The 63,651-nt window shown below is 38.6% G+C and overlaps 2 protein-coding genes and 1 long non-coding RNA gene across 3 annotated transcripts; 1 reads left to right on the forward strand and 2 right to left on the reverse strand.

The window, feature by feature from the left end:
• Positions 1-338: 338 nt before the first annotated feature.
• On the reverse strand, positions 339-14,494 carry MMP27 (matrix metallopeptidase 27). The gene is made up of 10 exons (XM_033206512.1): positions 14,320-14,494; positions 13,245-13,483; positions 11,670-11,818; positions 11,453-11,581; positions 5,249-5,410; positions 4,946-5,066; positions 3,555-3,685; positions 2,564-2,723; positions 1,588-1,691; positions 339-661 (listed from the first exon to the last, which is right to left on the reverse strand). Exons 1-10 carry the CDS (start codon positions 14,419-14,421, stop codon positions 420-422), a joined length of 1,539 nt encoding a protein of 512 aa, XP_033062403.1. The 5' UTR covers positions 14,422-14,494; the 3' UTR covers positions 339-419.
• A 6,187-nt stretch (positions 14,495-20,681) lies between these two features.
• Positions 20,682-33,701, reverse strand: MMP8 (matrix metallopeptidase 8). Its single transcript, XM_033205253.1, has 10 exons — positions 33,414-33,701; positions 31,068-31,312; positions 30,258-30,406; positions 30,045-30,170; positions 27,128-27,289; positions 24,998-25,115; positions 23,994-24,127; positions 23,292-23,445; positions 22,497-22,600; positions 20,682-22,201 (listed from the first exon to the last, which is right to left on the reverse strand). The coding sequence occupies exons 1-10, from the start codon at positions 33,513-33,515 to the stop codon at positions 22,092-22,094; spliced, it is 1,404 nt and encodes a 467-aa protein (XP_033061144.1). The 5' UTR covers positions 33,516-33,701; the 3' UTR covers positions 20,682-22,091.
• LOC117080308 lies at positions 27,429-55,172 on the forward strand. The gene is made up of 6 exons (XR_004435779.1): positions 27,429-27,489; positions 40,886-41,078; positions 41,191-41,353; positions 41,458-41,517; positions 54,274-54,335; positions 54,918-55,172. It is a non-coding gene; the product is annotated as an uncharacterized LOC117080308 (long non-coding RNA).
• Positions 55,173-63,651: the final 8,479 nt, after the last annotated feature.

Here is a 63,651-nt window from a genome sequence, read left to right on the forward strand (position 1 = left end):
CGTAACTCACCCTGCATCTATCCAGGCTGTCACCCTTCTCTTTGGGAGGTGGAGTAACTTATTTGATAGATGGATTCAGAACATGCATAGGGATGAGGACTATAGTTTATTTGGGCTCTTAAACTCCAAAGGTCCAGACAAAATAGAATGGTAAAGATTGGTTTAATAAATATTTTAGTATTTAGTTGTAAGACATGTCTTCTCCAAGTCCACAAAGCATGAAATAGGCTTAAGGTACAGTCACAGATTTTTGTTTCTACATAATAACTTCCTATTAAAAGAATCAGGCAGCTCAAAATGGCTATTGAATTTGGATATTTAGAACTAGGACTAGCAACTTGTTAAAGAATGGTTCTATTCTATTTTGAAGCAGAATTTATATTAAAAGACCTGTTGAGGTTGATTTTAGGTCTATGAATTTATTGACAAATAGTGTTTTTCAGCAAATGAACAATACTTAAAATAAACAAGCTTAAACTCTTATGATGCGATATCTTTACACCTCCTGAATGTGCTTTTTCCTTGTTGATATCAAAACCAAATGATGAGTTTAATGGTTCTTTGCATTGAAACCAAGTATTAGTTCTCATGATTCGGGTAATATTCTTTGTCTTAATGTCATATTCAAATTGCTTTGATCCACGGCTGAAATAGAAGAATCCTAGAGACAGAGAATCAGGATTAGTTATCTTTCATCACTATATAATACTTCCATACTTTTACATTTTATAAAAGTGGAAAAAAATAACATTATGGAGAGCAAAGAAATTTGTGGAATCACATACATACATTTTAGTTTTCTACTGTCATGTGGGAAATCCTATTGTTTTTATTTCCCTAAGGAGGAAGTCAATGTTATAAAGTGTGAGTTTCAAGGGACTTTTTACCTTTCTAGCCAGACTGCGATCTATGCCAGAGGTTCTCAAACAAGGCTTCAACAAAGTGTTTCAGCGAAGGGGAGAGGTCCCTGTGGATATGGCCTTGGTCTCTATATCCTCGTTTTCTTAGAGCTGTTCTACTTTGCTCTGTTTTAGGTTACGAGGTTCTGTGTTAGATTTCATTGTAGTAGTAGATCGTGTCACTCAAAAATATTTCTAGACATCTGATTACTCCACGGTCTAGGTCATTGTCTTTGATGATAGAGTTGCTGAATTGTATGCATTACATTGCCTGAGGTTCTTTTAAAACTACAGGTTCCTAGGTATCACTCACAATTCTGCCTCAAATACTTTGTTTCACACACAAACCCCAAGCTATGTACATTAAGCTACATACATTAAAGTTTGAGAATCATTGTTTTGTTCATGTGCTTACTTTGTACACTTTAGGGGATATCTTTACTTATCAATGATGAGTAAAATGGATTTGGTACTTTTTACATAGATTTGAGATAGTATAACAGAGAGTATAATTCAGGATTTATGAATTCAGTTTGTGATAATGCTTGTGGGGTTAATGTTTATTATTGTATATACTCAAGAGTAGTAAAATTGCATTAAAATAGAAGCATTTAAGTTTTTGTGCTGTCATTTTTCACAGTCAACACAGTCTCACAACTATCCCAATCAGTGAGGCATCCATGCTTACCTTTGTACTGGAAAGCAGCATCAACACGGATACTGATTCCAGGGAAGTGTTTTACCACCCTCTGCGGGAACCCTTTGTCCATGGTTTGGGTCATTTCATCAAACCTGCATACAAGGATATGAAAGGATACCAGAGGATCTTTGGTTTGGGGAGCTTAATTTGTCTGCTATGCAACTTAGAGTCAAGCAGGGATGTGGGGAATACATAGGCCTAGTAGAGGAAAACTAATTGGATCTATAGTAAAAATATAGTAAAGATTATGTTTGGTTTAATCACTGATAGAATCTTCCAAACAAGAAATGATCAGGGAAAAAGGCCACAGCATTTGTTAGATTGATGCTATTCAGAGAAATTGTTACATCAGATTGAAGGCTGAGCTTGGAGCGTTCAAAAATTTTCACTAGATATGTTTGTGTCATTGGCAATTTGGTTGGGGTCATCAACTTTTTCTTTTATCTTATCTTTATTTTTGAAGTTGAAGGAAAGTCATTAGACTTATTGAAATCTCTTTCGGCTTGATAAATGTCATTCTCTGCCTTCATTATTCACTTTAAGAAGACTATGGGCTGGGCGTGGCGACCCATGTCTGTAATCCCAGCACTTTGAGAGGCCAAAGCGGGTGGATCACTTGAGCCTAGGAGTTCAAGACCAGACTGAGAATCATGGTGAAACCCCATCTCTACAAAAAGTACAAAAATTAGCCAGGTGTGGTGGCACATGCCTGTAGTCCCAGTTACTTGGGGGTGCTGAGGCAGGAGGATCACTTGAATGCGGGAGGTTGAGGCTGCAGGGAGCAGAGATTGCAGCACTGCACTCTAGCCTGGGAGACAGAGCAAGACTCCATCTCAAAAATAATAATAATAATAATAAATAGAAAGTATTATGGATTCATTTTATTTTTGTCTGTGTCAAAGTGATGCTATTGTGAATATTTTTCTCCATAATAAAACAAAGGGTCAATCGTCTATAAACTTACCTCCAGCACCAAATACCCACAAAGAAGTAGGTTTTTCTTGTGGTCTTATCACAGACGGCTGCATCTACTTTCTTCACACGTCCTGGAAAACCTAATGTATGGATGGATTTGGGATAATCTGGCAAGATAGCATATCCTCTGATCATCCAGAAGTTTTCATCTATTAAGAGAGAGAGTGATTGCTTAGAGATTTAATAATCTTATGCCCACATTCATTCTTACCACTTTCTTTAGCTGCTCATATTATTTATATTACACAAATAATACATACCGGTAAAAGTCAATAGTGTGCAGACCTTTGTCAATTGGTTTCATTGTATTGATTGCTTTTAATTGGCTAACTCTGTCAAAACAACCAAGTAAGCAATGCATATATGTATTAAAACAACACATTGTACCCCATAAATATGTACAATTATTAAGTGTCAATTGAAATTTTTAAAATGAATTATGTTTGAACAAGTTCTGCTAAGTTTCAGCCTCCAAGTGCTCTCAAAGGCTAGTAATCTGATAATATTATATAAAAAGTGGGGTTGCTAGGTTAAACATAAAATGTCAGTTAAATTTGAATTTCAAGTGAACAATGACTAACTTTGGGTATAAATAAATACAAAATATTTTAATACACCAAAAAGTTATTTGTTATTTATCTGAAATGTATAGTATCCTATATTTTTATTTGCCAAATCTGGCAATCTTAGTAGAAAGTGAACATTAAAGAGAGATTAATTACCTTTATTTGGCAGAAAAAGAGACTTTTTTAGTTCTTATCACACAGGTTTATTTTAGTCCCTGTGCAACTAGGATTGTGTTTATCTTCACAGCCACAGAGAATCCTGGTTTGTTATATTCCTTATGACAGGAACCTAAGATGAGGGCAAAAGCCCTGCACATTGGCTCAGGCAGGAAGATTTTATTTCTTGCACCAAAATACCCACTGGTTAGTTCAGGCAGCCAGAGGGAGAAGAGGAATCAGGATGGGCAAGGTTACCTTTGAAAACCAGAATCTTATCTCTGGGGTTCTCATATGCAGCTTGCAGATCAGCTGGCAGAGATGGCCAGAATGAAGCAATTAATTCAAACTCAACATCTGTGATATCATAATAGATCCTCCATAGGTGCCTGTGTTAAACAAAAAACACTTTACACATGCAGCCTATTTCCATGTCAATGAAAACTTCGCAATCTTACGCTTGCCTTTTATCTAATTGGTTGATATCTTCCTTAAAAAACTGAGATAATTAGCATAGTTTTCCTCAGCAAATTTAGGTGGCTGTGAGTTCAGTTCAGTTTGGGACTCCCAAGTTCAGGACATGCCTTTGTGCCCACTCTCTTGGGTCCATAGAGTGGCAAACTCCTCATGGAATTCTTATTCTGAGTTCCGAGTGCTAAATGGTTTTGTTTTTGCCAAAGCAGCAACACCCAACATTTTAAGCCAACACCAAGCATTCCTAAGGAGAACTTTTTGAAGCAGATGCTCGCTGGAATGAAGAAATGTAATCATTGATGAGCCAAAACACTTCCTCAGTATTTCCCTTCTGGCTGCAAAATTCCCAGTCTATGAATGAGACGTTAAAAGTCCTTATATTCCATTTTCCTCCACATACACGCCACTCCTCTCTGACATTCATGATGGGTAGCCTCTCAGCCTCTGCTGATCAGAGAATGGTGGTGATAACATGGATCATAACATGATATATTCATGGGTGAAAGGAGTCCGATTTCAAATACCTATATCTTTGTCAATGGTGTATGTCTTGATATTTTGCTATAAAAATATGGTCATGGTCTACATAACTGACACATCATACTGCAAGTTAAGTTCAATAAATTTTAGTGAGAGAAGGGATTTCCCACTACAGCTAACACTTTATTGATGCAACTTTAAGAAATGTTCAGTAAGGTGCTGACCCGTATTTAACAACTGGCTCTCCAGGTGGGAAGAAGACATGACTTTAATCATTTGCTGATTTTCAGACATAAATACTCCAACCATGGCCAGTTTCAAGCTGCCTATGTGATGTGAACTGGTTTGCAAAATTTCTGAAAATGTAACAGTAGGCTCCTGTAATGGAGTTTAAGTTGGCTTCATTAGGCCACTGGGATTGGTGGACTCTTCTGGCCAAGAAGTCACTGAAAGTAGACTCTATTTCCCCTTCTTATGCAATGGCAATTTTTAAAATTCCTTAAAGACTTTCAAAAATTTATCAAACAACTACAAGACACACGCATATGGTAAACCATTCAAACAGTATGTTCAGTTATAAAATGAAGATAAAAGGCACACATTTTCACTAGCTCCATGACTACCTCTTTATCTTCAAATCCCTTGAAAAGAAAAATCTTCATAGGAAGTTGAGGTGTTTCGGGAAATGAGTTTACCTGCCTTTAAAGAACATTACTTCTCTGCGGAAAGTGGTGATAGCATCAAAAGTCAAGTCAGGGTCACAGGCATGGGGTATAGTGGGTTCCTTTGGCTTAGCAGGTACCTTAGGCAGACCTCCTTTGATGAGAAAAAAAATACCACAATGAATTAAGAGGGCATGAAGAAATATGCCTACACAAGGGTCTTACGTAAGTGGATATTTGCTTCATGATAATATTTCAAGAAGTGATTTTCTTAACTTCCTTTCTGAAAAGCTTCCTATTTAGTTCACATATATTGAGATTTATAATTTTGCTCACCATAGATGGATTGGATTCCATTGATATCATCCTGAGAAAGTGGGTATTTTCTGGGATCCAGGGAGACATAATTTGGGAACATCAAGGCTGTTCGATCACTGGAGTGAGAGAGCCCCAGTGCATGACCAAATTCATGAGCAGCCACAAGAAACAAGTTGAATCCTTGATAACAACAGGGAAAACACGAGCACATGACTTAATAAAAAAGAGAATGGTTGCATCTAAGATTCGAAAGTAACTAAGGGGAATGAAATAAAGGCTTGCTATACAGCAGATAATTCTCATATGTACCACCATTTATCTGGGAAATATTTCAATACTAATAAAGTCATGTGTTGCTTAATGATGGGGATATGTTCTGAGAAATGCATCATTGTGCAAACATTATAGGTGCACTTACACAAACCTGGATGGCACAGCACACTACACACCAAGGTTACATGGTATAGCCTCTTGCTCCCAGGTTACAAACCTATATTGCACATTACTGTACTGAATATTATAGGTAATCATAGCACAATGGTAAGCAATTATTTAGCGCAATGGGAAGTATTTGTCTATCTAAACATATCTGAACATGGAGAAGGTACAGTAAAAATATGGTATAAAAGATAAAAAGTAGTACAGATACGTAGGACACTTACCGTGAATGGAGCTTGCAGGACTGGAAGTTGCTCTAGGTGAGTCAGTCAGTGAGTGAGTGGTGAGTGAATGTGAAAGCCTAGGACATTATGTAGACTGTATAAACACTGGACACTTAAGCTACACCAAATTAAAAATTATCTTTTTCTTCAATAATAACCTTTGCTTACCGTAACTTTTTTATTTTGTAATTTTTTTTTGAGGCAGGGTCTTGCTCTGTTGCCCAGGCTGGAGTGGTGTGATCACAGCTCACTGTAGCCTCAAACTCCTAGGCTCAGGCAATCCTCCTGCCTCAGCCTCCTGAGCAGCTGGGACTACAGGTGCATGCCACCATGTCCAGCTAATTTTCTTATTTGTTTTTGTAGAGATAGGGGTCTCACTGTGTTGCCCAGGCTGATCTTGAACTCCTGGGCTAACGCAATCCTCCAGCTTGGTCTTTCAGAGTGCTGGGATTACAGGTGTGAGCCACCACGCCTGGCCTAAACTTTTAAATTTTTAAAATTTTGGACTTTTTTGCGACTTAGCTTAAAACACAAACTTGTTGTACAGCTGTTCAAAAATATTTCCTTCCTTCAATCAGGATCATCTGTATTACTGTCTTCCACCTCCATATCTTGTCCCACTGGAAAGTCTTCAGGGACAATAACATGCATGGAGCTGTTATCTCCTATGGTAACAATGACTTCTTCTGGAAGCCCTCCTGAAGGGCCTACCTGAGGCTGTTTTACAGTTACCTCTTTCTTTCTTGCTGTCTTTTCTTTTTCTTTCTTTCTTTCTTTCTTTCTTTCTTCCTTCCTTCCTTCCTTCCTTCCTTCCTTCCTTCCTTCCTTCCTTCCTTCCTTCCTTCTTTCTTTCTTTCTTTCTTTCTTTCTCTCTCTCTCTCTCTCTATTTTTTTTTAACAAGTAGGAGTGTATTCTAAAATAACCATAAAAGGTATAGTACATTAAATACATAAACCAGTAACATGGTTGTTTAATATCAAGCATTATGTACTTCACACAATTGTATGTGCTGAACTTTTATATGACTGGCAGTACGGTAGGTTTGTTTATATCAGCATCACCACAAACATGTGAGTAACGTGTTGTGCTATGACATCACTAGGTGATAGGAAATTTTCAGCTCCATCATAATCGAATGGGACTACTGTCATATACATAGTCCATAGTTGACTGAAATATGATTAAATGGCATATGACTTTAATTGGTATTAGTCACATCATGGAAAAATATAGCCTAGGATAAGCAAATGGCTTGAAACTGGTGTCTCAGAAATGGGTAATATTTTTTTAAAAATAGAAGTCACCAGTTTGGGGTTGTTGCTAGACTATACTATGTGATCATGTTGCTCCTACTTTTATTCTTCAGAGGTTCTGTTTTGGCTATAGGATAAAGTCCAAACACCTTCACATGACCCTTCACAGTCTAGTCCCTGCCTTTTTTCAGCCTCATATTTTATTTTCGTATTCCGTGAGCTAACTATATTAAATCACTGGCATTTTTCTTCCGTGCCAGGTTCTTTCTAATCTCTATGTCTTCATACTTTCATCTCTTTGCTAAGAATATATCTCTTCTGCTTTCTCTTGGCTTAACTACCCTATTTATTCCCCAGGACTTCCCTCTAAAGTCATTTCCTTCATGTAACCCTTATCCCTCCAGCTCTTATCCAGGTTGAGTTAAATGCACGGCTCCTGCTTCCGCAGACTCAGCATTTGATTCTGTCATAGCCCGTAAGGACTGCATTGTTTATTTCTGTCACCCTGGGTACAGGAACTATGTCTTAATTATCTTTTATACCTAGAGACTGTGACTGCTTAATAATGATGAGTGGATGTCCAGGTGTTGTCTGAATGAAAAAATGGTTAGATGTGCTTCCTAGACATGACCATAGTGCCCTTTCCAGAAGTCTTACCAGGCATGTTAGAATAGCCTTTGTCTTTGTCCGCCTCTCCCACTAGTCTGTAAGGCTCTAAGTATAGGAGACCGCACCCTTGGGCCTGGCATGGTGGTTCACTCCTCTAATCCCAGAACTTTGGGAGGCCAAGGTGGGTGGATACCTTGAGCTCAGGAGTTCAAGAGCAGCCTGGGCAAAAAGGAGAAACCCTGTCTCTATTAAAGAAAAAAAAAAAAGTAGCTCGGTAAGGGGACCTGTGCCTGTGGTCCCAGCTATTTGGGAGGCTGAGGTAGGAGAATTGCTTGAGTCCGAGAGGCATAGGTTGCAGTGAGCCGAGATTGTGCCACTGCACTCCAGTCTGGGCGACAGAGTGAGACCTGGTCTCAAAAACTAAATAAATGATAAATAAATAAATAAATAAAACAAAAAAATAAAAAAAGTCCATCCCTGGATTTGCAACTAAGTGTATGGAGCCTAAGGGAAGCCTCAGCTTCCCTGATGGAAACTTGCCAAGTGATGTTTGCACTAAGCAAACATAAAAGGGCAAAGAATTATGTCATGGTCTTTGACACTTCTCTCCTCTTGTCTTTGCTCCTGCCCCTTGCCTGGCTGGCTATGTCACTGTGTGTGCTTTTGGACAAGGAACTGGAAAAATGGATATTGGGAAAAATAATTCAAACTCGGGTTTTCTAAATGAAGTCCAGACCTTTATTCTGGCTTTCAAGACCCTCTGCAATCTGAATCCTATTTGCCATTTCAGCCTTGTCTTCTACAATTCTATTCCTTATGTTGGATTGAGCTATTCTGTTCAGAACACTCCTATTCACCCTCTTTACCCTACTTTGTCTTCTTAGTTCCTGCTGAGCCTCCAGTTCTCAGGTTTGACATAGCTTCCTCTGCTGACTTGTGGGTCTGGATTGGAATTTCTTCTGTGTGGACCTATTACATTGCCATAGTTTCCTTTATCTCAGTACTGATACTGCTGATTTTAGTTGCCATTTAATTGTCTGTGTGTCCCTTAGACTGTAAACCCCTGGAGGGCAGCTTCTGTGTCTTATATACTAGGGTATATTTCATTTCTATGAGAGAGCTTGAGTCATAGTGGATGTTCAATAAATGATCGTTGAGTGACTTTATTTACCAATGATTTGTAGAGTATTTCTCATGTGCCAACACTGTTATCGGCCATATGACACTGTAGTAAAAGATGACAAAAGTCTCTGTCTCATGGAGACGTGACTAAATAGATAAATTTGTGCCTTATACATTCATAGCTTTGTAAATATTTTTTCTTATGTCTAGAATGTAATTCCACTCTAGTTATCATTATCATCGTCAATACTAATAATTGTCAACAGATTCTTTAATGTCAAGCATTTCTGAGTGTTCACTATGGACAACTGCTCTGAAAGGTGTTTTCACCTTTATTAACCTAGTTAGGGTAAGGGTAATTTATTTCACCCTCCTAAAAGAAGAGGATTATTATTATTTTACAGGCAACGAAATAGAGAGTAAGAAAATTACTTGACTTGACCCGGGTCCCTCAGCTGGTAAATGGGAAGCCCTTAAAGGAACCAGTGTCTGCCAAGCTACAAACCATTGCTTTTTCTCTTTCCCAACACTGCATCTGTAGCAGTCTCTAAGGCCTGTTCAGTTGTCTGGTACACACGTGTCTGCCACACACACACTCACAATAGGCTTGGCACTGGCTTTGCCTTGAGAGACTCTCAGGAAAATCTCTGTATGTGCTTAAAGTCCTCTAACATCCCCATGCGATGACTCCGAGGAAGCAGCCTAATGGCATCATTGGCAGATGCTGTGTCTGTTGCACTTAAGCAAGTTACACCAAGACTTTTGCCACCCTTTCATAGAACAGAGCCTCCAAATTGCAATGAAAGAGGTGATCATATAGGCTATTGCTGAATTTCCTATTTTTAAAAATTACAATTTTATTGGAGATTATGTTTGCTTGATGTTTTTTGTTTCCATTGGAGAACAAGAAGATATTTTCCCCTTTAGTGTCAGTGAACTAAGAGTTATACAATTGGATCACAGAGGGCCCACAATTTCTACTCTGGGTGAATGTAGTAGTAAAGTAGTCAGAAGACAATCCTTTTTGGAACTGCTGCCTGGTTGCCCACCCAGAACTTGGTTGAGGACTGTATTTATCTCCTGCCTTGCTCAAGCAAGCATTACCAATGTGGAACCCAGATACACTGGACTTAAAAAAAAAAAAAACTTACCCCACACATCCCCCTTGGCAGAGGGCTTAAAGCAGTATGGGTAAGAGTAACTGCTACTTAGTATTGGATTTAAGAGACAAAAAGATAGTGAAATCTTTGATCTCTGCCTCTAGATATGAAAGTAAAGCCTGGCTGAGCAAGGGGAATCATTCTGATTTTGGCAAGTGCTAGGATATTTCCTGTAACTGTTTGATGAAACATATCCTCAGTGTCTTCAGACTAGTACCAAACAAATATTGAAACATGTCTCAGGAGAAGATACACAACAAGCTTGGTTCATTCCTCTCCTCTCTTGCTTGGGTGACAATGTTATCTTACCTCCTTCAATTTCTTGTCTGCTTGTGATGGTAAGTCATGTGCCAATGGCAGCAGCCAATCCCGGATTTTGCATGCTGCTGCCTGAACCTCAGCCAGTACTGACTTTCGCCCTTTTTCACTGGCACTTGGAAGAACAGTTGCATCACCTGTTCTGACTGAGCAGTGAGTGGCCATGGACTATTTTGTGTCACAGGCTTTCAGTTTCACAGACAGTGCAAAGCTGACCTATACCGATTATCTGGAGATACATGGTCAGGAATGACCTGTATCCTTGTATACTATCCATCAGGACCACTACAACCTGTGCTTTCCTGTGACTCTGGAAGCTAGACACCAGACCCAAGGTGACTATTGCCAATGACAGAAAAAAAGAATGGGGGGCTCAAAAATCTGCTGAGCTTACTCTTTTATTTGAGGCATACACTGCTACCTGTTAATATAGTATAGTTTGATATTTTTGTCAGAACAGTAGTAAAACACCTCGAATGCCAGGCAGACCCATTGAGAAAAATAAACTTAACTTGGTTTGAAGAAATAAGTCACATATAAGCATTAAGGTCTGATTCCTTTGTAGCTGGGCAAGAGTTAGAAGAGGAAGTTCATGCTTTGAAATATAGCCTCTATGGGCTATGAATCCATACACTGTCCTTTAATTGCTAACTCAAAATTACCACCTCCCTAGAGTCTTCTTTCAATCCTCAAGCGACAGATAACTTCTACCACTGGTACAACACAAAATATCTTCTGCCTTATATGGCAGGTATGTGGGCTGGCCTTGTGTACCACACAGGATCATGAACCTCTGAAGGCTTACACTTTTCCAGTACAACTTTGGGGTCCATAGGACACCTTGTATAGTTCTAGGCACACAGTGGCCCCTCGGACATTATGGGTGTATGGATGAATGTATGAATAATGAAGAATGCTCTGATCATAATAGAATTAGCAAATTTATGAGGGTGTATTGAACACTTCCATCAATGTCATCTTGGAATATGGAAAATTGTGGGGACATTGGGAACTTTAGAGTTAAAAAGCGACTAGTAATTCTTTTCAGGGATTCTTTAGAGTAATAAAATTTTGTTCATAAAGAAAATTAGACTCACCTGCTCCATCCTTGGTCCAGTTTTCATCCTCATCAAAATGAGTGTCACCACCCAGACCCGGACCAGGAGGAAAGGCATGGCCAAGCACTCCCAGGGGACCATCAAAATAGCGAGGACACCAACCATGGACTGAGACACAATTTGTGGGAGGAAAAAAGATCAGTTTCCTCAAATCTCCTGAGATGAAAATAGCTTTGCTCTCTGTTGAAAACCTTACCTCGAGTCCTGAAGGCAATCATGATGTCTGCAATCCCCTTTGAAATCTTGGTGAATTGTAGTGGAGTAACTTTGCTCCACACTTCTAAACCTTCTTGGATAGCCTCATCCACAGCAGTTCGTGCCATATCTGGAGTATAGTTTATTATTCTTAAAAATTAACAAAAATATGTTGATTTCTGGTTTATTCATGCATGAATATACACATATAACTACAAAAAACATTTCTAGCTTATCAATAATGTGCTGCAGTAACTTTGGTGTGGTGCAATTATCTTATAGTTGCATAGCACTTTATTTAAATGAAATACTGTTACATATACTGTACAATTAAATTCCTTTATCTTCTCTATGAATCAGTAGGATTGTAACACTTCAACAAAGGAGGCTCAAAGAGGTTAAATGACTTCCCTAAGATCACATCCCTAGACAGCATTAATCTCATGTATGTGTTGGCTTGTATATGAAAGTATTATAACGACATTCTTAAAAAGAATTGAGAATCTTTTTTTTGAATGGCTTTTGGAAATTAGTCTTGTGCATGTATCATATATTAAGAATCTTTTTTTTTTTTTTTTTTTTTGAGACAGAGTCTCACTCTATCCCCCAGGCTGGAGTGCAGTGGCGTGACCTCGGCTCACTGCAACCTCTGCCTCCCAGGTTCAAGTGATTCTCTTACCTCAGCCTCCTGAGTAGCTGGGACTACAGGTGAATGCCACCATGCCCGGCTAATTTTTGTATTTTTTAGTAGAGATGGGGTTTTGCCATGTTGGCCAGGCTGGTCTCAAACTCCTGACCTCAGGTGTTCGCCTCAGCCTCCCAAAGTGCTGGGATTACAGGCATGAGCCACTGCACCCAGTCCGTATATGAAGAATCTTACATGAGAACCACAAGAATTGCTCAGGAAAAGATCTTTCTCTTGTTTATGTTCCCTATCTTGCTAAACTCATTTTTATCTCAAGTCCTAGCACTCAGTAAGATGAAAGAAGAACTATCAGAAAGGCTCTAGAGTGGTGGTCAAGGTGACTGCCTCTGTCTCAGATCAAGGGCATACCTCCTCCTCTTCCTGCCAATGAGCCAGCCAGCCCCCTTTTCCTTGAGATGTCTGAGGGAAACACCTTACTTTGCTCTGGGGGGCTCATCTGAGATTTGGCAACTATCTCTCTCACACACACATGTCTCTGACATAAACTGGTTGTGTTCCAGGATCTCCCCATTTTCTCTTCAGCACCCTTCATCCATGCTGTCAAGTATCTGCAGTCAGATGATAGTATTTGTTCAGAGCTTATATGATGGTGGCAGAGGCTAGAGATGAGAGCATGTCTGCTAGAGCCAGTAAGAGCTGGGTAACCTCAGCCATGGTAAATAAACTTTTGTTTCAGTTTCTCTGTATTTAATGTGGTGGTAGCAGCAGAGCCTATAGCACAGGTTTGTTGGGAAGATACCATAAATGGAGCCTATGATGTGCTCTGCACACAGGAAGTGCTCAGTCAAATGAATGAATGTTATTCTGTTCCTCGGAAATTATCTTTATGTTCCTTTGGATTAGGTGGAAATGAGCTGACAGAAGCATTACCTGTAGGTGAGGTTGTATTTTCTCCACCCAGGAAGGGTGTAGCCATACTGGCCCACATCGGGCACCCCACACCTCGGTGTCTTCATGATCTCAAGGGTGTTTGAGTCCAGTTTTCCAGTCACTGTCAATCCAAAAAATGCTTGCATTTCCCGAATTTTGTCATCTATGAGACTCCTGTTCTTGCTTTGGACAAGATGATTCCCTTCTATTTCAAGAGAGTAGAACTGGTTGAGATATGCCTGACCAAAAAGATAAGAAAAAAAAAAAGAGGCACAGACTACAGGAGAGCAAATCTCCATCTCAGGATAAAGCAAAATTGCCTAAAATTTCTTTTGGCAATAGGAAGAGGGGGGAAAAAAAAGAAGTAGTGAGAGAAAGAGAGGAGTGAAGGAGGAAAGAAGGACACAAAGAGGAAAATAACAAGTCACTCTGCTCTTTCAATTTCCAAGACTTGGTTGACTTACGAGTGCCCAGAATTAGCCAAAGCACACAGCTCATAAACCTTCGTAGAAGAGAATGAAGCTTTGTCTATCTGTTAAATGATGACATATCTTACATATTTTTGCTGTTACTTTCATTTTAGTGTTTCTTTGAAACAAATTCTAGAAGAAATAAGTGGTTATCCACTTTGCACGTGTATTTGATTTAACCAAATATAAAAAGTTAACTGAACTGATTTTTACAGGGAATCTGTAAAGCAATGTATTATTTTCATACAAATAGGGATTAGGGCTCCAAATTGTCTGGGTCCACCTGGGTCCACCTGGTAGTCTTGGAATGCTTCTATAGCGATCTCCACGCCTTGCAGGGCTCTCTCCTTCCTCCTCTCACTGAACATCCCTTCATTTGCGACCATTGCTAAAAGTTATAGCAGATCCTTTCCCCCTCCCTGGCCCAGCCCCCACCCCAACACAATTTCTTGATATCCTTAGAGCTAGACAAATTAAAAGCAGCTCCTTCTCACAAAAAAGTTCAGGACTCTTTTGCAGGAATGTGTTTTCTTTTTAAGTCCCAAGAGAATCAATAAAATAAGCTTTATATCAATAGTCATCGATATCATTTATTAAGACAGTACCTGAGCCAGTTGCGTGTTTTCTTCATTTTCCATCATTCGGACTGTGGGAAATGCAGAAGAAAATGTTATAAAGAACAAAAATAGAAGCAGAAGGCGCTTCATTCCTCTTTTTCTTCAGCTGAAGCCGGTTCTGTTAGCAGAGAATTTAGAAAGTAATAGTAAGACGTGGCATGAATTGGCTTGTATCATCATTTAATTAATAACAGAAAAGGACACTTGCCATCAAGTGTGTCATGATTTGCTTTTTTTTTTTTGACTGAGCTGATTTTGTAATCTTGGTCTGCAGTTATTTAGTAAACACAGTTAGCACTTATTACTGAATTGAATAGACTGGGAAGTGAGCCTCCACATTATTTTTTTTCTTGCAAAGTTTTCTTTTGAAGGCAACCTCAAAATATCTTGGTAGGATGTTATCATAAAAAGACAAATGAATCAGGAATCAGATTACTCTTATTAATTAAGGTAATCTTCAAATGTTTATTGAATTCCTACTGTTTCCTTGCCCCTGTGAATGCAATCTTGTTGGAGAATTCAGACACATGCAGAAATTAATGTAGTGGAAGCAAGTAGGCAAACACACAGTACAGATTATAAAGACTAAGAAGGGCCAAAGGCAGATCACTGCTTATGAGTGTGGCCTTGAGGTTTTACACAAGTTAAATACAGCCTGCACTGGGGCTTGCACTAGTGCTTGCTCTGGGTTTTGGAGAATGGGTAGAATTTGGTTTTACAGAGGAAGAGAGAAGGAGTGTGAGTGCAAAGAGGCCATGGGAAGGAGGTAACACAGGAGAAATGAGCCGTAGGAAATCTGGCCTGACTGGAACAAAATCTATATGTAGACAGCTATGGAAGATGGGATGGAGGGTCTCATGGACAAGACAGCTGACTGGGAAGATGAAGAATCATAGAGGTCATGGATGATGAAAGCCAAAATTAACATCAGAAGTGAGAGTATAGTCAGTGAGAACCTTTTGGATTAATTTCGATATATTCTTCTTTACTTGGGCTACTTTTAGATGAAGGAACACTATTAGTTACAGCAATGTCCTCCCTCACTTATCCTCCTCTTTTCTTCTACCAGTTATTAAATTTTTCTTCCCTTTCTTCCCAAATGTTAACTCCTCAATTGATAGACCTTTCCAAATCTTCCTTGTCCGTATCCTAAACAAAATGTCCATGACATAGCTGAAGAACTTATAGGCTGTACGTAGATACATACTTCCTTTGCATTTAAGCTCATCCAAATTATAAATCCTGTTTCAGAAATATTATTATTCACTGTTTTAATATATGTGTATAGTTTAAATAGTTTAATTGGTCGCTGGAGAGATGGGATGAAGGGGAGTAGGCAGGCATGATCAAGATTTGTGGTATAATGGTATTAAGTACAAGTATGCTAAGTACAAGTATGCTCACTGTATTGTTCTTTTTTGTTTTTTAAACTCTAAAATATTTCAGAACAAAATTTTAAAAAATAATAGTCAACAAAAAATGGGAAGTCAAATGGTGCTATCTTGTTATAATGAAAAAGCATCTCTCTGCCCCAATCTTTCACTCCTTTAAGTCCAGCTCCCCAAAGGTAACTTCTTTAAATTATTTTTATAACTTTTTATCTTTATGTTTAGCTCCACATTTGTAAATAACATGCTTATGCTACTATTTTTCGAGTTTTCAAAGTTAAATGTTATTATTAACATCTTCCTATGGAAGAGAAGGACTCAACACTCCTTCCGCTTTCCTAATTTGGTTATAGGAATGTTTAAGCCACTAATCAGCGTTCATACAATTATGACCATGAAAATATTATTCACAAGAGAATCATGTAGTATACTATGATTATATCTCCTTTTTTTTTGAGACAGAGTCTTACTTTGTCACCCAGGCTGGAGTGCAATGGCACAATCTCGGCTCTCTGAGACCTCTGCCTCCCCGGTTCAAGCAATTCTGCCTCAGCCTCCCATGTAGCTGGGACTACAGGCATGTGCCACCATGCCTGGCTAATTGTTGTATTTTTAGTAGAGACGGGGTTTCACCATGTTAACCAGGCTGGTCTCGAACTCCTGACCTCAGGTAATCCACCCCCCCCAGCCTCCCAAAGTGCTGGGATTACAGGCATGAGCCACCATGTCCAGCCTTACATCTCCTTTCTTATATAGCCTTTTTCCTCTGTAGTTGATAGTTGAATTGATTTTTACATGCTAATTCTTTACCAAATTCTTCCATAGAACTCTTAAACTCTTCTCAGAATAACCAAACATGACAGGAAATCTAGCAGCAGTTTTTTTTTCCCTTGAACTCATCCGTCTGAGACGCCTTGCTTGCCTTCTCCAGTCTGGGTCTGTTGTAGAACTGTCATCCTCTCATCAACCAGAAAATTTGTATTGTGTCTCTGTGTTAGATCTCTGGCTACTGGGTTTCATTTCTACCTATGTCTTGATTTACTCCCTTGTTTTGATGCAACATATCTCTCAGTAGTTTTCTAAGAAAGAATATAAGGAAAATAAATATTCTGATTTTTTCATGCCTAAGAATGCCCTTTATTTCATCCTCACACTTGATTGAGTGTATGACTGGGTACAGAATTTCAGCCTAAAATAAATTTCCCTGAGAAGTTTGAACAATAATGAAGATTCCATTATTTTCCAGACTCTAGTGCTGCTGTTGAAAAGCTTTATACTCTGATTCTTGATGTTTTTCTTTTGAAAGGTTTTGGAAATCTTCTGTTTACCTAGATATTTATAAATTGTATAATTATGTCTCTTGATGTAAGTCTTTGGTATTAACAGTTTTGGGCAGTAAGTGGGCCTTTTTGTCATGGAAACTTCAATTTAACGTAACTTTCTAATATAGTTTTGTTTATAATTTCTTCTCATTCATTTTATCTTTTTCTTTCCAAAATGTATATCCATTGGACCTCCTAGATTGAGTCTTTATGCTTCTGATATATCCTATTTTCTACCAACTTAACTTTCCAGCCCACCTATTGAGTGTTTAATTTCAGCTATGATATTTAATTTCCAAGAACTCTTTCCAGTTCTGAGTATTCTTTTACATTTTTAACCTTTTTTTTGCATTTCATTAGTGTTTTGGATGTAAAATATGTCTTATTTATTTATTTAAATAAATTACTAACTAATTAATAGTACATAATTCATAACTAACTAAATAAGAAATTATTAAATAAATAAGACATATTTTCCATCCAAAATTATATTCTTATATTTAATTCTTATATTTTTTTATTTAAATAAATAAAAGAAGGCATACTCTGTCAACCAAGCTTGAGCGTGGTGGCACAATCATGACTCAGTGCAGCCTCAAACTCCCGGGTTTGAGTAATCCTCCTGCCGCAGACTCCCGAGTAGCTGGGACTATAGGTGCATGCCTATAGTAGCTGGACTATATTACCCCAGCTAATATTTTTACTTTTATTTTTTGTTGGGACAGGGTCTCACTATGTTGCCCAGGCTGGTCTTGAATGCCTAACCTCAAGCAGTCCTTCTGCCTCAGCCTCCAAAAGTGTTGGGATTATAGGCACAAACCAACGTACCCAGTCTCTTCTTATTTTTAAATAATGTTAATGTTTATTATGCTTAATAAACTTAATGTTAAGTATGCTTTAGTTTATTTTGACATTTTCTGCTCCTACAAGTGTCTCTAGTTCCTCAAAGTCTCTCTTTTGGTCTCTGTTTTCCACACTGCAATCTTTTCAAAAATATTTGGTGACTTTGTGTTGTGCAATCTGCTTAAGAATGAGAAGCAAGAAAGCAGACTGACTAGAAGCTCTCATGTGTATAGGCGTGGCTGGTGAATTGATGACCTTCACTGCAGGGAGGTGGGACACTTCCCACATCCTTCATGTGATGTATTAATCAGGATGAAATTTGGTTGAATGTAATACAAAAACCCAAAATAACAGATGCTTAGTTAAATACAAATTTATTTTTGCCTCACATGAAAAAAAAGTACCCAGATTTGTAAGCCTAGGTTTTGTATGACAGCTCCATATCATCAGGGGTAGGCAGCATCTACCTTGCTATACCACTCTCACTGTCCAATGCCTCATGGGTCAGGTGCTTTCTCAACCTCTAGCCATTATATCTGCATTACAGGCAGAAAGAAGGAGGATGGAAGAGAAAAAGTAATTTTCCAATCTCTTTCCAGAAGCCCCACACAACATTCTGCTCAGACATTTTGGCTATAAATAAACACATGGCCATATCTAGCTGTAAGCGTAGCTGTAAGCAAGGCTACAAAATAGGATGCATTGCTACCTCAAATGAAATTGGAGTCTCGTTGCAGAAGAATTGCAGAGTGGAGGTCAAGATAGGTCATTAGCAGCCCTGCCACAATGAGATTTCTCCAGTGTTGGTATCTGTACATTTTTTTTTTCTGGGGTTGGTAAGTTACTCCAGAGAAAGCTCATCCAATTTGCCATCATTTAAATCTCCAAGGAACAAAGCTGTAGGAGATTCTTCTGATGTCCTCTGTCACATACCCTCAGCATTAATTTAGTTGCAGAAGGCGTGGACTGGTTTGTGTAACTCACTTTGCTCTGACAAAGTGCAAAAGTAATTGTGGTTAATTTTGCACCACCCTAATACACACAGGCTGTGTGTGTTTTTGCTTTCCGCCCAGAGCATTGAGATGCCATCAAGCCTGCCAGGTCAGCATGAGAGTACAGCCTGGAAGTGTAAAGAAGTTAACACTCTCAGGGACCATCTTCAACCAATGGGGAATGGAAACTGAAGGATGAATGTTCCAGCCTCCTGTGTGAACAACTGGAAGTTGGTCTGTGGGCTTCTCAGAGGCCGCTGATGGAATTGAGCTTCAATTGCCCATAGCAGAAACCTTGGTAACACAGAATTGTATTGGCTTTTCCTCCTTCCCTGCCTCACTCTGCTTGCTACCTCACTCTTGCTTCCTGGGACTGTGTCCTGAAAAAAATAATTGCACCAATGTCTTCACTTAGGCTTTGCTTTTGAAGAAACTCAGCCTAAGATAAATAGGGACCTCATTGTTTAAATTCTAGCTTAGGCAGGGTGGCATGGTGGCTCAAGCCTGTAATCCCAGTACTTTGGGAGGCTGAGGGAGGTGGATCACCTGAGGTCAGGAGTTCGAGATCAGCCTGGTCAACATGGTGAAACCCCCTCTCTACTAAGGCAGGAGGATCACTTGAGCCCAGGTGTTTGAGACAAGCCTGGGAAAGCAGTGGGACCCCACCTTTACAAAAGAAAATAACTGAGTGTGGTGGTGTGTGCCTGTAGTCCCAGCTACTTGAAAGGCTAAGGTGGGAGCATTGCTTGAGGCCAGGGGTTTGAGGCTGCAGTGAGCTGTGATTTCACCACTGTACACCAGACTGGGTGACAGAGCAAGACCCTGCCTCAAAAATAAATAAATAAACAAAAAATAAATGAATACATTCTAAGCTTAGGTCTTTATATCTCTTGTGCTCATTCAAAATATCAGTGTGTAACAGCTGGAAAATACTACATGTTGTCAACAAGGTAATTTTTTTAAAAGGAATAACTCTTTGAATTCTTTATTACACTTCATATTATAGTTCACTGTCTGTGACTCTGTCAAATGTGGTTAAAAAATAGTATGAGATCAGTTCTCATCTCAAAGATGTATAGATGAGGTTTGAGCCAAGAATCTATCACACCTAGCACAACTAGCAGGTGTTCTGAGAAGATAAGACTCTCATTTTCATGCCTGCATTTTCCTAAAACTTTCATAACTGATATTATAGAAAGTTTTGGGAAACATCATAGTCTGAAATTGATTCTACTGTTAAAAATGGAATATTCAATTCTTATAGGTCCTTTTGCACTTGTTACATTGATATGATGAATTGCTTATACATCTCTCTCATTTTTCTTAGCACAGTCCCTGAAACATAATTCATAGTAGGTAGTTAATTCTTGCTGAATAAATCAAGGAATGGAATGAGAGTATATACTTGTTTCAGTTTTCTTATTTTGTAAAATAAGTTGAGAATAATGTGTTAACACACTTGAGGAAATTTTTGAGGACCTCAAATATTTATAAAATATTTCACACACTCTGAAGCAATATCTAAAGTTTATTATCAATATTATAATAATTCTGACACAGGAATTATATATCTGCAAATATATCTAAAATTTGCTATTCCTTTTTATACTTTAGATGAATTATGTGGTAATATTTTAAGAAATTAAAAGCAAATCACAAATCAGTCATTTAAAATAAGAATCTTTAATATGAACTTATGTAATAGATTATTTTAATTTTTGAACAAGAATAAAGTTGCCAAATTAGTTATCTGTGGGATTTAAAAACTTCAACAGAGAAAGAAAATAGGAGGTACTAGTGAGAAATACATTTTATGGTCCACATATTTATTGTATAATAAGCTATATTATATTCTAATAACAGCAAATATAACATTATAATGATTTTGACATCTGGACTAGCTAGACATGGTCCCATAAATCCTATAGTTCTTAACAAAAAAACTCATCAGTTAGCAAGCTTATGCATCTAAGCTCAGTTTAATGCAACTTAATGAGACATTGAATTTTATGCAGCAAACCCCAGTTATCTATAGTGTGTGCCCTCCTGAGTACCCCAGGAAATAGAAGCAAAGACCTGAGGAACATCAGATCCAACCGGCCCATTTGGGTTTGAACTCTAGGAGAGAGCAAGGAGGAGGCAGGAGAGGAAGTGGTGGTTCTCTTTTGTCTGCTATTCTGGGAAGATGCCTAGTAGTTCTTAGCAAGGGTTCCACTTCCACATTCTGTGTTGATTCATTTTTGTAAGGGCAGATGTACTGTGTTTAGTACCTCATGTCTAGGGTTGCCATAACAAAGTACTGCAAATGTGGTGGCTTAAAACAAAGGAAATTTATTCCCTCGCAGTTTTGGAGGCTAGAAGTCCGAATTCTGCAGGTGTCAGCAGGGTCACACTTGAAGGTCACGCTTGAAGGGAATCCTTCCTTGCCTCTTCCAAGTTTCTACTGGTGGCTTACAGTCCTTGGAATTCCTTGGCTTGCAGATGTGTCACTCGAATCTCTGCCTCTGTCTTCACATGGCCTCCTCCCCTAGGTGGCTATGTCTCTCTTCTTATAAGAACAACAGTCATAAAGGATTTAGGGCCCACCCTAATTCAGTGTGACCTCACCTTAACTTAACTAATTACATCTGCAAAGACCCTGGTAAGCGCAGATTCATAGGTACCTGGGGTTAGAACTTCAACATATCTTTTATGGGGGACACAATTCAACCCACAAAATATATAATCCACATTTCTTTCCAAGGGTAGAAAACAGCACCACACTTTCTGTAAAGTCAAAGGGTATTGCTAGATTGTTTATAACCCTTACTTCTAACCAAAGTCTCGTTCGAAATTGCGTGTAGAAGATATACATAGGACATTTAAAGAGACTAAGGGATGTATGAAGTCAGATAGGCAAGTAATATAACAATAAATTCTAGAAGTCAGATATGTAAGTATTGAAATAGTAAATATTGAGATGACAAAAAGGCTTACTTTCCTTCTCTTTGATGGATTCACCAATTTAAGATGGAATGTGTAAGAACTGAATAAGCCTCTGCAAACAGTGGAATATTCCAAACATATTTTCACTGAGGACAGGCAGAATGGATACAGTGATGGGAAACAATGACTTAATATTGAGAAAAGTATAAGTGGGACACAATGTAATGAAAATGCATGCTGAACTTCCCTTCCACATTCTGAAAATGGATACAGCCACATTTGATTTCACTTCAGCTATATCTACAGTTAAGCCATTTATTGGCTCTTGCAACTCTGGTAACTCTCTCAGCAATAAGATCAAATGCATAATATCTTGGTCCACTGAAGAAAAGGAAGAAGTCTATAAAAAAAGAGAGATAATTTATTGAATTAGCTTACAGAATATCTCAGATGTCTTCAGTTAGAAAACCTTGCCCTTGTTCCAACATAACATTCCAATGCAAACATTCTATTTAAAAAATTTAAACACCAGTTGCGGTGGCTAACGCCTGTAATCCCAGAACTCTGGGAGGCTGAGGTGGGAGGATTGCTTGAGCCCAGGGGTTTGACACTAGCCTGGTCAGCATAGTAAGACCATGCCTCCTCTGTAATAAACAAACAAACAACACATTTATTAGTTTTTTTTTCCTACTTACGTTCTTGCTGGAAAACTGCATCAACTTTATTCTCTATTCCTGGAAAGGTACCTGATATGCTTTTGGGATAACCTGGTTCCATGAATTGTCTTTGGTTATCATATCTGGTAAAAACAAAATGTTGCCAGATTTAACACCAATACAGAATATAACGAAAATATTTTTTTAATTGTGTATAGTTTACAAAGTCTCCTTACACATATTTTTTCATTTAGTTCTCACAATGCCTTGTTTACTAGTATTAAGAATGGTTAATTTCCCTACCTAAGGGTACACATTTATAAAACATATGGGTATCATTAATTCAAAAACAGGCTTGATGGCTGACACACTGTTATTTCCCAAAGTAAGCTTATATTTTCAAGGCTTTTACTTAATTGGTATATAGCATAACTCCCTCTGCATGTGTCTATATATAAATGTACATAATAGGTTCAACTTGGGAACCAAATTCTGCAGGCTATCTGGATAACATTTGCTTGCATATGTCTGAATTGAACTCATAAGTGAGAATTAGCCTAAATCTTTCTTTGTATCTCACCCTAGTGCTTTGTTAAGGATTTCTGTTTCATGATGCAGAATCCTCAATACTATTGCATAGAGATTTTAATGTTATAAAAATGAAAAATTTCAAAAGCCATGGTAACATCAATCATCCTGTAAAAACAATATATTCTCAGTAAAACCTACTAGAGACTACCTAGATTGTTTTAAACCTTCAAATGCTTGAAGGTTTGTAAGCAGTGTAGAGAAACACAGATTTCAACCTATAATTGAAAAAACAGTTTACATTACCTCCAGAATTGGTCATTTACAAAGAAGTATGTTTTACTTCTGTAGAAAACAGCTGCGTCAATTGCTTGGACACTGCTGGGGAAGCCATAGTTTGATATATCCCTGGGATAACCTTGCTGAATGTCATAGCCACTCACAGCCCAGTATTGGTTGCCTGTCAATGATTCAGGTTAAATGTTAAATAAGACGTTTCCATTTTTGCAAAATAATATATATACCACTTCTTGGTCTTGCACATAGACATGAAAATGGAACAAATAGTCTTTAAAAGATGAAGATGATAAAGTGAAGTTCGGGGAGGCTGTGAGAAGCTTAACGGTTCCCCAGCGCCTATAAAAAATTAAAACTTCTGAGGAAGACATTCAAGGCCCCGCAATTTGTGTGACTTTTATACAGAAACCAAATTACAGCCTTGAGGAGTCTTAGAGAATTATATCTGGGATGAGGATGGAAGAATGCGAACGACGGTCTAGTGTGGTCTGATTTTGTTGGTGAGAAAACCGAGGGCTGAAAAGCAAGTAACCCACTCAGGTTCATGCAGTAGTTAGTGGTCCTGATGGGGCCCAACCCTAGGCTTCTGGCAAAAGCCTGCCCAGCTTAATGCTGTCATTAGCTCACCATGAACCTGGAAGGGATCACAAAGAAGTCCTGCCCCCTTCCTTCAGGCAGAATTAACATAAGATGAAAACTTTAGGAAGTTACCTTTGAATAGGAAAATGAGGTCCCTGTCAAAATCCTCATAAGCAGCCTGTATGCCAGTTGGAAGGGATGGCCAGAATAGAGAAATAAAATTCATTTCGACTCTTTGTAGCTGAGGATGCCTTCTCCAGAAGTACCTAACAGGACATAAGGGAACACACATGCACACACTTGCACGTAACAGTCTAAGTAGGCAGTTCCTGTGACTTTTAGGCTAGCGATGGTCCTTGCAGGATTGCTGGGAGAATATAACAATCTAACTACTGCAAAGTTCCTAGCACAGTGACCAGCATATGGCTAAGCTTTACGGTGATATTGTCCACCTGGAGAGTACATCACAGCTTTCAGAGGAGTTTATGGGAGGAGTGATCTTATTTGATTACATTTGGCATTGTCCTGCCTTGGACATTGAAAAATCTTACTTTGCAGTATCTTTCCTTATTGCTCCCACTAAGTGCTGAGAACATATTGATAAAAGCAACAGCACGTACACTCAGCCTGTGATTGCATACTCACAAAATAGCCAATGGACAAATAAAAAATTTTGCTCAGTTAGATGATTTGCTGCACAGCTAGCTAAGCGCAGGTTCCATTTACTTGACTGATTTTGGATGGAACTGAATGGTGCTTTAGTGTTTCAGCTCTGGAGTTCCCAAGCAACTGTAGCCCATGTCTGTTTACATCACCAAAGGCATCTGAATGTTTGTGAATGTTTTCGTGTTTTGTTTTTTTTCCTGGATGTTTTGAGTTACCCAGAAAATACTCGATTGCAAAAATTCAGTATAGACATAAATATGGTACAAATAGTCTTTAAAAGATGAAGATGATGAAGTTAAGCTCAGGGTCTATGATAATCCTAGTGGTGCCCCAGAACCTTTAAAAAATTTCAATGAGAAGCACAAGTGTAGAATTCAAGGAAAAGGTGACTAACGTGTGACCTAATTTGAATCCAGTTTTAAGGTATATCAGTAAGAGGAATCAAAGGAAGAAATATTTCAATTTTATACTCGTCTTTAAAGAAAAGTATTTCTCCACGGAGTGTGGTGATAGCATCAAATGTCAATCTGGGGTCGCAGGATTTGGGTGTGCTTGGTCCAGTAGGTTGGATAGGGTTACTTGAAGGTCCTGAAAAAAAAAAAAAGAGTTTTTTTTTATGAGCATAAGTCCAGTGTGACTCTTGAGTACATCAGAGACTTCTCAGAAAGGTGAAGGGTCTTCATGTGAGGGTAAGTGCTACAAGACTATCCCATAAAGTATTAAAGTAACTGTATATTTCATCCTTTTAAAGTTTTTGTTTCTTTAATAAGAGTAATGATGGTTTTCAGGGTGAGTTCCAGGTAAAACTGTGAAGTAAAGAAATTTGAATTCTATGCCCCTTCCTTCCCTTTTAATTCTAACGAATTCTTCTCTGACCTCTCAGTTCCTTTCTGCTTTTTTGGTTACACAGTATCTATTGCCTCTCTCCTCACCGAAATCCACTTTCAGGAAAGAATGATGTTAGTTTTTTACCCTATAGCATGCATCTAAGTCAAAGTTTAGCAATATTTTTTCTGCAAGTATTTGAATTTTCATGTGTTTTCTCACTGTGGAATGAAAGGCTATAATAATAGTTAAGATAAAAACACCGGTGAACAAAATAAGGGAGTGTTGTTGGGGTGGGCAGGAGGAAGTTGGGGAATAGAGGCAGTTAGGGTAGGCTCAACATTTCTGAAATAGCTACAATCACAAAAAAAGTTCCCTGGTTGTGGCACCCTGGCATGTTTGCTTGATTTTATAGTGCTGTCCCACCAGAGAGGGAAAAGGGCTTTCCCCAATTTCACTCCACTCCGTTCCACTCCATTCAATTACATTTCACTCCAATCCACTATTGCATTCCATTCCATTCGATTCTAATCCACTCCATTCCATTCCACGCTTTTTTAGAGAGCAGTAAATCCCTTATTGGTTTCTTGTTTTTATTCACAGCCAACTAGGGAACAGAAGGGCAAGCGTGAAGAGAGATGTAATGGTCTTATCCAGGCAGTATGGCAAAAGGCCCCTATACTTATCCTTGAAATGTATCAGTAATGCCTTAAAAAAGTTTCTTTTTTCTCTCCATGCTCTACTACCATTCCTCTTCTTCTTCTTGAAAATGCCTTGCTTTGTTTATACACATTTTAAATTACATAGACTTATATATTGTGTAATTTAATTAGTACATTGTGCAATATATCTCATTCTGTTTCTTTTTCACAAAGTATGAAGTTTTAAAGACCCATCTGTACTGTTGCCACATATGCATCTAGTACCATGCTTCTGACTGCCGCACATCACTTCATGGTGTGCAACTACCACAGTTTTTCTGTATAGTCTTCTCCTAATAGACCCCCAGATGCCTTCCAACTTCCACCACCACAAACAAGACTTCAGTGAACATCTTTGGCATGATTTGTACGTGTTCCCTTATGGATCTATATGAGAATTTCTTTGATAGATACATCTAGGAGCAGGATTGCTGTAGGAAAAAGAATAGTCATGTCTTTTTAGAATATTTAAAATTGGGGCCAGGTGCAATGACTCCTGCCTGTAATCCCAGCATTTTGGGAGGCTGAGGTGGGCAGGTCACTCGAGGTCAGGAGTTCAAGACCAGCCTGGTCAATGTGGTGAAATCCCTTCTCTACTAAAAATATAAAAATTAGCCAAATGTGGTGGCAGGCATCTATAATCCCGGCTACTCGAGAGACTGAGGCAGGAGAATCACTTGAACTTGGGAGGCAGAGGTTGCAGTGAGCCAAGATCATGCCACTGCACTCCAGCCTAGGCAATTTTTGACTCCATCAAAAATAAATAATAAATAAATAAATAAATAAAATTGGTAATTTGGGAAGCCTAAAAAAGAAGAAAAAAAATTCCCACCATCCAAAGGCAATAACTGGGAAGAACTGTAGTTCATTTCTTCTTAAACTTTTTTTCTTTTAGGGCAGCAATAGAGGCTCAGCCCCTCACACCTTCTTTGTTAATGCTATATTACTGGGGAATTTCAGAGTTCAGTTTTATGGAAACTGCAGTAGTGCAAAGGAAGAGATATTCAGATCCTGGGAGCGTTCGCCTATTTCCAGGTCCCACCATGTACTACAACTTTCTTTAGAAGGCCTTACCATAGATGGCCTGAATGCCATTGATGTCATCTTGTGGGAGTGAGTAGTTGCTGGTTTCCCTGAAAGCATAATTGGGATACATCAAGGCACCAGGGTCAAAGGAGTGAGCGAGCCCCAAAGAATGGCCAAATTCATGAGCAGCAACAAGAAACAAGTTGTAATCTGAAATTCAAACATGGGTGGTAAACAGCTCAGTGTGGATCCCAGGGTGGCAGAAACATGATCTCAATGAATGCAACCTCTAAGCCAAAACTGCTCGGGGAAATAGCCCTTCCCACGGCTGTCTTTTTCATCTTTCTTTCAGATACCTGAGAAAGTGGACATTGAGAAGAATCAAGATAGTAGTCATAGTTGGGAACTAGGTGAGTACGGACTTCTTATAAACTCTTAGAACCTAGAAAAGTTGCATTTATTCCAATTCTCGTATTTTACAAATGTGCATCTGAGATTTGGAGAAGTGATGGCAGAGTCATCATGACTTTGGGAACACTTCTTCTCTTGCATTCCTACATTCACCATTTCCAGTGTCCCAGACCCTCAGTCTCATGAGTAGAGTCCTTGTGAACAAGTAGTTAGAAGAGAAGCCAGCCCATCAGTGGAGCAGCCTCAGATGGAGGGCTGGCTCATGTTGGCTCCCTCATCACCCACCCCTTAGCACCAGCTCTTCTCTGTTTCTGAGCTTTCTAAGATGCTGTAGAAATTCTCTACTGAAGAGAGACAAATCCTACCGCTTATTGCTCTCTTTCTACATGTTTTAACTTCCACAAGCATAGTGCTGTTCACAACTGGGAACTTAAAACCTTCCCAGGATCCCACTTCTTATGAAATAAAGCCCAACCTCTTTGGTCTGGCATTCAAGACCTCCTCCATTTGTCTCCAGCAGATATTTGAGTGCTTGCCTTTTGATGTGAATCCTTCAGTCCAGCCAGTCTATATGCTGCCTCACAAACACACTGATGCATTTTTGTACATGCCTGCTTTTTTCAAAAAGCATAATTGTAGAGTACCTACCACATACTAGGCAATCTAAAGTTATGTAATCCTCATAACATTTTTCTGAAGTTTTATTAGCAATATTTTTATAGTAAAGTGACTGATGCCCATAGATTTTGAATAGCTTGTACTTCATCCTGCAACTAGTAAGTGACAGATTGGGGTCAAACCAAGGTATAATGGCAAGATCCATGCTCTTACTACAATGTTCAACTTCCTGTTGATAATTAGCCTGCTAAAATTCTACCCATGCTCTAAGAATTGTTTCTTATCACATCCTTTTTAAATTATGCATTCATGAGTGCATTTCAGAAAAATATCTTTGAATGCCTGGAATACGATGAAAGGAACTGTGGGCAATTTGTTGTGGTTCTCTGCTCTACATGGAGTATGTAGTCTAGAAGAGGAGAGATGTGTGCAAACAACTTGAAAGCACACAATGAGTGATGACAGAGAAGGAGATACAAAAGCTGTCAGAATTCTGCAGAGGAAGTTCTCATTTCCAGCACAAGGCAAGAGAGAAGGTGGCCTTTGACACATATAGCATGTTAAGATGAGAGAGATTTTAAAAGATGGTGCTTGGGGCATGGGAAGAGTATTTCAGGGAGAGGAAGCAATTCAAGCAAATGTGAGGAAAATGAAAAGCATAGGGTGTGACCTAGAAACAGTGAATGTACAATGTGAGTATTAGCCCAATGTGAATGGTATATGTGAAATAAGAAGACAAACCAAGAAAGAGAAGGATGAACAATCACCAAGAGCCTTCAATACCAAGGGGAGGTATTTGGACCTTATTTGGTGCAGAATATGTAAACATTGAAACTTTTAAGCATGAGAGTGATGTGATCCAAGATGGGCTTTCCAAAAACAAACCCTGCTGCAATGGTAGGAAAAATTAGAGGGAGCACAGACTGGAGATGGAGAGTCCAGTTAGGAATCTAGATCATTCATTCAGGTAAGAGGTAATGAACATCTGAACTAGTGAGGAGGGCAATAGTAATGTAGAGGAGCTGAGGGTTATTACCTATCTTTGGCTACACACAGCTCCTAACATGTGGACTTAGGTAGAATAGACCCTCGTAACATACCCATGTTGAGAAAATGGCAGGAGGAACAGGTGCCAAGCAAAGGTAAAAGATGCCTTTCTGATTATTTTCTGAAAGTGCTCTCTGGCATATTGTTACGCCATGTTTTGGGAAGTATCACATGGTCTGGATATACCTGTACTCAGCCTCATTTCTTCCCTTCATGCAGCCCAGTCCTTCTTAATAGGAGCCTTCTCCTGAAACGAGTGACTTCCTGCACAGAAGCATACCACTGAAAAAAAGCTCCAAGAAGATGAACTAACTAGATGAGAGGGAAGGTGGCTGCTCTTTTCTGAATAGACTGATTTCTAAATGAATTTCCAAAAAATGGAAAAATAGGCTCTTTTCAAACATCACTAAATTTGGGAATATTAAAATAAAGATATATCCTAAAGCAGGATCTGTAAAGAACCAGATAGTAAATAATTTAGGCTTTGTGAGCCAAATGATCTATGTTGCAATTACTCAGCTTGCCATTGTAGAGTGAAAGCAGCCATGGATGATATATAAACAAATAAATGTGGCCCTGTTTCAATAAAATTTTATTTATAGAGACAGGGGCCAGGCAGGATTTGGCCATAGTCTGTAGTTTTCTGATCTCTGTCCTAAGAAGTAAGGTCAGTAATCAGATTCAGCATGTCTTTTTCTTTCTTTCTTTTTTTTTCTAAAGCCAAATTGAATTAGTATAGTGAGGTAGCAACAATTTCAAATGATCATTTTTTGTGAGCTTGAAATATTATGTTACCTTTATTGCATGTGTGTGTGTGTGTGTGTGTGTATCCTAATCTGTAAAAGGTTAATTCAGAAGCTGTGTGTGGACATAATCTTGATTAACTTACTTGTGGAGTTTGTGGTCCATGTTTCTTCGGCATCAAAATGAGCATCTCCTCCAATACCTTGGCCTGGCTGAAAGGCATGAGCAAGGATTCCATTGGGTCCATCAAATGGAGAATTGTCACCGTGATCTGAAACCAGAACATTTGTATTAGATCCTTGCCAAGTTTCAGGTTAGCCAAAGAAAGCAAAACTGAGTGTGACTGCTTTGCACCTACCTCTCTGGAAAAAACCAATGTTGATATCTGCCTCTCCCTGTGAAATCCTGGTGAAGGTGAGAGGTGACACCTTACTCCAGACTTCAAAGGCTTTCTTAATAGCTCCTTCTATATCAGTCTTTGACAGCTGCGGTGTATAGTTTAGAATGCTTCAAAATGAGAGGATGTATGAAGAGTTAAATTTTATTTAGAACAGTAGTCCATCAATGGATGAGTTGTTCTGTTTTGAAGTGAGTTGCATCATGGTGTGCTCTCACTGGAGAGGATAAGGAGGGAGTGCAGGTCTCAGGGTGGAGGACAGATGTGGGTTCTGAACAAGTTAATACATGTCTTTAAACCTCAGTTTCTTATTCATAAAATGAGGATACTAATATAGTATCCCTCTCATAGGGCTGCTGTGGGGATTAAATACATATAAAGCATTTAGTTCATTACTTGTCAAATAGTAATATTCCACAGTATTAGATAGTATTATTATTATTAAGATGTATGAAAGGAGGGACTTGACTCTCTCCAGTAATGATTAAGCCTTTGTTGGGTCCTAAAGTAAGTGCTTAGAGAGACAGCCTAACATTGCTCTAGTCCTCTTTAGATTGTTGGAGAAGGAAGACTAAAACGGGAAGCTTTGGAGTGGAAAGAATCCATGGTATCTCAACATTTTCACTCCCATATTCATTCATTATTCATACTCTACAAAGGCAGGGATATTTATCTACTTGTTCCTAGTGTATCCCAAGAACAGTGTCTGTCATATAAAAGCCCAGTCCATACTGGATGAATGAGCGTATCCTGAAACCCTAGAAATATCACCTGTAGGTCAAATTAGTGTGTTTCCACTTGGGGTTTCCTGGGGTTAACATAAAATCACCAGTGTCAGGCACTCCGCAGCGAGGCTTTTTCATCATGTCCAGAGTTTCCTCATTTGGCTTCCCCGTCACGTTCAACCCAAAAAATCGTTGCATTTCTTTAAGCTTTTCAACAATCATACTAGTGCCATTCTTCCTTGTAGACTGATACTGGTTGCTTGGTAATTGGTAGAACTTTTCCAGGTAGTCCTGGACAAAGACAAGCACATAAGGGTCTTGCTGTGAAAGTACTCCAGTTCTCTGGTCATTTTGCAACCCTTTCTAAGTTACTACAGAGGTCTAATAACCTGGGAGCCACCCGAACAATAACACAAACTAATTCGTAGGTTGGCTTTGAGAGAACAATGCTTTTTAGAAAGAACAGTTTCTCCACTCAGTGCTCCATTTAACGGGTATGCATTAAAAAAGTGCCTCATCAGGGATGAGGATCACATCACACAGGTAAAGTGCTACTCTACAGTCAGGAGACTGTCTTCTTGTTTTTATAAAAAACTTAGAACTAACATTAATTGACTTCTCTTGAGGTATTTGTTGCATCAATGCAGTCCCTCTTTTTTATCCTCTTCATTACTGTAGAAAAGGCTTAATTATTCTTGTGAACAAATGGAAGTACAGAGAATTAAGGAATTTTCCAAGTGATGATTCAGATTTTAACTCACCATGTTGCCTCTCAAATAAGAACTGATAATTTCAAAATAATTCCAAATATCTTTTTGGGGAACAGCAATATCATTGATATTAGCATTTTATTCACCAAAGTAACTCTTTGGAAGTGTTAAATTAAGTTTAGTCAAAATCCAAAAAGTTTAGCCTAAAAATTATCTATTTTAAGTTTGGCTTAAAAGTTTCTTCATACATAGTGAACTGTAACCTAACTAGACCTCATGCTGCCTGTGAACACGTAGCACCTTGTCAGGGTCTTAGTCCATTTTCTGTTGCTATAACAGAATATGTGAAGCTGGGTAACTTAGACATAAAAGGGGCTTATTTTCTCTCGCAATTCTGGAGTCTGGGAAGTCCAAGATCAGGTGGCTGCATCTGGTTGGCTTCTGAGATGGCCTTGTGCTGTGTCATAACATGGCAGAGAAATGAAAGGGGAGCAAGCATATGTGAAAAGGGGCAAAACACAAAGGGCAGCCCCTCCTTATAATACCCATTCTGTTAATAACTAATCTAGTTCTGCAAGAGCCAGAACGCACTCCAGCAAGAATTAACCCAGTCCCACCAGAGTGTCATTAATCTTTCTTAATGACCTAAGTACTTCTTAAAGGACTCACTGTCACACGGGCTACTCAGTCTTTAACACATAAATTCAAGGGACACACGCTGACCACAGCAGTAGGTGACACTGACCAGATCACACACTTTGGAATTAGACAGGCTTGGGTTCAAATCTTAACTCTGCCATGAATTAACTGTGAGCACTTGGACACATTATTTATCTGATTTAAGATATTTTTGTCTCTGAAATGAAAATAATAATGCTCCAATAACGTTCTTGTGAGGATTAAATGAGATATTTGTGAAATATGTAGCAGTTGCCTTGCATAGAATAAACACTCAATGAATTTTACATTAACCTGGGGGTTACAGTTACCATTGTAAGAGATAACCTCTTAATAATAATAATAATAATAATATTTTCCCCAAACTGTAATGCTAAGAAAACTGTGCATGAGAGATTTGTGGCAGAATTCCCTTGTGTTTCTTAAAAATTCGGCTTCACTTTCAGATTGTGAAACAATGGAAAAAAAACTATTGGTTCTGGTTTTATAATGCTTCCAAGGGTTTATCAACAGTTCGTAATCTGGTGCTGGGAAATGTGATTATACTATGTACTGATTTCTAGTTCATTATAATCTACCATCCTCACATTATTTTCTATATCTAGAATTTTGGGCAGCAAAGAAAATGCCTGTGTGGAAGCATCAGACATATAGTAACTTGATTGCAGATATCCTGGAAGGAAAAACCTTAGGTAAATGAGAAAGAAAATAATATCATTTTATAAATAAAATCATTTCTTCTACAAAAGTATCCCAGCTAGAGGTAACTCTACAGCAGTATTTTCCCAGTCTTTAAAGAATTCAGCTTGTTTTCACGTCCAGCTTTTAAAAGGCCTAGTCCTTACCAGCTTAGAACCCTCCAAATCACTAAAAGGAGGTGTTCAACCTCAAACTAATCACCCAAATAATTTCTTTCAGGCTGTTTTAATTAACAAGAGAAAACAACCCACACTATTTCCTAATAATCAGCAAATCAACCATCACCTAACTGATAGTTCATTTACCTGAACAATTTTTGTATTTTCCTCTTTAGAAGATAGAGGAAAGGCCTTGGAAATCTGCACATGGAGTAAGAGCAGAAATGGAAGCGTCTTCAGGGAGAACATGATATTCTCTTCAAATTCTACCCCTCCTGGCTTTCTTTCTGCCCCTCTGGGTAGGGCCCTTCCCTGGCGAGCACCTTGACGTTCACAGCATCATGTGTCACAGCTCTCTTGCAGTCCTCTTTAAAGCCATGTCTTAAACAATTGCTGTATCAGGAATATGAAGCAACATAGGTTAATTACACTCGGACAGTTTTGAAATTTTATGATGTGATTTAGTACCCCAAAATGGGGGAGTCTTTCAACAGTCTTTCAAAACTCCAACTTTCTACTCTTTGCTTTTGGGTGTTTTAGTTATTTCCTTTTACAAAATTGGTCAAGAAAAAGGAAGAGGGGACTAATCCTGAAGTTATGTGGATACGTTTTCTGGCCATGTAAGATGTTGAGGTTGAATTAACTTGTGCAGGGGAATATTTTGAGGCTTGTGGTAGATATGTTGGGACCAAGGAGCCCAACTAGAGAATCTCTGTACTTATCCTCCCTCACTGTATGTGGAGAGAATGAGTGACTGACTGTGTTATTACAAAGCAGGCTTTGTATGGGGGCCTTAAGCTGCTTCTGGAGGATGTGGTTTGGTATCAATGTATTAGAAAATTCCTAGTCTGTAAGCTAGACTTTCCAGGGAAAATATAAAGAGAACAATACTGATGATGAAAATAATAAACATTTGCTAAAAATGTATGATCCTCCAGACATTTGTACTGTCTTCCCAATCCATCTTCACATAGCCTTGGGAGGGAGATGCTCTTACTATCTCCATTTTACAGATGAAATCAAATCCAGAGACATTTAGATGACCTGTTTAAGTGACATGCTTAGGTTGTGGAGGGGCCAGGATTCAACCCCAGAGGGTATGTTTAGAGAGACTGAGGTGGGAGCTACTACAGGCTCTGCATGGTAATCTCCCACTTGAGTCTCTGGCTGGCCCATAGTGGAGCAGCAGCTCTAGGCCTGCAACAGCTGGATACTTTGGCTTATATTCATGGGGAGAAGACAAGGGAGAGGGAGAATGAGATGTTGTACATCTTCAAGGAGTAAGACACTGAGAGATTTCCAGACAATATGGCTACACAGGGGACTGTTGGTCAGAGGCCCCTGGGCATGCTTTTCAAATCACGTAACCCGCTCCCACTTATTCTGACTCCACATGCATGTAGTTTGTTACCATACACAGTCTTTGTGAATATTCATTTACATATATGCATACATATTTGGTAAAGGCAGGTATTCTTGTGTATAAATGCATATGTCTGCAAGTATGATACATAACATGTACTAATATATAAAGAGTGTATTTGAGATGTTATTATAAGGAGTTCAGATCTTTCCTGGGGTCACTTAGGAACTTTGAAAATGATCCAAAGAAATGTGTCTTGAGTTAGAACAAGCTGGACAGCAGATTAATGTTAATGATGTATATTCCTGCATTCATTCAATAAACATTTCCTGTCATCTACTACATGCCACATGCTGTGATGGGTGCTAGAGTATTGGAGATAAATTAATAGAGGTTTGGATAAAATGCTGCGGGTGTTTGGAGGAAAGAGCAGTGGTGAGGAGGGAGTGAAATAAAGGAAGGCTTCATGAGGGAGGTGGAATTTGAACCAGGTCGTGAAGAGGTAGAATGTAGACATGCAGAGATGTAGCAACCAATTCTTTGTATTAATGTAAATGTGGCACCTTCCTGCCAAATTGTTCAGAGATCATGGTCATGTTCATCCTCCTTGAGTGCATGGCTTAATGTGGCTTTCTTTGCGTTAGGTCTTTAGTGAAAAAACCTTTTTCCTTCACGAAAATGCCTTAACATTGATCTAACTCTATGTTGAGTTATTGTGATGCAATGGCTTGCTTTCAAGGTTTATAAATGTACTTTCTTCTGAACATAACAGCAAGTGATTTAGTTGAGAATCTAAAACTTCAACTAAACTTGAAGTAAACTTAGTTTTTGGTGTTTGGGTAAATGCTATGTTAAAAAATTGAACTGTTGAGTCTGGATCCCCGCAGCAGGCCCGGCCCTGGTGCAGTGGTGGAGAGGGCTATACTGCATTTGCTTTCAGGGCTCCAGCTTGTGCCTTCTGAATCCTTTCTCCACACTTGATCACTGTCTACCTTCACAGTGTCTGTGCCTCACCTGCTTCTGGTCCCCAGGACTGAGAGTTCTCTCAGGCTGTCTCCCCCAGTAATCAAATCGCTCATTTACACTTCAGTGTGAACATGAGTTGTTTGCCTGTTGAGTAGATATCTTGCTAGAAAAAACAACAAACAAGCAAACAAATTTTGTAAAATGAAAGTGTTGTTCATTATAACATGAGTTTCAAGGCAAGTTAAGAAGATGAAAGAAATTTAGTTTGCACAGAAAACACACAAGGGAATGTAGGATCTTTCTGCCTCTCTAATACTAGCCTCCCTCCTGCCCCTTCGGCAGCAGTCTGTTCTCATAAGGATAAGGATATTCTCATAAGGACAATGATATAGATGCGTGTTCTACAGCCACATAGCAGGTGTATTTTTATAGCTCAGTTTTGCTTTATAGGCCTGAGGAGATGACACTGATTACATAGATATAGTCTATTTGTTTTTTAGTTATAAAATAAAGGATGAGTTGAACCAGCTGGGGTGAGCACATGTGCCTGAATCTTGAATGATGAGTAAGAGTTGCCGATGGGGAATGTGATCCAGTAGAAGGAACAGCGTCCACTGAGTACAGAAGTATACCCAGTGAAGCCATGGCTCATTTGATTCACATAAGCCAAGACAAAATGTTCTCAGCTTCATGCCTTTCTGAACTCTCATGATCAGAATGGATGTCCATATACCCTGATCAAGTTAACAGAGTAATTGTTGGGGCCAGTTGTGGTGAAAGGTAAAGAGCATTTGGGTTGAAATTAAACTTACTGGGTTCAAATTGTGGTCCTGCCACTTCCCACTTATGCAACTTTTGGCAAATCTAAGTTCTTCTGAGGTTCAATTTCCATACCTGTAACACTAGTGCATTAACATCTCCCTCATAGGGAATCAAGGGGATTAGATGAGATCATATATGGAAAAAGTCTGTGTAAACCCTTCACTGTGGTGTCCTGTTTGTATTATGAATATGGTGAAATTATAGCCATGTTAGTTCATGTGTCCGTTCTGTGAATGAGTTAGCAATGCTGAAACGTTCTTCCTTTGCAGAAAGAGAAGTGCTTCTAAGTTAAGACACCAAGTGAAGTAACTTCCATGGAGCTTCCTTTAGTAGCGAGTGTTCAAGTTCAGCCAGGGAACATATGATTTATGTGACTCACATCCTTTGCACAGAGTATACATGTATACACTCAGAACTCACAAGTCATTATGGATTAATCACTGTGCTAAGTCTTAGATATTCAGTATCTATTACCTTCCTTAAACTTCGTAACAACCCAGAGAAGTAGGAGTTATTATCTTCATTTTAAAGAAGAAAACAGATTCAGAGATACGATTCAAATTTACCTTTTCTTTGACTCTTCCTAGGAATCCCCTTTGTTCTCTCAGTGAGGAAAAACTTTTAAAAAAGTGATTATTCTCAGTCTTGGCACTACATCAGAATCTATATTAAAAATACAAGTAGGCTCCTTTTATGGACTAAATATTGTGTCCCCCAACCCCAAATTTACATGTCGAAACCCTAACTCGCAGTGTGACAGTATTAGGAGGCAGGGCCTTAAGGAGTTGAGGCCTTATGAGTGGAATTAGTGCTTTTACAAAAGAGAGCCCAGAGAACTCTCTTGCCGTCTTTCCACCAAGTGAGGATTCAATGAAAAGTCAGCAGTCTGCAACCCAGAAGAGGGCCCTCACTAGAACCTAACCATGTTAGCATGCTGATCTGACTCCCATCCTCCAGAACTGTGAGAAATAAATATATTTCTGTTGTTCATAAGCCACTTAGTCTATGATATCTTGTTTGGCAGCCAGAATGGACTGAGACAGCTCCACTCCAGCTACTGAATCAGAATCTCTGGGGTGGGGCCCAGGCGTACACAAGTTTAGAAAGCATCCCAGGTAACAGTGAGGATGAGTTGAGAACCTCTATTGTGAGAGAGGATGGAGAATATACAACAAGAGAAGAGTCACGTTTTAGGATGTAAAAAAAGGAACAATCACATTCTTTTGGGGAGATCCACAAAGTCTTCATAGGGGAAGTGGCCATTGAGATAAACTTTGAAAGAAGGATTGAATTTTGGCATTGAAATTAAGTTAAGTGAGAGTGGGATTAGAGGAAGTAAAAAGCGAAGATATTGTGATAAGATATCTTGGATTGTAAGTGAAGAATAACCAGGCTCTGGGGGAATCAGCATAGAGTATATAAGGAGAAGCAGATTGGAATGGTAGGCTAGAACCAGATAGTGGAGGGGCAGGAATTAAATACCAAAAGGCCAGCAATGAGCAGACATCGTTGGTTTCTGAGCCATGTAACAATCTATGCTGACTTAATGAAACTAACAGGGCCACAGTAACTAGGATAGACTGGACTGAAGAGAGGTGATAAATAAGAAGAGCAATTAAAAGGTGGAGTAAGAGTTTAAGTGAAAGGTCGTGATGACCTGGCCCTAGTGGCTGGTCATGGATCTTCCTCTTGGTGTGGGGATGGATGGCGAAGAAATGAGGTTAAGGCAGACAGGAGGGAACCTGAGTCATCACACCACACATCTCCAAGGAGCAGCCAATCGCATCACAGATACACATGAATAAAATGAAAGTTGCCTTGAGGCTGGGCACAGTGGCTCATGCCTGCAATCCCAGCACTTTGGGAGGCTGAGGCAGGCGGATTACCTGAGGTTGGGAGTTCGAGACCAGCCTGACCAACATGGAGAAACCTCATCTCTGCTAAAAATACGAAATTAGCTGGGCATAGTGGCACATGCCTGTAATCCCAGCTACTTGGGAGGCCGAGGCAGGAGAATTGCTGGAACCCAGGAGGCGGAAGTTGCAGTGAGCCGAGATCCTGCCATTGCACTCCAGCCTGGGCGACAAGAGCGAAACTTCATCTCAAAAAAAAAAAAAAAAAAGTCGTCTTGAGAGTCAAAGAGTTCTCTTGAGGATGACAGATGGAATCAAGGCTAAGGCTGGAGCTGAAGGAAGTGGAGATGGAAACTGTGGTAGTGAATTCACCCCACAGATGAGGCTGCTTAAAAGGCCTGCTGAGCAGCTGTGATGGTCCGGGCAAGTGAGAGAGTAGCTAGAGTGAGCATGGAGGAGCTCATCCTTATGGTGTTGATTAGCCCCAAGCATTTCCATGTCTGCCCTGTATCTATTCTCCTCCCAACCAGAGGGTGTTGAGGATAAGAGAGAATGGAGAAAATGACCCATTCAGAGTCAACGACTGTCCGGAAACCAGTTTGACAGAGACCCACGAGAACAGATGGCAGAATAGTTAACATTTCCATTCCACTCTGTGGTCTAGAGGCAGGAAGCTGCTAAGTGAATTTTGCCAAAACTCTCTTTTCTACTAAATCAATCCAGTTGTGTGGCTGGAATACCTCATTTTTTCATTTTTCCTGAGGCACTGTCTTTTCTAAATCTTCTCCATTCTTGATTTTCTAACAATGTCTAGCTATAGCAAGATATTACTTCCCACTTCAAGTAAATGCCCTCATTTTCTCTCATTTTTACCACCAAAGTATTCAATTTCTTAGTGTGTCCATGGGGCTCTCTCTGTATCTCCACACCAGAACTATTCTCCATACACATTCCGCCTCTCTTTCCTTTCCCTCACTGGCTGCTTCCTGTTTGCCTACATGGTTTCTCTAGTAAAACAAAATAAAACCAAACAAGGCTTCTTTCTACTCTGCTAACCACTTGAGTTACTGTCCTGTTTACTTTTCCTCACTGTCAAATTTCTTGGAAGCCCAGTCAAGTGCCTCTACTCCTTCACACCACACACCCACTCCTCCTCACATCACACAACCATTCCTCCTCACACGACACAGCTGCTCCTCCTCACACCACATACCCAGTCCTCACACCACACATCCACTCCTCACACCACACAGCTGCTCCTCCTCACACCACATACCCAGTCCTCACACCACACATCCACTCCTCACACCACACACCCGCTCCTCACACCACATACCCACTCCTCGCATCATGTACCCTGGTCCTGACACCACACACCCACTCCTCACATGACACAGCTGCTCCTCACACCACACACCCACTCCTCACACCACACACCCGCTCCTCACACCACACACCTGCTCCTCATACCACATGTCCACTCCTCACACCACACACCTGCTCCTCACACCACACACCTGCTCCTGATACCACACACCCACTCCTCCTCACACCACACCCACTCCTCCTCACACTACAAACCTTCACACCACATACCCACTCCTCACACCACACACCCACTCCTCCTTACACCACACACCCACTCTTGACACCACACACCTGCTCCTCCTCACATCACACACCCAATCCTCACACCACACACCTGCTCCTCCTTACACTACACACCGACTCCTCACACCACACACCTGCTCCTGACACTACACACCCACTCCTCACACTACACACCTGTTCCTGACACCACACACCCTATCCTCCTCACACTACACACCCACTTCTCACACCACACACCCACTCCTCACACCACACACCCGCTCCTCCTCACACCACCCACCTGGCTCCCATCACCCTTGGAGCCCAGCCAGCTGTCACTCACATAGGCCTGTTGGAGTCTGTTAGAATTCATCTGAATAAACTCTGTCTCATATCTATATAGTCCCCACAAGATTCTGTTCTCACTCCTCTTAATCAATGGTTCTCAATCTGATTTTATTTTCTAACCTAAAATGTCAGAAAGACACCACATATGCCCTTTGGTGACAATGGCTTGTCAGGGGCAGTGGATTAGTTTTCCACAGCTGCTGTAACATATTACCACAAGTCCGATGGCTCAAAACAAGACAAATTCATTGCCTCACAATTAATTCTGCAGGTCAGAAGTCTGGTGTGGGTCTCACTGGGTTAAAATCAATATGTTGGAAGTGCTGTGTTCCTTCCTGAGAGCTATAGAGGAGAATCAGTGGCCGTGTTGTTTCCAGTTTCTAGAGGCTAGTGCATCCCTTGGCCTGTATTTCCACTTCTGCCATCTTCAAAACCAGCAATATCACTTCTTTCTAACCCTTCTTCCATCTTCATGTCTCTCCCTGATCACAGTTGGGGAAGGGTCTCCACTTTTAAGGACTCAGGTGATTTGATTGGACCCACTGAGATAATGCTAATCTCCCATTTCAAGGCCCTTAACCCAGATCACACCTGTAAAATCTCTTTTGCCATGTAAGCTAACATGTTCACGGATCAGGATGTGAGCATTTGGGGGACCATTAATCTTTCTGTTACAGGCAATAATACTCAATGAGAAGAGATGTGGGTAGTTAGTAAATGTGTAGACTGACTGCACAGGGAAGGGCACTTCAGGATTTGGGGTCTGCATGTGGTTTGAAAAGCCCTTTAGGAGATCATGCCCTACAATGCCAGGATAACCTGCACCCACCCTGGTCTCCAGTTTGACTTTCCACGCCAAGAATATATCATGTGAGTATTTACTGAATACTCATTATAAGTGAGGTACTGTCATAAAGGCTTTCATAAAGGCTTTTGCAAAGTCACTTTTATGTAAAGTTCTTAGGTATTGCGTCTTTTTAAGGCAATACAGAAACTGAGGATCAGAGAAGTTAAGTGAATTACCTGAGAGCATACACTAGCGGATGTGTTATGTGTGGCAGAATTTGGGAATCGAAGTTTGGTTTAATTTCAAGGCTCTTTCTGTTCAATCTCCACAAAGTCTTCTACTGGAGTTGACCTTCTGCGTAAGTAGCTTCTTTAGTTTAAATGTCAAATTAAGGTCATTATAGGACATTCTGAACATTCAGAATGGGAACATTCTGACTCTTTCTTCCTCCAAATTCTACAGATGTGGTTGGTTCATACATGAGGACCGAACATCAGAGGACCCCGAAGTGACAAGCCTAAGGTACTCACAGTCAGTCAGTTTCTCCTTAGCATGGGTAATGGAAATCTGAAGACCTGGGTTTGACCCCCATCTCTCATTTTCTTGACTTTGCACAAGTTTCTTCCTCTCTCTGTCTTGATTGCACATCCCTAATTGGCCACTTATTGCTGTGGGACCCTAGACACTTCACTCACTTCACATCCCTAAGTTTCAATTCCTTAGGGTGTAAAATGGTGGTAACAATAGCCCCAACATCTTAGGAATGTTGTGAAGATTAAACATGGCTGTATAGAAAACGTTTAACACACAGTGCAAAACAACAGATAAAAATTACAGTTCTCTGGCAATTAGATATAAAAAAAGCTTCACAGGATAGGAGCACTCTCTATATTACTATATTGTTTTACATTCTTCTTTCAAATTCATGGGCTTTAAGGAGGTAATGCATGAAAGGCAATATAGAAAGTGTTGTTCAAATGATTTATTTTGTTTTAAAAATCATTTATTTTTAAGTAATCTAGTAGTACAAAAATATACGCTCATTAAAAAATTTTTTTTCAAACTATCAGAAGAAGTACGGAAAGTAAATGTGAAGTTTTCTAACCCCCTTTCCCCCTACTTCACTCTCCTCTTCTAGAGGTAACTAAAGTTAAGATTTTGAAATGTCTCTGTCCAGATATTTTTCTATGGCTTAATGCTCCAGAGTAGGCTGGTGTAGAGCAGACGCAAACCAGTGGCCTTCAATGAAGTCATGGATGACTGAGACCTGTCACTCTTAGCCATGCTAGTGGTCATGATGCCCCTGTAAAACCAGCAGAGGGTGTCAAAGTCTACTTGGGTATTTGGAGGGTGAACTGTTCAGTCAGATCAACAGTCTTCTTTGAAATAAGAATGTAAAACAAATAGATGCGATTTATCTCATTAAGTAAGGATGAGACCAGGGTTTGAACTAGGTAGGTTAGTGGGAGAACTGGACATTGGAGACTTGGCCAGAGCTCATTAAAATCAATAGTTTGCTTTAGGTGAGAATACAGAATGAGAAACTCCACAGTGGTCACAATGTTCCTAAGCACATGATGTTGTCCTCTGTTAACAGATTTTAATGCCAGGTTGTGGGTGGCAGTTTTAGCTTACTTGATAGGGCTATCACATTCCAAGTGTCAGTTCACCAACAATGGCTATCCAGGCGGTGGCTAGCTTCCCGCTCTCACAAATAGTTCTGTCATGGCTGTCCTACAAGTCTCCTGGGGATCACAGTCAGAACAAATACTTACTGGGGTTAGAATATAGGTATTCTTATAATACAGCCAGATTTTGCTTCACAATGGTTGCACCAATTAACAATTTTGCCCACTGTAAATAAGGGTTCATAGTCCCCATGTTTTTATCAGCACTTAATATAACCAGAATTTCTAATTTCTGCCATTTTTGGTAGGTATAAGTTGGTATCATTTTACATTGATATTTCATTGATTACTAGTAAGATTGGATATATCTTTATATGCTGTCGGCTACCCAGATTTCCCCTTCTATTAATAGCCAACTTATTTCCATGCCTGCATTTCTACTGGATTTCTTATCTTTTTCATGTTGATTTAAAAGAATTTCTTCTCTGAACCACCTATAAATCTTTCCTTAGTTTCGTATGTTGCAAACACTTTCTGTTTCTCATTTAATATAATTATTTAATTTCAATGTAATCAAACCTATCAGCTTTGCCTGTTATGATTTATGCTTTTTTGGTGTTATTTGAGATGTTCTTCCCCACATTATGATGGTCAAAATATTCTCCTATGTCTTTTGTTCAATTAGTTTCACATTTCATATTGAAGTCTTTGACAGATTCAAAGTATAATTTTATGCATGGTCTGCATCAGAAATAATAAGCAAAATTATACTTTGATAATAGGTCCTGCATCGTTTAGTCTCATAAGACGGCTCAAATTTATTTCTTGCTTATGCTACATATCAATTATGGTTTGACAGAGGACCTCCCTCTGTGCATGGCAGTGACCCAGTTTCACAGACCTCCAGAGAAGCTGTGATCTTGAATTCTTTCTGTTGTCATGTTGGTTGAAAAAAACATTTCTAAGGGTTTTGCACAAGCAATGAAATGTTCCAGCTCAGAACCAAGCACAAGTCATAGTCCAGAACTAGTAACGTGGTCCCATCCCACCGCAAGGAGGCTAAGGAGTATAATCCTTTTATGTGCCCAATAGCTGGAATCCCACGGTGAAGAGTATCTGTCACTTGCACTTGATGGGATACAGAATTCATCTTTATTTTTTCCATGTAGTGCCTCCAAACAATTATTTGAGAATTAATCCTTTTTTTCTTCTAATTTGTAGTACTACCTCTATCATACCAAAAGCATGTTTCTGGACTTGTATTTAGTTCCATTAGCTTATATCTCTGCTTCTGCATAAGTTTTGCACCACTGGTGTCACAGAGGTTTTGTAAAATATCTTAAAATTTGGTGGGACTCTCTCCTTCTTTGTTCTTTGTCAAAATTCTTGGCTCCTAGTGTGTATTTTTTTTTTTTTAAATAAATAAAAGCTTTGAAATCAATTTTCCTTTCCCAAATAGTGCCATTGGAATTTAGTTAAAGTTGCATCCCATTTACAAATTAATTTTAGAGAAAATATCATCTTTAGAGTATTAGGTCATTCCATACATGAAGATCATATTCTACTTTCCTTGTATATCTGTAATAGAGTCTTAAATTCCCATTTTTAAGGGGTTGTTCTGTTTTTGCTATGTTATCTCCTAAAGAGGTAATAGATTTTGCTGGAGCTATTAATATTTTATTTTCTATGTTTGACCTACTTGTTTATTGTGCATATATAGAATTGTAAATGATTTTGATGTGTTGATGTACTTGGAAACATGGCAATTTTTCTCATCTTAAGAGTTTTGATTCTATTGAGGTTTTCTATGTAAATTATCAAATTATCTACAAATAATTATAATTTGGACTCTTCCCTTTTGATCTTTATACCTGTTGACATTTTCCTCAGCTTAATTTCTTTTTTTTTTTTGTGGTAATGAGGTCTTAGTGATGTTGCCCAGGCTGGCCTTGTAATCCTGGGCTCAAGCAATTCTCCTGCCTCAGTCTCCCAAAGGGCTGAGATTACAGGCATGATTCACTGTTCATGGCCTCATCTCAGTTTTTGACAAGACTTCTAGGACTACATTAAACAAATATCAGTGATAGCAGGCATCCTTCTCTTATTCCCAGTATTAATAAGAAAGTACCTAAAGTTGCTCCATATGTGCTATATGGTGATGATGGAATATGTACCCTGTTTTCTCTGAAAGAGTTTGTGTAAGATTGGAATGATCTATTCCTTGACATGGACCTTTTGGCAAAACAAACCAATGAAACCATCTGGGCTCAATGTTTTCTTTGTGGGAAGATAGTTAAACCATTAAAAAATTATTTTAGTAGTTATAGAATGATTAAGCCTTCCTTTTGCTGTTAGTTTCTTTTTTCTTTATATATTTTTGAGATACTATTGACATATAGTGAAGTACACAAGTCTTAAGTACACCGTTCAGTGAGTTTTGACAAATGTATAAGCCAAAGTACCCCATATCTCATGAAGGAAGAGAATATTTCCATCATCTGAGTTCTCTGAGTTCTTTCTCACTCAGACAAAGTCCCTCCTCAGTGTCAACCACTGCTCTGATTTTGTTTCCTATATATTACTTTTTATAATCTTAAAGTACGTATAATGGAATCAAAAGTATATATTGGCTTTTGTGCCTGGCTTCTTTTGCCTGGAATGATGTCTCTTAGGATAAGATAGACATTTTAATGGTTTTCAGACTAATCCATGTTGTTGTATATAGTACTAGTGGTAATATTCTATTGTATGAATATGCCACTATTTTCAGATTTGGACTATCATGAATAAAGTTGCTATAAAAATTCTTGAGCAAGCTTTTTTTGGTGTATTTATGTTTTCATTTATCTTGGGCAAACATGTAGAAGAAGTCATAGGGTGGATAAATTGTGAGCAATTTGATATTGTATGAGTCTTCCAGATGGTCTAGCTCCTCATCGATGTTTGGTGTTGTCAGTCTTATTAACATTAATTATTTTAGTGGATTTTTTTAGTGATACCTTATAAGAATTTTATTTTCTTGATAACTAATACTGTTAAGTAGTTTTCAAATATGTTTATTGGCCATATATATGTCTTTCTTTGTGAAGAGTCTGATTAAAACTCCCATGCATTTTTAATTGCATGTGTCATTTTATTATTAATATGTTAGATTTCTTATACATTCTGAATAAAAATCCTGTAGGGTCCCCCAGTTCCCCTCACTTTTTTTTCTGTGTCCTGACCAAAAATCAGAGTGCTTTGACCACCCTGTAACCTTGCTAGCTGCAGGGTTTTCACAGCAGTCTTGAAACCAAACCAGGAACTTGAAAATTCCCTGGTAGTGATAAAGATATCTAGATTTACTGGAAAGAAACTGGCCCTGGCCCTTAGTCAAATTCTTTAAATCCTCATATAGACATATTACCCTCTCAATGAAGACATTATCTATGTAGGACACCCCTCTACCCTGATTGTTCTTTGACGGGATACACCGAAGAACTCTGAAAGTAAATACGCCTAATAAATGTGTTGGCCTTATCACCCTGGCATTTAGTGCTTCCTTCTTTGGAATCTCAACTGGCCCCATCTGGAGATAGTCTGGGGCACTTCCTTGAAGGAATTCCCTTGTTGCCACTTTTGGGGCAACTCCAGTCAGGAGTTCAGCAGGATGAAACAAGACCTTTGACAGACATAGTTATTACAAGTGCATGTTTCCCCTGAGATCTCATATTTCCATGGGACTATCAGTTTCCCTGGAATCTTTGAATAGGTGAAGGGCTGGTCTTGGCTTGTGCCCTTGATGAACTTAGGGCTGGGCTAGAATTGAGGTACCTCAAGGCAGGGTGCTTATTGGTAAAGTCTAAACACAACCACTCTGATTTCTCATCTTCACTGGTGGATTTTCTCCCCAGGAACCCATCAGAAACTTGGTCTTAGGCTCTGAGCATTTCTGGGGGCTGCTGCAGTGTCTGTAATATTCTAGCCTCTGCACTAAGGAAGACGAAGCCAAGATATTTTTCAGGAGCTGGTCAAACCGACTGTATACATTTTTATTAACTTTCCATCTTTTCTGGAATCCAGCATCAATTCTGTATTAATTTATTTAAAAACTTTTATTAAATACTTACTTGGATCTTGCATTATATTAGTAAAACAAACAAACAAAACAATAATACATAGCAAGTCCCCTGCCCCTTCCCCTGCCACATATCCTGATGGAGCTTCCACTGTAGCAGGGAAAGACAGGCAATAAATAGTAAAATGACAGGGCAACAGCTAGTATCATACTAAATGGGGCAAAACTGAAAACCTTTTGTTTAAGATCTGGAACATGACAAGGATACCCACTTTCACCACTGTTATTCAACATGGTACCAGTAGTCTTAGCTAGAGCAGTCAGACAAGAAAAAGATATAAAGAGCATCTAAGTTGCAAAGGAAGAAGTTGAATTATCCTTGTTTGCAGATGATCTAATCTTATATTTGGAAAAAATCTAAAGACTCCACCAAAAACTGTTAGAACTGATAAATTCATTAAAGTTGCAGGATGCAAAATCAACATACATAATTCAGTACCATTTCTGTGGGACAACAGTGAGCAAACTGAAAAAGAAATGAAAAAGTAGTCCCACGTACAGTAGTCACAAAACTAAATACCTAGGAATTAACCGAAGAAGTGAAAGATCTCTGTAATGAAAACTATAAAACACTGATGAAAGAAATTGAAGAGGACACCAAGAAATGGAAAGATATTCCATGTTCATTGATTGGAATAGTCAATATTGTTAAAATGTCCATAATACCTAAAGCAATCTACAGATTCAATACAGTCCCTATGAACACACCAATGACATTCTTCACAGAAATAGAAAAAAAAAAAAAATCCTAGAATTTATTTGGAACCACACACACGAAACCCATAATAGCCAAAGGTATCCTAAGCAAAAAGAACAAAACTGGAGGAATCACATTACCTGACTTCAAATTGTACTACAGAACTATAATAACCAAAATAGCATGATACTGACATAAAACAGACACAGACCAATGGAATAAAATAGAGAGCCCAGAAATAGAAATAAATCCACACACCTACAACGAACCATTTTCAGCAAATGTGCTAAGAACATACACAGGGGAAAAGATAGTCTCTTCAATAAATGTTGCTGAAAAAACTGAATATCCATAAGCAGAGGAATGAAGCCAGACCCCTGTCTTTCCCCAATGTATGTTCTTGGCACTTTTGTCAAAAGCAAGTTTACTGTAGGTGTATGGTTTTACTTCAGGGTTTCTTTATTTTGTTCCATTAGTCTATGGGTCTGTTTTTATGTCAGTACCATGCTGTTTTGGTTACCATAGCTCTGTAGTATAATTTGAAGTCAGGTAATGTGATTCTTTCAGTTTTGTTCTTTTTGCTCAGGATAGCTTTGGCTATTCTGGGTATTTTATGGTTTTGCATAAATTTAATATATTTTTTTCTATTTTTGTGAAGAATGTCGTTGGTATTTTGACAGGAATTACATTAAATCTGCAGATTGCTTTGGGTAGTGTGAATATTTTAATGATATGGATTCTTCCAATCCATGAACATAAAATATCTTTCCATTATTTGGTGTCCTTCTCAATTTCTTGCACAAATGTTTCATAGTTTTCATCATAGAGACTTTTCACTTATTCGATTAGGTTTATTTCTAGACATTTTATTGTATTTGTAGCTATTGTAAATGGGATTGCTTTCTTAATTTCTTTTTTAGATTGTTTGCAGTTCACATATAGAAATGCTATCGATATTTGTATGTTGATTTTGTATCCTGCAACTTTGCTGCATTTGTTTATCAGTTCTAATAAGCTTTTTGGTGGCATTTTTAGGTTTTTCCAAATATGAAATTTTATAATCTGCAAACAAGGATAATTTTACTTTTTCCTTTCAAATTTGGATGCCTTTTATTTCTTTCTCTTGTCATGTTGCTCTAGCTTCCTTCTTAATTTCTTCATTGATCACTGGTCATTCAGGGGGATATTATTTAATTTCCATGTGTTTGTGTAGTTTCTAAGGACTTCCAGTACTATGTTGAATAACAATGGTGAAAGTGGTCATCCTTGTCTTTTTCCAGATCTTAGAGGAAAGGCTTTCAGTTTTTCCCCATTCAGTAATGTAACCCACTAGCTGTGGGTATGTCACATAGGACTTTTACCGGGTTCAGGTATATTCCTTCTGTACCCAGTTGTTTGAGAATTGTTAACATGAAGAGATGTTGAATTTTATTAAATGGTTTTTCAGCATTAATGGAAAAGATCATATGATTTTTATCCTCCATTCTGTTGATATGATGTATCACAGTGATTAATTTGTGTATGCTGGCCCATTCTTGGATACCCAAGATAAATCTCATTTGGTCATGATGAATTTTCTTTTCAATGTGTTGTTGAATTCAGTTTACTAGCATTTTGTTGAGGATTTTTGCATCAATGTTTATCAGGAATATTGGCCTGTGTTTTCTTTCTTTGATGTGCCTTTGTCTGGTTGTGGTATCAAGGTAATATTGTCCTCATGGAATGAGTTTGATAGTATTCCCTCTTCCTTTATTTTTGGAATAGTATGAGTCAAATTGGTATTAGTTCTCTTTAAACATTTGGTAGAATTCAGCAGTGAAGGCATTGGGTCCTGAGCTTTTCTTTGCTTGGGGACATTTATTAAGCTTTAATCTCCTTACTTATTATTGGTCTATTCAGATTTTGGATTTCTTCATGGTTAAATCTTGGTAGGTTGTATGTGTCTAGAAATTTATCCATTTATTCTAGGTTTTCCAATTTGTTGGCATATCGTTGCTCATCATAGCCTCTAATGATCTTTTTCTGCAGTATTGGTTTTAATGTTTCCTTTTTCATATCTAATTTTACTTACTTGGGTCTTCTCCATCTTTTTCTTAGCGGGGCAAAAAATTTGTTGCTTTTGTTTATATTTTTGAAAAGCCAACTTTTTGTTTTGTTGCTCTTTTGTATTTTTTGTTTCAATTTCATTTATTTCTGCTCTGATCTTTATTTTTTCTTTTCTTGTATTAATTTTGGGTTTTATTTGATCTTGCTTTCCTAGTTTTTTAGGAGGCATTACTATGTTATTTATTTGAAATTTTTATACTTTTTTGATGTAAGCACCTACTGCTATAATCTTTTCTCTTAGTACTGCTTTACTGTATCCCATAGGTTTTGCTATTTTGTATTTCCACTTTGATTTGTTACAAGACATTTTTAAATTTCCTTCTTAATTTCTTTATTGACTCACTGGTTATTCAGGAGGATATTGTTTAATTTCCATGTGTTTGTATAGTTTCCAAAATTCCTTGTTGTTGATTTCTGGTTTTATTCCATTGTGGTCAGAGAAGATACTTGATATTATTTCAATGTTTTTGAATTTTATAGACTTGTTTTATGGTGTAACATATGATCGATCCTTGGGAATGATCCATGTACTGAGGAGAAGAGTGTGTATTCTGTACCTGTTGGATGAAGTGTTCTCTAAATATCTATTAGATCCATTTGGTCTATACTGCATTAAGTCCAATGTTTCTTTGTTAATTTTCTGTCTGGAAGATCTGTCCAATAGCATATAGAAGTCTCCAGCTATTAATGTGTTAGGGTCTATCTCTCTTTTTAGCTCTAATAATATTTGCTTTATATATTTGGGTGCTCCAGTGTTTTGTGCATATATATTTACAATTGTTATGCCCTCTTGCTGAATTGACCACTTTATTATACCATATAATGACTTTCTTTGTCTCTTTTTATAGTTTTTGTCTTGATATCTATTTTGTCTGATGTAAGTGTAGCTACTCTTGCTCTCTTTTGACTTTCGTTTGTATAGAGTATCTTTTTCTATCTCTTTATTTTCATTCTATGTGTGTCTTTAGAGGTGAAGTGTGTTTCTTGTAGGCAATAGATCACTGGGTCTTATTTTTTAATCCATTCTGAATCTTTTGACTGGAGACTTTAGTCCATTTACATTTAGTGTTATTATTGATAAGTAGGACTTACTCTTGCTATTTTGTCATTTGTTTTCTGATCTTCTCTTCCTTCCTTTGTTCTTTCCTATCTTCCTTTTAATAAAGATAATTTTCTCAAGTTGTATGTTTTAAATTCTTGCTTTTGATTCTTTTGTATATCTGTTGCATGGTTTTTGATTTGAGGTTACCACGAGGCTTGCAAATAATATCTTATAATTCAGCATTTTAAACTGATGACAACTTAACACTAACTGCATAAACCAGTAAAAATAAAACTAATACAAACTGTACGTTTTAACCTCATCACCCCACTTTTTAACTTTTTGTTGTTTCTGTTTATATCTTATTATACTACATCTTGAAAAGTTGTTGTAGTTATTGTTTTTCAAAGGTTCATCTTTTAGTCTTTCTATGCAAGGTATGAGTTTACACACTACAGTTATAGTGTTATAATATTCTGTGTATTTTTATGTATTTACTATTACCCGTGAATTGTGTACCTTCAGATTATTTCTTATTACTCATTAACATCCTTCTTTTTAAAATTGAAGAAATCCATTCAGTATTTATTATAGGACAGGTTTGGTGTTTATGTAATCCTGCAGCTTTTGTTTGTCTGGGAAAGTCTTTATTTCTCCATGTTTGGAGGATATTTTCACTAGATATACTATTCTAGGATAATTTTTTTTTCCTTCAGCACTTTAAATATGTCACGCCACTCTCTCCTGGTCTTTAAGATTTCCACTGAGAAGTGTGCTGCTAGACATATTGGAGCTCCTTTGTATGTTGTTTCTTTTCTCTTGTTGCTTTTAGGATCCTGTCTTTATCCTTGTCCTTTCAGAGATTGATTACTAAATGCCTTGAGGTACTCTTATTTTGGTTAAACTGCTTGGTGTTTTATAACCTTCTTGTACTTGATACCTTTCTCTTGGTTTGGGAAGTTCTCTGCTATTATCCCTTTGAATAAACTTTCTACCCCAATCTCTCTCTCTCTCTCTACCTTCTCTTTACAGTCAATAACTCTTTCATGTATCCTTTTGAAGTTATTTTCTAGATCTTGTATGTATGCTTTTTGCTTTTTTCTCCTCTGATTGTGTATTTTCAAATAGCTTGTCTTCAAACTCATTTCTTCAGCTTGATCAATTGTGCTGTTAAGAGACTGATGCATTCTTCAGTATGTCAATTGCATTTTTTAGTTCTAGAATGTTTGCTTGATTCCACTTAATTGTTTCAATCTCTTTGTTAAATTTATTTGATAGGATTCTGAATTCCTTCTCTTTGTTATCCTAGATTTTGATGAGCTTCCTCAAAACAGTTACTCTCCAGGATTGGTTTGTGGTGCCTTATTTAGTTTATTTGGTGAAGTAGTGTTTTCCTGGATAATCCTGATGCTTTCAGATGTTCATCAGTGTCTGGGCATTGAAGAGTTGGGTATTTATTATAGTCTTTTTAGTCTGGACTTGTTTGTACCTGTTCTTTTTGGGAAGGCTTTGCAGGTATTCTAAGTGACTTGGTTGTTGTGATCTAAGTCTTTGGTCACAGCAGCCATATGTCCTTTCTGATGCACCCCAAGCCCAGTAATGCTGTGGCTCTTGTATACTTGTAGAGGTATGACCTTGGTAGTCTTAGGTAAGATCCAGAAGAATTCCCTTGATTACCAGGCAGAGACTCTTTTTCTCTTTCCTGACTTGCCCCCACCCCCCGACCCACCAAATTGAGTCTTTCTCTCTTTCTGTCTTTCTCTCCCTCTGTGTTTCTTTCTCTCTCTCTTCCTCCATGGGAGCTGACTGGGTTCTGCCTGGTGTTGCTTTCCACTGTGACAGGGCAAAACTGAGTTCCAATGCAAAGTCTCACAATCACTGTACACTCCCTCTTCCCCTAGTGCAGATTCTGTCTTCATGCCATATGGCTGCTGCTGGAGGATAAGAGAGGGCTGGTGTAGGTCATTCAAGACTGTCTTTCTTACCCTTTGCAGTGCCTCTTTCCTTAATATGATGTGAAAACCAGGTAGTGTGATTACTCACATGATTTTGGGTTCTTATGAAGGTGCTTTTTTGTGTGAATAGTTGTTCAATTCAGTGTTCTTGTGGGGATGGGCGGACAACTGTTGGAGGCTTCTATTCAACTATCTTGCTCTGTCTGCCCTGAAAGCACTATTTTTTATAGCCCCAAATTGGAAACTACTTACATGTCCTTCAACATAGACTGGAGAGATAAATTGTGGGAAATTATTCACCTGAAGGAAACTGTACAGCAAAGAGAATAAATGATCAAAAATTACATAGAAATATATTGATGAATCTCGTAAATATTATGATGAGTGAAAGAAGTCAGATACAAAGGTATATAATGTATAATTCCATTTATTATAATACTAAAAGAGATAAATCTATGATATTAGAAGTTAGGATAGTGGTTACCCTCAGAAAGTTTGGTACCTGGAGGAGGGCTTTGGGGATACTGGTAATTTTCTTTTGTGTGCTGATTACTTGGTTGTGTTGTGAAGAGTCATAAGCTGTATACTTATGATATATACCTGTTCTGTATTCATATTATATGTTGATAAAAGTTACCTTTTTTTTTCTTGATGCTGAATCTTGCTCTATCCCCCAGGCTGGAGTGCAGTGGTGCAATCTCAGCTCACTGCAACCCCTGCCTCCCGGGTTCAAGTGATTCTTGTGACTCAGCCTCCCAAGTAGCTGGGATCACAGGTGCTCACCACTACACCTGGCTAATTTGTGTATTTTTTTTTAGTAGAGATGGGGTTTCACCATGTTGGCCAGGCTGGTCTTGAACTCCTGACCTCAAGTGATCCACCCACCTCAGCTTCCCAAAGGGCTGGGATTACGGGCATGAGCCACTGTGCCCAGACACCTTATTTTTTATACTAAGTTTAAGTATCTGTTTTCTTTAATATGTGACAGTGTTGCCATGTACATAAAAGGATGATGCCGGTTTATGCTGTTTTTCTCTGTTGAAGCGGAGGGCTGTTATTACCTTGGATGGATTGAGATATGCATGCCATATGTGCAACTGCTCATGTTAAAGTCAGAGTCTTGGACTCTAGTAAAAAGCTTTTTTCTGTGAAAACCTGAGGATGACCAGATGACCTTGACTGACATCCATTAGTACTTGCTTAAAGCTAAATTGTATAAGTTCATGAAGCAATACATTCTAGTTAATATAGAATATGTTCAGATTGAGGTTAAATAAGATTGTATTTATATGTCTCTGCCTTGTGCTACCAAGAGACTAAAATAAAATACTAAAATACCTGGTTCCTCAGAAAAGCACATATTTTGGGCTCATTAAAAATACTTTTTCCTTTCTGTTTTGTGATAGTCAGCCATCAGTTATTTCTGCACTTGAACCAGCTGTTAGTCTTCAGAAGAGTCAAAATTCACTTCATTTTAGGATCAAATTCATACTGCCTTCTTCTACAAAAGAAATGGAAAAAACCTAGACATAAAATGTAACGCAATAATCCTATTAGGAAACTAGATAATGATTTTCCACATTAACTTTTGAAAATATCATATTTTTGTGTACACAGTTTACTATCTTATCTATGTAACACTAAATATTTAATTTTTATGATAGCAAAATGAGGAAATTGGATGGTCTTTACTTTCATTTTTCAAAACAGCTCAGTTTATGTACTAATTCCAGGGAAGTCATCAAGGATTTTGGGATAACCTGCATCCATGGACTGCATATCTTCATCATACCGGGTAATAAAAATAATTAAAAATATCACACTGTGATTAATATAAAAACAATAAATAACACTTAATTTTCACGTAGAACTTTCCATGTACCCGTCACTGTCCTAAGTGCTTTTTATATGAAAATTCATTTAATTCTTACAACAAATCTGAGAGGTAGGTAGTATCTGTACCTCAATTTTGCAAAACCCCAATGGCTGCTTTTCAAAATTATGGGTGGGTACGTTGTTGGCATGAAACTATTAAGAAATTTTAATTGGAAGGAAGAGTGGAGCAAACTAGAAAAACTCTAAGATATGATCAACAATAAAAATCTGATTCAAATTTTCCCTTGGGCTCTATGTTCTGTCCTATCAAGGAAAAATGCTTCATTTTCTCCTTTTTGGATGCCTCTAGTTCCTTTTGTGTGTTCTGCTCTTTATCTCCTTTTCAAATGCAAGCCAACAAGTTCCTTGCCTTTCTAGGCAGCAGTGTAATAACAGGTATGGGACTGAATGACTCTGGGCCTGGCTGCATTCATTTTCAGAAAAAAGGAAAGTTTCAGTGCAATTTGAGAACAATTTTAAAAGGCAACTCTCCTTCCAACAGAGTGATCTGATTTCCCAAGATTTCTGAGGGTACGTCGTTACCTCCAATACTCATTGGCAACAAAGAAGTGTGTTTTTCCAGTGTCCTTCTCATAAATGGCAGTATCAATTTTCTTCACCCTTTCAGGTAAGCCAAAGGAACTGTAGATGTCCCTGAGGTATCCACTCAGCAATTGATCCCCCGAACGACCCAGTACTTACTGCCTATCAACAAAAAAATCTGCCATGAAAAGATTTGCCTGGAGTCTAGTAGATATTAGACAGAATTTCCTCCAGACATTTACTTCACAAGAAGTAGATGGGGAGTTTCATTCCAAAGTAAGGTGCACTTGAGTAGGACCTTTCTTCTTAGTATAACTGGGTCACTTCTCAAGCTGCACAGGTGTGTGTGTGGTGGGCACCCTGCAGGACTGCAGGGGTGGGAGGGGGATGGACACCTTCTACAGAAGACACTTCTGAGCTTTTGACTAGGCTGACACCAGACAAAGGATTCTGTATTTGTTCATTTAGTTACTCCGGAATGTCAATTTATCTTACATCATGAAGCCAGAGTATCTCTGCACAAATAGAAGTTACCACCTCATAGAAAGGCAGTTTGAAACTTCGTATATTTAAAAATCCTCCTTATTGGCAAGATACACACACCCCTAGCTGTAGAGAAGTCATCACCTCAGTGCTCCTGGTGCCTCCTGCCAGGGATCCCCTAGTTGACTCAGTAGCCTCAGAAACAGGAAAGGGGTACTCCTGATAAACTCAGGAAATCACCATTGTGATCACTGGGATTGAGCAAGAAATTACACATGACGTCATCTTCATGAAGACTCATACAATAAGAAATCTGGTGGTTATTCAGTATAGTGCTTGACAACAATTATGTCAAATACCGAATGCTTTACTGAAACAGCATTCTGTGTGTATGTCCAGCAAACAGATCAAATTTGCAAACAGATAAAAAAGCAAAGCACAATAGTAGTGCTTAAAGTAGAAGCACTGAACTCTAGAGACTCACCTTCTAGAGACTACTACTTCTCCCTATGTTCCCTCTAACATAACCCCCAAATATCGTGGAAGAATGGAGCAAGTTTAAAAATCACCAATCTAATAGAAACCCCTCGCTTGTCAAATGAGGAAACTTAGAGACATGGGCCTTCTATCATTTGTTCCAGATCATGCATCTAGTGAAGGGCACTAGAATTAGAGCTGTTGCTTTCTATTTCCAAGTCTAAGCCTGCTACACTAAGAATTTCATTTCATATCAATGAATCTAACATGGATTAGATATTGTTTTCTGCCAAATATCATATTATTTAACTTATTGGAATTCTGTGGTATTTTGTAGCTTTCTTAAAGGACTTCTCATATTTTGCCTTATGCTTGACTATCTGTCTTTGTGTACAAAATTTTTTTTTAACAGGGTAGAGATGTATTGTTATAGACATGTGTTTTATAAGTTGTGCTAATACAACAATAATCATTATTTCCCTGACTTCAAAAACTTACACTGTGACCAGGTATTATATGGAATAAATGGTAAACAGAGATGCTCAGAGAAATGCAGCCCATGTCCTTGGTGTGTAACGGGGGAGAATGTGTTCTTATCCATCATGTGTTGGAGGTCTATACACACATCACTATTGTACATAAGGTAATGCTTGGGTCACTGGCTGGAGAACAGAGACTTCTTACTCTAAAAGAAAGAATATAAAGAAAGCGATTAAAAATATAAGACAGCATGATACAAACCCCAAATGACTGGCATTCTAAATTGCTACCCTGAAAATTCTAAAAAATTGTATAATCATGGGCTTATGGAATGTTGAATGGGAGACAGAACTTGAAGGTATGATTTTGGGTATGAGGTAGATAGAGAGTTAGCGGGTAGAGATTGGCAATCCAACCCTACTCCTAACTGGGTATGAAGACTCAAGTTAGTTCAGTTCTCTTGACTAGAAAATTATAATAATAGTAATAAAATTCCCCCCAATCCCAAAATGGTTTTCAGAAGAATTAAACAAAATTATACGTATAACATATATCTACTTTGGTATTTGTTACAGAGTATTTCATGATTGCTATTTTTTTTCTTAGAGTTAAAAGATACTTTTAAAAATGTATAATTATGGCCGGGTGTGGTGGCTCACGCCTGTAATCCCAGCCACTTTGGGAGGCTGAGGCAGGCAGATCATGAGGTCAGGAGATCGAGACCATCCTGGCTAATATGGTGAAACCCCGTCTCTACTAAAAAATACAAAAACAAATTGGCCGGGCGTGGTGGCGGGAACCTGTAGTCCCAGCTACTTGGGAGGCTTAGGCAGGTGAACGGCTGAAGCCAGGAGGTGGAGCTTGCAGTGAGCCAAGATCGTGCCACTGCACTCCAGCCTGGGCGACAGAGTGAGACTCTGTCCCTCCACCAAAAAAAAGGTTTTAATTATAATCGGTGTAAATATACAGTTAGATAGAAGGAATAAGATCTAGTTTTTGATAGTACAGTAGGATGACTATGATTATAATTTGTGGTATAGTTCAAAGTAGCTGGAAGAGAAGAATTAGAATGTTCACAACATAAAGAAGGGGTGAATGTTTGGAGTGATGAATGTCCCAATTGCCCTGGTATAAACATTACACATCGTATCCATATGTCAAAATATCACATATACCCCCAAAATATGGACCACTGTTCTGTAACGGTAAAACAAATAAACAAACCACAAAACTAATTAAACTCCCTTACATTGCAAATGAGGAAACTGATATCTTGAAATTCTTAGTTGTTTTATTTCTTAGAAAGCAAAACAATGTGACTATGATTCAAGGGACAGGATTAGTTCATTTTAAGGGGATTTAAACTCACCACAGGAAATGACTCTTGAGGAAATTGTTGCTGTGCAGTTAAATAAAGCAAGGATAAAACAAATAACATCTGCTGAATCTCCATAAGAAACCAAGTTGAATCATCTTTAGAGATTTAAGAGCATTGCTCAAGAAGCAGCTGTGTTACCAGGTATTGCATCATTGTATAATCATCATTGTTATCATCGCCATCATCATATCTGTGAGCCAAATATGATTTTAAGAACAATTGTGGAGGTGGCAAATTTCCAAGCGAGATAACTTACACTCTAAATTCACTTACCATGCGTTTGTCACCTTTTAGTTGCAGCTAATGGTGATGCAGTGACATTCCATTAATTTGGCTGGGAAGGTCTTACTAGTATGCATAAATATAAATCTGCTTCTAAATATAAGTAGGTCTGTGATTCACCATGTCCTTGTTCTAGGGAAGAAGTTAAAGAATTGGATTTCCTATTGACTTTGCAGGGATTAAGAAGGTTGTATGTATCTTCAGCTACCTCCTTTGATTTAATCCTTAAGAAACCAAGCAGGCTGGGAGCAGTGACTCTCGCCTGCAATCCCAGCACTTTGGGTGGCCTAGGTGGGAGGATCGCTTCAGGCCAGGAGTTCGAGACCAGCCTGGCCAACATGGTGAAACCCCATCTCTACTAAAAAAAAAAAAAAAAAATATATATATATATATATATATATTATATATATATGTATATGTGTGTGTGTATATATATATGTATATTGTATATATATATGTATATGTGTGTGTATATATATATAAGCTGGGTGTGGTGGTGGACCCGCTACTTGGAAAGCTGAGGCATGAGAATCGCTTGAACCTGGAAGGCGGAGCTTGCAGTGAGCCAAGATCGCACCACTGCATTCCAGCCTGGGTGACAGAGTGAGACTCAGTTGCCAAAAAAAAAAAAAAAAAAAAAAAAAAAAAAGAGAGAGAGAAAAGAAACCAGAGTATTTCTTTAGTGCATGCTTGTTTAATTGATGAAGTAATTTTTCCTTCCTATTTTATTGCTGCTGAGAAAATATACTACACATGTAGTGGTAACGTGTGTTACTTAGCTAAGTGAGTGGGCAATTTATTTCTTATTTATGTTTCCTACTTCAAAAACAGATTTGATGGGTGCAATGAAATGATTATTAAATGAGTAAGTGTGCTAAATGAGTGACTAAATGAAAAACAATGACTTACAAACTTTGGGAAGAAATTTTACTCTATTGTTTCATTTACTGAAATCTTTCATTAATTTTATACTCAATCACATAGAAAGTTGATGCTTCATATATTTTCTCTAAAACATAAATTAATGTGACTCCCTTTCTCTGACTCTCTCAGAAGTTCCCTTGAGATCTCTCAAACATATCCTTTAACATCTCCATGCCATTGTGTATGCGGCTTGCTTCCCTTGGAATGCCCTTCTTCTCCAGACATCTCCAGATACCTGTCAACTAAAACTCATTCTTCACATTCTGAAATTGACATTACTTTCTTCCTAGTTCAGGGGAGCTATGCATGCTTTCATTTAACAAACAGAGATTTACGGAGTAGCTACCACGTGTCAATCTCTGAGTTACAGTGGAAAATATCCAAAGGAAGTTGCAGTCCAATGTAGGATGAATTTGAGGGGATAGTTAAATAAAGGGTGGTAAGTGCTGTGATTGGAGTATATCTTGGGAATGTACAGGAAGTACATGCAACGCAGCTCAGGAGGGCCAGAGAGTGCATCTCAGCAAAGAAAAGTTCTGCAGCCAGTCCTGAGAAACAAGGCAGTAGCCAGGCAAGCAGACGCAGATGGATGTGTGGGAAAGCTTTTGCTGTTGTGGAAGTTTTTGTTGTTGTTTATTTGCTTGGTTGCTTGTTTTTTGTTGTTGCTGTTTCTCCTCACCTTTTAACCAGAAACCATTGAATTGGATGGGGTGTTTATTTTACAGAGTCAGAGGATTTTTTTTTTTTTTAATACTTTACCTCTTAAGTTCTTGCCCTTTGGCTCTCCATATAGATGCCTACTAATCTTGGAAGCCCCCTCATCTCTCAGCATTGGGGGCAGAGCCCCTCCTTGGTGATCCCACAGCTCTGTGTGCTTCCCCCATTGTGGCCATCACGCTTGGTAGTGTATCACATAGACTGCTTACTTCTCCATCTCCCTCTGGAGAATATATGCTCTGTAAGAGTGTGGCCATGTTTGTGAAGCTCTGTGCCTCATATGTTAAAACATGCAGGTTTGTCACATATATATACATGTGTCATGTTGGTGTGCTGTACCATTAACTCGTCGTTTACATTAGGTATATCTCCTAATGCTATCCCTCCCCCCTCTCCCCACCCCATGACAGTGTGTGATGTTCCCCTTCCTGTGTCCAAGTGTTCTCATTGTTCGATTCCCACCTATGAGTGAGAACATGTGGTGTTTGGTTTTTTGTCCTTGCAATAGTTTGCCAAGAATGATGGTTTCCAGCTTCATCCATGTCCCTACAAAGGACATGAACTCATCCTTTTTTATGGCTGCATAGCATTCCACGGTGTATATGTGCCACATTTTCTTAATCCAGTTTATCATTGATGGGCATTTGAGTTGGTTCCAAGTCTTTGCTATTGTGAATAGTGCCCCAACAAACATACGTGTGCATGTGTCTTTATAGCAGCATGATTTATAATCCTTTGGGTATATACCCAGTAATGGGAAGACTAGGTCAAATGATATTTCTAGTTCTAGATCCATGAGGAGTTGCCACACTGTCTTCCACAATGGTCGAACGAGTTTACAGTCCCACCAACAGTGTAAAAGTGTTCCTATTTCTCCATATCCTCTCCAACACTTGTTGTTTCCTGACTTTTTAAAATGTGAGATGGTATCTCATTGTGGTTTCGATTTGTATTTCTCTGATGGCCAGTGATGATGAGCATTTTTTCATGTGTCTGTGGGCTGCGTAAGTGTCATCTTTTGAGAAATGTCTGTTCATATCCTTTGCCCACTTTTCGATGGGGTTTTTGTTTTTTCTTGTAAGTTTGTTTGAGTTCTTTGTAGATTCTGGATATTAGCCCTTTGTCAGATGAGTAGATTGCAAAAATTTTCTCCCATTCTGTAGGTTGCCTGTTCACTCTGATGGTAGTTTCTTTTGCTGTGCAGAAGCTCTTTAGTTTAATTACATCCCATTTGTCAATTTTGGCTTTTGTTGCCATTACTTTTGGTGTTTTAGACATGAAATCCCTGCCCATGCCTATGTCCTGAATGGTATTGCCTAGGTTTTCTTGCAGCATTTTTATGGTTTTATGTCTAACAGTTAAGTCTTTAATCCATGTTGAATTAATTTTTGTGTAAGGTGTAATGAAGGGATCCAGTTTCGGCTTTCTACATATGGCTAGCCAGTTTTCCCAGCAGCATTTATTAAATAAGGAATCCTTTCCCCATTTCTTGTTTTTATCAGGTTTGTCAAAGATCAGATGGCTGTAGATGTGTGGTATTATTTCTGAGGGCTCTGTTCTGTTCCATTGGTCTGTATCTCTGTTTTGGTACCAGTACCATGCTGTTTTGGTTACTGTAGCCTTGTAGTATAGTTTGAAGTCAGGTAGTGTGATGCCTTCAGCTTTACTCTTTTGGCTTAGGATTGTCTTGGCAATGCGGACTCTTTTTTGGTTCCATATGAACTTGAAAGTAGTTTTTTCCAATTCTGTGAAGAAAGTCATTGGTAGCTTGAAGGGAATGGCATTGAATCTATAAATAGGAAGAATCAATATCGTGAAAATGGCCAGAGTTGGAGGATCCTTATAAACTAACTAACAAAAAGCTTTGAAGCTGGAGTGGGAAGGAGAAGTTGATAATCCCTAATTCCTTCTTCAGCTTCCTCTAAAACCCTCTGTTTCACCAATTGTGTCCCACTTTCTACCTAATTGACTAGTGTTAGACACTGGGTGTGGTTAGAATTCAATGGTTGCAATTCAGCCGGATGCATGATGACTCTCTGGCCACAGGTTTCTGCAGTCTGAATGCTACCTGCACCCAGAAAGAGCTTCTAGTAACAGCTCACTGATTCTTCTTTTCCTTGTCTGTTTCATCCAAAATCCTCTAGACTGTAATTTTTCTCTTCTTCTTGTATGCTATAGGCAAGTGCTCTTTAAAGCATGGTCTGTGAATCAGGGATGATTCATAAACTGTAATTGGTGTGTGATAAGCTCAGCAATCCAGCATGCTTTCACAACAGTTTGATAAAGTAATTTTATGTCTATTGGATCTAGTCTAATAACATAAAAACTGAACATTAAAAAATGTTTTTGTCATCTCATTTTCATAGTAATTCCCTTTCACTGTATTTTACAAAAGTGTCCATGATGAATTGGAAATGTAAGGAACTGGTCCTTCACTACAGATGGCTTGAGAAGCACTGCTTTGGGCCATAGAAGTAATCAACACTTTCCAATACTCTTATCTCTCTCTGCCTGGACCACCTCCCTCCTTCTTACCTCTTAAGTTCTTGCCCTTTGGCTCTCCATATAGATGCCTGCTACTCTTGGAAGCCCCCTAATCTCTCAGCATTAGGGCATATGCCTACTATACATATGTTGCCTACTACACGGTAGATATTCAGTGGGTATCTGTTAAATGCGTGGATTAATCAATGAATGATGGAGTGGAGGAGGAACTGCCATTCAGCCTCCCAAAACCCACTCCATGCAAGCACTCCCTTCCCCACTTAGATAGAGAGTAGTTAGGTGGACCAGCTTGAACTTTCTCTGCTCCTGGTCCTTAAGGCATGAAGACCTGCCTGCAAGGTTGTCTGCTACACCCCAGGGCTTGGCATGAAACTGCTCTCCAGTTTACTCTCCCCTCCCTGATCTCCAGACTGCCCCTTAGGTGGCCGGTCCCAGTGGAATTTCCTAATGCGGTCTTACATTATATCACCTTAACTCTTTCCTTCTTCACTCCCTTTGCTCCTTCTCCCTCCACTGATCAGATTTTTGCTTCTCAGCCTTCTCATACCTGAATCATCTTCCTGCAATTCAAATACAGTTCACATGTTCTTCCCTACACTTGTCTTATCACCATTGTGTCACCCTTTCCCTCCTGTCTCTCTTTGTTCATCTGCCTGTCTTTCTGTGTGTGTGTTTTGCTCTAACTCTACTACTCTGTCTCTTAAAACATGCATATTTACCATATGTCCTAATGTTAGTCAATAGCAAGAAAGGAACATTTATAACTCACACACTCTAAACTTATTATCATGCATTATTTTATTAATGACTGCAAATTCTGTGTTCTAGTGCTGCTTGGTGCCTGGAAAAAGTGGTGAGTAAAATACAGAAAGATAAGAGAAAGATACCCCAAATAAAGTGAGAGCATTAATGGCTATTTATTTCTACTTCAAAATTTTGCCTTGAAGCCCATCCTAGACAGAGTCATGTGTCTCTCTATGTCAGGTGTATCATTGCTGGTTATGAGCTCCAAAAGCAAGTGGGATATTTCTGCCTCCAGACTTTCTTTAGCAGAAATGGATTTTGGCCTGCATCATCTGGATAATTGCTATGTAGCTGAGGCTCCAAATAAGGCAGTCACCCAACGTATTAGATATCTATTGCTGAGTAGAAAATTACCACATGTGCACATGTGCTCTTATCACCCAGGGGCTTCCACATACAAAATGGCAGCAAGAGAATATTCTAACAGGAGGGTGAGAGTGAGGGTGAGATGAGAAATTTAGTCTGCAGAGCAGGAAAGGAATCCCAATAAAGAAAGATTTGGGTTAAAACAAGAGGTGAGTGGACTCTAAACTAGTTTTATTTTCCCACCTGTAAAATTGTAAAGTCTATTAAATAATACGCCAAGTTCCCAGGCTCTAACATTCTAGAGTTCCATTTCTCCATTCTGCTTTGATCCTTCCTA

Source organism: Trachypithecus francoisi, unplaced genomic scaffold (assembly GCF_009764315.1).
Source record: "Trachypithecus francoisi isolate TF-2019V2 unplaced genomic scaffold, Tfra_2.0 Lachesis_group8, whole genome shotgun sequence".
Taxonomy (NCBI): Eukaryota; Metazoa; Chordata; class Mammalia; order Primates; family Cercopithecidae; genus Trachypithecus; species Trachypithecus francoisi.

What these genes read in the sequence shown, in the direction of transcription:
- MMP27 (XM_033206512.1), bottom strand. Translation starts at nt 14,421, where the DNA reads ATGAAGCGCCTTCTGCTTCTATTTTTGTTCTTTATAACATTTTCTTCT. An exon ending in GTAATGTTCTTTAAAGGCAG is followed by an intron (nt 3,686 to 4,945) that starts GTAAACTCATTT and finishes TGTTTAACACAG; the next exon opens with GCACCTATGGAGGATCTATT. An exon ending in GTGGGTATTTGGTGCTGGAG is followed by an intron (nt 1,692 to 2,563) that starts GTAAGTTTATAG and finishes CCTTGTATGCAG; the next exon opens with GTTTGATGAAATGACCCAAA.
- MMP8 (XM_033205253.1), bottom strand. Translation starts at nt 33,515, where the DNA reads ATGTTCTCCCTGAAGACGCTTCCATTTCTGCTCTTACTCCATGTGCAG. An exon ending in TGGCATTCAGGCCATCTATG is followed by an intron (nt 25,116 to 27,127) that starts GTAAGGCCTTCT and finishes TTTTTTTTTCAG; the next exon opens with GACCTTCAAGTAACCCTATC. An exon ending in GTAAATGACCAATTCTGGAG is followed by an intron (nt 22,601 to 23,291) that starts GTAATGTAAACT and finishes TGTTTTTACCAG; the next exon opens with ATATGATAACCAAAGACAAT.